Here is a 72,089-nt window from a genome sequence, read left to right as displayed (position 1 = left end):
CTTTTGCAACATTGAAGATTGCAACTTGATATTTGGCATGCATGTGTATCTCATGAAGCTGCACATTTTGAGTGGTGGAAGTTCAAGGTCAAGGTCGTCCTTCAAGGTCAAAGGTTAAAAAAATATATGTATAATTAAAAGCGGCGCAGTAGTGGGCATTGTGTTTCTGATGAACACGTCTATTGTTATATATAAATTTGAATTACTTATCAATTTTTTTACTTAACACAGCATGACATGTGATGGTTGTCTGTATTCATATGTTTGACTTAATTGTAACCAGTGTCAAGTGCGCATTATAACATAGCATAAGAAAATGCAGTTCCACGTTCAGCCTTGTTCTGCAATTCAACGCGTCAGGTGATATTATTGATATCTAAAAATAGTATCGGTGTTCATATTGTGAAACTGGTCTATTATTCGATACTGATTAATTTGATGAATCAAGTTAATTTTTGTTAAATATCTGTTAAATATTTATGCCCCCCTCCGAAGAAGAGCAGGTTTATTGTTTTGCACATGTCGGTCCGAATGTCCATATGTCTGTCCACCAGATGGTTTCCGGATGATAACCCAAGAACGATTTTGCCTAGGATCATGAAACTTCATAGGTACATTGATCATGACTCGAAGATGACCCCTATTGATTTTCAGGTCACTAGGTCAAGGTCACGGTGACCCTAAATAGTAAAATGGTTTCCCGATGATAACTCAAGAACGCTTATGCCTAGGATCATGAAACTTCATAGGTACATTGATCATGACTCGCAGATGACCCCTATTGATTTTGAGGTCACTAAGTCGAAGGTCAAGGTCACGGTGACCCAAAATAGTAAAATGGTTTCCGGATGATAACTCAAGAACTTATGCCTAGGATCATGAAACTTCATAGGTACATAGATAATGACTCGCAGATGACCCCTATTGACTTTCAGGTCACTAGGTCAAAGGTCAAGGTCACAGTGCCAAAAAACGTATTCACACAATGGCTGCCACAACAATTGACAATCAATATGGGGGGCATGCATGTTTTACAAACAGCCCTTGTTTGAAATTTATTTTATGACATTAAAGTAATGTATAGGGAATTTAGTTACCTACACATTCTTTGAAAAGAAATTTGAATTGTAAATGTATACTTCATTTATTTTGTAGGAATTCTGTACAACTGTGGAACCATGTATGGTACGTGACCGCACAATTTTGGTTGGCAAAAGGATATTGGAATAAGCAAAGGTAAATTGTATGTGAAGGAGTCTTGACAATTGCAAATATAGTTAGTTTTTTTGTAAGGCTCGCAGAAAGTGACCCTAGCCTTCATATATAAATAAAAAGCTGAAAGAGTATTTATGAAAAATCGTGTAATCAAGTTTGCAATATGTTACATTTTATTTATAAGCTCATCTTTTTTTTTTTGAAAAAAAAAGAGACATTGTCATCATCTTGGCGTCTGCGTCGGTGTCGGCGTCCGGTTAAGTTTTGTGTTTAGGTCCACTTTTCTCATAAAGTATCAAGTATAAAACTTATTTACTTACTACCATGAGGGGACTGGGCAGGCAAAGTTAGATAACTCTGGCGTGCATTTTGACAGAATTATGTGCCCTTCTTATACTTAGAAAATTGAAAATTTTGTTAAGTTTTGTGTTTAGGTCCACTTTATTCCTACAGTATCAAAGCTATTGCTTTCATACTTGCAACACTTACTATCATAAAGGGACTGTGCAGACAAAGTTATGTAACTCTGACTGGCATTTTGAAAGTATTATGTGCCCTTTTTATTCTTAGAAAATTGAAAATTTGGTTAAGTTTTGTGTTTTGGTCCACTTTACTCCTAAAGTATCATAAGATATTGCTTTCATACTGGGAACACTCGCAAATTATCATAAGGGGACAGTACAGGACAAGTTGAATAACTCTGGTTGTCATTTTGACAGAATTATGGTCCTTTTCTTACTTAGTAACTTTGAATATATGGTTAAATTTTGTGTTTTGATCTACTTTACTTCTCGAGTATCAAGGCTATTGCTTTCAAACTTCAAATACTGTCATGCTATCATAAGTTACTGTAGCTGGCAAGTTGAATTTTACCTTGACCTTTGAATGACCATGACTCTCAAGGTGAAATTATTAAATTTTGCTAAAATTTCCATAACTTCTTTACAAGCGTTACAAAGCAACTCTTATCTGACATACCACAATAGACTCCACCCAAACCATCCCCCACGCCCCCCCCCCAAAAAAAGAAAAAAGTACTTTTTTTTTCATTTTGAAAGATCATCTAATAAATGACCACACCCTCACACTATACCCCCTGCCCATTTTTTTTAAACATGGCTAAAAAACACAAATATTTATTTTTATCATTTTTTCATTTTTGGCAGATAGTGTAATAAATGATCACACCACCACACTATACACCCTTCTCCACCCCACCTCTCCCTCCTTTGTGATTGAAGTATTGAGATAGGTCCCTTCAACTTTAAAAAAAATAGATGAGAGGTCTGAACCTGCAGGGCGGTGCTCTTGTTAACAATCAAATGAGACATAACTTAGAAGCTTCACTTCATTTACTTTGTCAGGCTGGCGTAGTGGATATGGTGTTCACCTAGTGATGGGAACATTTTGGGTTCAACCCTGTTTATTAGCGGTCTCTTTATCTTCATATATACAAAGTACTGATTACTCCCAGAAAACGGACTCTAGAATGTCTTAATAAGCATAAAGCTTTCAATGCAATCAAGCATAATTAATATGGCTAAACTCTAGCATGAATTTTACTTTTGTATTTCAGGGACTCAACATTACACAGTCATTTCAACATGTATAGTCTTGTCAGCAATGATGGAGCAGTACTTCAGATTTCCAGAATCTCGTCATGAGCTGAAGATCATTGCCTATGGATTTCATGAATGATGTAGAATGATTGGACTGTTGATGGAACCCACAGTGCATGTCCTGCTTCAACATCTGAGCATAGGTCCTTGTTTATCAGCAGTTTAGTTCTTCAAGCAGTCTGTGACAGTAACTTGAAATGTTTGGACATATGACCTGGATGGCCAAGTTCTGTGCATGATGCCCATTTAAATAGGAACGGCCCAGTGGCGCATTAAATGGACATTTTTCGAATGTTCTTGAGGATTCAGCTTACCGCCTGACAAGAAATCTTGCTTTTTGTTCAGTATCGAGGCCATGGACATTTGTATCATTTGCAAAAGATACTGCGATATTTGTGCCTTTGTTCATGCTTTATAGTTGATTAACAATTGGAAGCCATAACCTGTTTTATAGGATGGTGTTAGTGGGACAATGAATTTTGTAAAGATTTAAAGACTGGAAAAGATAATTAAAAGTCAAAAGAGTTCTGCTATTGTTAAGCATGCTTTATTGATTTGTAATGTTAGAAAGATAGCATTATTAACAGAATAAAATGTCCATAATTTGAATATTCTACTGTTTTCAGCAACATTTAATTTGATATAGTACAAAATGCTGCATCATGTTATATCATGATCTGTTTTGTGAACAATGACCTTTCAATGTATATTTAATAATTTGTCAATGGGTGTTACACGCATAAGCCCTACCATTAGCCCAAAAAGGAATTGCTTAGGAGTTTTGCCACCTTCTAGAGAAAAATACTTCTCAGAAACAGTTGCATTTTGGAAAGTCTATGGCTAGTAAAATTTGGATTCCTTTTGGATAACCAAGGTTACCAATTTATGTTTAATGAATTTGCAATAAAAAGCTTTGACAGAACATAATGTCACAGAGTCGAACACGTGTATGGAATAAAGTGGAAGTTGATTAAATGAGTAATACACATTATATGCTTCTTTGATTAAAAGTTTGTGTTTTCACTAAAACTGCAAACATAGTAAGCTTTAAAGTATTGCAACTAAATAAAAGATTCAGATTTAAATTGTATTATTTGAATGCACTGTCTAATACATATGAGCCTCGCTCTGTGAAAAAGGGGTTTAATGCATGTGCACTCCAGATTAGCCTGGGCAGACCGCACAGGCTAATCAGGGAGGATATTAAACGCACATGCATTAAACCCCTATGTTCAATAAACCAAAGATAATCAAAAACAAAATGAGACATTTAACCCTGTACCACTCAAAAACGCACTAAGACACATTCGAGAATAAATTTAATTTAAGACCTTTCTTACTATATTAAAGTTTTAAAGGCTTTGTTTAAAATTAAATAAATCGTACAAACACGTCACTGTTTATTTAAATGTTTCTGGTACTAAACATGTTTCGGCCGTAGCCTTCATCAGTAGTACATTAATATAAACAAATACAAAGGAAGTGACGTCAACGTCATACAATAACATAACGTCGTTTGGCGGAAAAATATATAGTTCATTATATTACATAATACATAATACAGAGATGGATCATTGCTGGCTTTGTTTCCAACCCATGGATACTGATGAGCAGCAAACAGCATAAAACCTGAACAGATTGTGAGTTACTTGCAGGCTGTTCTGGTTTTATGATGTTTGCATGTAGAAAATTTAAAATTTCCTCAGAGCAGGAAAAGGTAAATAATAACACAACAGCAATTATACTTAAGTTATTTTAAGACTTCATACTAATGCAAGTAACTTGCAACTGTCTAACCAAAATCGGACATGGTGGAGGGCAAAATTAATGGCTGTGCACCTTGAATTATCTATTCATACTCAAACAATATAATGTTGATCTACAGTATCTTGTACAGCATGCATCTAATACTACAGCCAAATTTGCTTACAAATAATATTACAAGAAACACAAGTCATTAAAGACTTAACTTTATTGCATCAACCATTTAGCAGGAATAAAATATAAAGAGAAAAATTATGGCAATTTTTTCATCTGAACATGCAAGTCTTCATATACAATCCCATTGCATATAAAAACGACAGTTTACTATTTTTCCGTTCTATATGTCAGCATAAAGACAAGATGGTATTCACTGTGCAATAAAACACAAGCAATCATATTAAAATTGCTTTTAATTATATGAACTGTACCTTCACTAACATTCAAGAATTTTAATATAAATACATGATGAAAGATGAGCTTTTTCTTGTCTTAAAATAACTTGATACTTTGCAATGACCAAACAATACAACTCAACATACAAATTATCCAACAAAATATATTTTAATGACACAATATTTTTATTCAACAATAGGAATAGCTTAAGGTTGTAACATATTACACAAAAGTCACAGTGTCAATCTAAGCAAAGAGTAGAATCATAAAGAGATGTCCACAACGGATGATGTGCAAGCTGGCTCTGACTCAGATTTCCACATCAGTTGATGTGCAAGCTGGTTATTACAAGGATGTGAACAACTGATGACGTGCAAGCTCTAAGACAGATATCCACAACAGAGATTGTCCTTGCTGGCTCTGACTAATGTCCACAAGTATATAACATGCAAGCTATCTCTGACTGATGTCCTAAACATATGACGTGCAAGCTGGCTCTACCCAGATGTCCACAACAGATTACGTGCAAGCTAGCACTTACACGGATGTCCACAACAGGATGTGTAAGCTGGCTCTAACACTGATGTCCAAAAGAGATGACGTGCAAGCTGGCTCTTACACGGATGTTCACAACAGATGACATGCAAGCTAGCACTAACACTGATGTCCACAATAGAGGACGTGCAAGCTGGCTCTAACACGGATGTCCACAACAGATGACATGCAAGCTGGCTCTTACTCGGTTGTCCACAACAGAGGTCAGATGGGCAAGCTGGCTCTGCCTCAGATATGTACACAGAAGATGATGTTCAAGTTGGGAACACTGCTACAGCTATAAAATACAAAAACCATGTTTCATACTATCATATTATTTTACTACATGTTTTTCTTCCACAATACAGAACATTATACTCATTATTAGCATTCTGCTATTGCTATCTGAAGGTTTACCAGATGCTATGTGTGAAGATAGTTCATACCAGAAATTAGCCGAAAAACACTTTTTAGACATAATGTGCATTCTGCTCTAAGATATATAGCTCAGAATTCACTGGTTAAATCAAATTTTTTGGACTAAATTGGCGTGGCATGCAGACAAAATGTCGAGTTTTGAAACTGTGTCGTATCTGGTGTGAATCTTGAGTTATTTAATTTGGTCAGTATATCAGACATGTACACCTGTTATATGTTAACTGTAAGAGTTTAGAATGTCTTGACAGTCATTGTGTTTGTAATACATTGTGTTATCTTTCAGATTTGTGTGACAGTTAAATATGATAATCAATAATCTTGTTCTGCATGCCGGTCAAATTGTTCCGTGGTAAACACCTACCCATTGTGGTCAACTCGTACTTGTTTTTTAGTCAACTTGTACCTACCCAAACTAAACCCGTACCCGATATACAGAAATAGGTGAAGGATGGTTAGCTTATAAGTCAAACTCATAGAGACAATTTTTATTTTCCTCTTGATGTTTCCACTTAAATTATCTAAGCATTGCTCACGCAAGTTGTCTGTTGCAGATATGTATAAGCAGCGAAAGTGTTGATGAAAATTGACACTTGTGGTTGATGTCTTTCAAGAATTTTACAATTGTAACAAAATAAGACAAATGAAACAAGTTGAATAGTTTGAATGAGGTACGAGTTGACAACAAGAGCACCGCATAACGGGTGCCACGCTCTGCTACAGGTGCTTGTCAGATTTTTTTTTTTTAGAGGTCACAATGACCTTGACCTAGTGACCCCAAAATGGGTGTGGCGTGTAGAACAAATCAACATGCATCTACATATGAAGTTTCAAAGTTGTAGGTGGAAGCACTTTATTTTAGAGCCAATGTTAAAGTTTTATAGTAGAGGTCACAGTGACCTTGGCCTTTGACCTAATGACCCAAAAATGGGTGTGGCGTGTAGAACTCATCAAGGTGCATCTACATATGAAGTTTCAAAGTTGTAGGTGGAAGCACTTTGATTTTAGAGCCTATGTTAATGTTTTATATTAGAGGTCACAGTGACATTGACCTAGTGACCCAAAAATGGGTGTGGCGTGTAGAACTCATCAAGGTGCATCTACATATGAAATTTCAAAGTTGTAGGTGGAGCACTTTGATTTTAGAGCCAATGCTAAGGTTTTAGCACGACGCCTACGGCGGACGACGAGCTGGCTATGACAATACCTCGGGTTTTCTCCGAAAACGCCGAGCTAAAAATGGGTACGAGTTGACCAAGGTACGAGTTGCCTTTGGGATGAATTGCCTGTAAAGCCTTGTTCTTGTTCTTTTTAATTGAAGTTGTATACGGTGCTGGACTAGAGCATACGACTGCCATAACAATAACTTGGCTCTCTACTAACTGAGCTTAAGGGAAGATGTTTCTTACACACAAGCACTATATTTCATTATTTGACGACATATGATTATGACGTGTTTTTGCGGGTGTTTATGTTTTAACAGAGACGTTTGCATATAGACAAACCGTGAAAACAACACTCGATACTCTTGAGCTGTTTTAATTGCATTAAAATTCATAATTCATGTATGTTAAATACTAACCTCATCGCTAATGTCATCAAAATTGATCACTCTTTCGCCCTTAAAAGGTTTTGTGTTAATGTGAAACAACCGTCATCATGATGACTGCATGAATGCTGGATAAGACGCGAGTTTTGATTGGTTCTTTCTAGGTGTCGGAACCAATCAAATTTTATCGCGTAACCACATAGCAACCCGAATTTCGTACAGTAATTCAATGCTATTGAAAATCGCGCGGAGTAATGAATCTTCCGCGCGATTTTACATTAGCAACCCGCAATTTACATAGCAACCCGAGATTTGTACAGTAATTCAATGCTTAATTTTCGCGGAAGATATTTGTGTTCCGCGCTTTGTGGATTAGGTCCGCGCGATTTTATACACTACTATTTGTACAGAGTAGATAATATTAAGGTTCCGCGCGATTATTTGAGCCCGCATTCTCTACAGGGTTGAAAGATAATTGTTCCGACGGAAAATATATGAAAGTTCCGCGCTTTTTAGATTTCGATTTGTATGCAGTATTTTATGGCTATGCTGGCCTTGGTTTTTCGCGGAAAGTGAAAGTTCCGCGGAAAATGAAAATCCCGATATTTACTATATAAGTATATGTATTTTAGCGGGGGTCCCCTTTGGCTTTCCATACATATGACTATTATGGAAAGCCAAAGGGGACCCCCGCTAAAATACATATACTTATATAGTAAATATCGGGATTGTCATTTTTCGCGGAACTTTCACTTTCCGCGAAAAACCAATGCCAGCATGGCCATAAAACACTACATACAAATCGAAATCTAAAAAGCGCGGAACTTTCATATATTTTCCGTCGGAGCAATTATTTTTCAACCCTGTAGAAAAAGCGGGCTCAATTAATCGCGCGGAACGTTATTTATCTACTCTGTACAAATAGTAGTGTTTAAAATCGCGCGGAGATTGTAGAATGCTATTTTAAGAAGTCTATTAAAGAGAGAAAATCCAGTAAATACCAGATCCAAAAAGCGCGGAACACAAATATCGTCCGCGAATTTTAAGCATTGAATTACTGTACAAATCTCGGGTTGTTAGGTGTTAGAATCCCTAGTTACCCGAAAAATTTGATTGGATCCGATACTTAGAAATAACCAATCAGATACTTTGTAACAAATGCAACACAATCAGTGCGTTCAGTAAGTATAACGTTTCAAGATGGCGGAGCGAATTGCATGGTTATTGTTTCTACTCGATGGATTCGCAGATAATTCGGAAATAGATCAGATTGGGATCAATAACTGTATTGCATACGATCATTTTCATGTATTACCAGGTTTGTATTTGTACTTTTTTAATATTGTGTAAAACTATCCGATAATATGCATAATGTTGTCAATTGTTAATTAAATGAGCCGCGTTCTGAGAAAACTGGGCTTAATGCATGTGCGTAAAGTGTCATCGCAGATTAGCCTGTGCAGTCCGCACATGCTAATCAGGGATTACACTTTCCGCTTTTATGGTATTTTTAATTTCAAGGAAGTCCCTCCTTACCGAAAATGAAGTTTATGCGGAAAGTGTCGTCCCTGATTAGCCTGTGCGGACTGCACAGCCTTACGCTAATCTGGGATGACACTTTACGCACATGCACTAAGCCCAGTTTTCTCCGAATGCGACTGAAATAATAACTTATTGTAATGTAATGTACTTGTGTCTTGTATTCGTTCAGTTGAACGTCAATATATTAATACATTTATTTTTGTTTTCAACCTATTAATTAAAAAAAGGTATTGTTTTTAATCCGTTTTTAGTTTCGTTATAGCTGACCTAGATTAAAACATTTCGTCATAAATTAATAAATAAAATTATTAATAAATTTATGTTTTAATATAATTTATATATAAATTTTGTAGGTGTGTGTTGCCAGTAATGGTTGAAGATATGCCAAACAAATTGTGCCTCTCTATACAGACAGATTTCAGGTCTCAATTTCGACTTCAAAGGTCAACATATCACTGATATCAGGTTTGTCAGCTATTGGTTTGTATTATTCTTATCCACATTGCAGCAAGAATAACTGGATAACTTAACTTTTCAATAGCTATTACATGTAGATCTAATTTAAATTAATCATGTTTCTAAATCATCCACTAAATGCGGCTAATTCTCCACTTGTTGGAAGTTTTTTGTGATAAAAACTTGGAGTAGATTTATTTTACTCCCAAACTTCCTTTAAGAAAGCCCAACAGTTGTAGAGTGATGGAAAATCTTACTTCTTTAAAGTATTTATGAGTGAATAGACCCTTTTCACAATAAGCCAATATAGCAGGTAGTCAAATGATTGCAGAATTCCAGAATGAGGCTGAACGTGTAGAGATTTCTAATAGTGCATCGCAATATCACTCTGCTTTTGAACATTCAGCTAGATCTACTTAATGATATTGCCAACACAAGTTGACTTCGTCAGAAATAGCCATTAATTACTTAATATATACTTTCCATTTTAAGTGCCAATATATGAAATACATTTTCTTGATTAAAGTACTTGTTTGTATTCTTGTTTGTATTCTTTTTTTTTGCACAAACTCTGACACTCCAAGTATGGCTTTCAATTCTTAGTGTGTGTAAATTGACAGTCTAAAACTTATTGGATTATCTGACACTCTTTGTTTGCGCATTATTTGGGCGATTAATCAATTATTTTATTTATTGATAGATCTTGCGTTTAAATTCCCCTGTATTCAGCACAAACCCATAACCTCTTTATGATCAGATACTGTGCAGACAAATACTAAATAACAACGTGATGTCATAAACCACATGTTGTAGATATCTGGTCATCTGGTCATTTAACACAATTAATGACACCTCCATGTGACCATGGCGTCTCATGGTTGTAGCATTGCGTAGCCGTTTCTTGGAATAATTTAACGCCAAATACTCACTTGTTGCTTTTACTGAACATAAAAGATATTGTCAACATTGAAAGTCATCTGTCCAAAAAGATTGTCAGAAACTAAATACTGTATACATATTAGCCAGTTTTATCATAATTATAAAGTGCTTTATACCTATATATTTTTAATATTTCAAAAATTTAATGCTAAACATTTGTGTCATTTTCTTCTATTTGATAGGACTTTGTCTGATGCTTGATTCAACTCTTACACGTTCTATAATTCATGAAATTGTACACATCCTACCTTTGAAAATTGTAGTCTTACAATACTTAGTATTGTATACTGCTAATTTATGACTTCGATTTGTGCAATAATCGATGTTTAGTCTTCAGACCACATTTACTCTGATGCTTATGGGTAACTGGAAATTGTATGCCCCTGGAAGGGTGGCATATAGCAGTTGAACTGTCCGTCAGTCAGTCAGTATGTCAGTCTGTCCGTCTGTCCGAAAAAAAATTAACGTTGGCCATTACTTTTGCAGCATGGAAGATAGCAACTTGATATTTGGCATGCATGTGTATCTCATGAAGCTGCACATTTTGAGTGGTGGAAGTTCAAGGTCAAGGTCGTCCTTCAAGGTCAAAGGTTAAAAAAATATATGTATAATTAAAAGCGGCGCAGTAGTGGGCATTGTGTTTCTGATGAACACATCTATTGTTATTTATAAAGATTAAATATAATTCATTAATATACACTAATAGTACATAACTTATGTCCTTGAATCATTATTTAGGTGTTATAATTTTTAACCAGGTTTTCCGAAGGAAAAAACTGGTTATTAGATTGGCGAATGCGGGCGGGCTGGCTGGCTGGCTGGCGGGCTGGCTGGCTGGCTGGCGGGCTGGCGGAATAAGCTTGTCCGGGCCATAACTATGTCGTTCATTGTCAGATTTTAAAATCATTTGGCACATTTGTTCACCATCATTGGACGGTGTGTCGCGCGAAATAATTACGTCGATATCTCCAAGGTCAAGGTCACACTTTGAGTTCAAAGGTCAAAAATGGCCATAAATGAGCTTGTCCGAGCCATAACTATGTCGTTCATCGTCAGATTTTAAAATCATTTGGCACATTTGTTCACCATCATTGGACGGTGTGTCGCGCGAAATAATTACGTCGATATCTCCAAGGTCAAGGTCACACTTTGAGTTCAAAGGTCAAAAATGGCCATAAATGAGCTTGTCCTGGCCATAACTATGTCATTCATTGTGAGATTTTAAAATCATTTGGCACATTTGTTCACCATCATGGGACGGTGTGTCCCACGAAAGAATCACGTCAATATCTCCAATGTCAAGGTCGCCACGACTAAAAATAGATTTAAAAAAAAAAAAAAACTTACAAAGGGGGTTAATTTTTTTTGGTCATTTCAAAAGTTCAGTTTGAGTTTTCTCCATTTATCAGATTTTTTTTTCACAATGAAAACCTGGTTTTGTGACAATTTTGTCCCTTGTTATATTTGAATTACTTATCAATTTTTTTACTTAACACAGCATGACATGTGATGGTTGTCTGTATTCATATGTTTGACTTAATTGTAACCAGTGTCAGTGCGCATTAAAATCTTGATATTCAACGCATTTTGCATAGCAAAAGAAAATGCAGTTCCACGTTCAGCCTTGTTCTGCAATTCAACGCGTCAGGTGATATGATTGATATCTAAAAATAGTATCGGTGTTCATATTGTGAAACTGGTCTATTATTCGATACTGATTAATTTGATGAATCAAGTTAATTTTTGTTAAATATCTGTTAAATATTTATGCCCCCCTCCGAAGAAGAGCAGGTTTATTGTTTTGCACATGTCGGTCCGAATGTCCATATGTCTGTCCACCAGATGGTTTCCGGATGTTAACCCAAGAACGATTTTGCCTAGGATCATGAAACTTCATTGGTACATTGATCATGACTCGAAGATGACCCCTAATGATTTTCAGGTCACTAGGTCAAGGTCACGGTGACACTAAATAGTAAAATGGTTTCCCGATGATAACTCAAGAACGCTTATGCCTAGGATCATGAAACTTCATAGGTACATTGATCATGACTCGCAGATGACCCCTATTGATTTTGAGGTCACTAAGTCGAAGGTCAAGGTCACGGTGACCCAAAAAAGTAAAATGGTTTCCGGATGATAACTCAAGAACTTATGCCTAGGATCATGAAACTTCATAGGTACATAGATAATGACTCGCAGATGACCCCTATTGACTTTCAGGTCACTAGGTCAAAGGTCAAGGTCACAGTGCCAAAAAACGTATTCACACAATGGCTGCCACAACAATTGACAATCCATATGGGGGGCATGCATGTTTTACAAACAGCCCTTGTTTGAAATTTATTTTATGACATTAAAGTAATGTATTGGGAATTTAGTTACCTACACATTCTTTGAAAAGAAATTTGAATTGTAAATGTATACTTCATTTATTTTGTAGGAATTCTGTACAACTGTGGAACCATGTATGGTACGTGACCGCACAATGTTGGTTGGCAAAAGGATATTGGAATAAGCAAAGGTAAATTGTATGTGAAGGAGTCTTGACAATTGCAAATATGGTTAGTTTTTTTGTAAGGCTCGCAGAAAGTGACCCTAGCCTTCATATATAAATAAAAAGCTGAAAGAGTATTTATGAAAAATTGTGTAATCAAGTTTGCAATATGTAACATTTTATTTATAAGCTCATCTTTTTTTTTTGAAAAAAAAAAGAGATATTGTCATCATCTTGGCGTCGGCGTCTGCGTCGGTGTCGGCGTCCGGTTAAGTTTTGTGTTTAGGTCCACTTTTCTCATAAAGTATCAAGTATATAACTTATTTACTTACTACCATGAGGGGACTGGGCAGGCAAAGTTAGATAACTCTGGCGTGCATTTTGACAGAATTATGTGCCCTTTTTATACTTAGAAAATTGAAAATTTGGTTAAGTTTTGTGTTAAGGTCCACTTTATTCCTACAGTATCAAAGCTATTGCTTTCATACTTGCAACACTTACTATCATAAAGGGACTGTGCAGACAAAGTTATGTAACTCTGACTGGCATTTTGAAAGTATTATGTGCCCTTTTTATTCTTAGAAAATTGAAAATTTGCTTAAGTTTTGTGTTTTGGTCCACTTTACTCCTAAAGTATCATAGATATTGCTTTCATACTTGGAACACTCGCAAATTATCATAAGGGGACAGTACAGGACAAGTTGAATAACTCTGGTTGTCATTTTGACAGAATTATGGTCCTTTTCTTACTTAGTAACTTTGAATATATGGTTAAATTTTGTGTTTTGATCTACTTTACTTCTCAAGTATCAAGGCTATTGCTTTCAAACTTCAAATACTGTCATGCTATCATAAGTTACTGTAGCTGGCAAGTTGAATTTTACCTTGACCTTTGAATGACCATGACTCAAGGTGAAATTATTAAATTTTGCTAAAATTTCCATAACTTCTTTACAAGCGTTACAAAGCAACTCTTATCTGACATACCACAATAGACTCCACCCAAACCATCCCCCACGCCCCCCCCCCCCCCAAAAAAAGAAAAAAGTACTTTTTTTTCATTTTGAAAGATCATCTAATAAATGACCACACCCTCACACTATACCCCCTGCCCATTTTTTTTTAAACATGGCTAAAAAACACAAATATTTATTTTTATCATTTTTTCATTTTTGGAAGATAGTGTAATAAATGACCACACCACCACACTATACACCCTTCTCCACCCCACCTCTCCCTCCTTTGTGATTGAAGTATTGAGATAGGTCCCTTCAACTTTAAAAAAAATAGATGAGAGGTCTGAACCCGCAGGGCGGTGCTCTTGTTAACAATCAAATGAGACATAACTTAGAAGCTTCACTTCATTTACTTTGTCAGGCTGGCGTAGTGGATATGGTGTTCACCTAGTGATGGGAACATTTTGGGTTCAACCCTGTTTATTAGCGGTCTCTTTATCTTCATATATACAAAGTACTGATTACTCCCAGAAAACGGACTCTAGAATGTCTTAATAAGCATAAAGCTTTCAATGCAATCAAGCATAATTAATATGGCTAAACTCTAGCATGAATTTTACTTTTGTATTTCAGGGACTCAATATTACACAGTCATTTCAACATGTAGAGTCTTGTCAGCAATGATGGAGCAGTACATCAGATTTCCAGAATCTCGTCATGAGCTGAAGATCATTGCCTATGGATTTCATGAATGATGTAGAATGATTGGACTGTTGATGGAACCCACAGTGCATGTCCTGCTTCAACATCTGAGCATAGGTCCTTGTTTATCAGCAGTTTAGTTCTTCAAGCAGTCTGTGACAGTAACTTGAAATGTTTGGACATATGACCTGGATGGCCAAGTTCTGTGCATGATGCCCATTTAAATAGGAACGGCCCAGTGGCGCATTAAATGGACATTTTTCGAATGTTCTTGAGGATTCAGCTTACCGCCTGACAAGAAATCTTGCTTTTTGTTCCGTATCGAGGCCATAGACATTTGTATCATTTGCAAAAGATACTGCGATATTTGTGCCTTTGTTCATGCTTTATAGTTGATTAACAATTGGACGCCATAACCTGTTTTATAGGATGGTGTTAGTGGGACAATGAATTTTGTAAAGATTTAAAGACTGGAAAAGATAATTAAAAGTCAAAAGAGTTCTGCTATTGTTAAGCATGCTTTATTGATTTGTAATGTTAGAAAGATAGCATTATTAACAGAATTAAATGTCCATAATTTGAATATTCTACTGTTTTCAGCAACATTTAATTTGATATAGTACAAAATGCTGCATCATGTTATATCATGATCTGTTTTGTGAACAATGACCTTTCAATGTATATTTAATAATTTGTCAATGGATGTTACACGCATAAGCCCTACCATTAGCCCAAAAAGGAATTGCTTAGGAGTTTTGCCACCTTCTAGACAAAAATACTTCTCAGAAACAATTGCATTTTGGAAAGTCTATGGCTACTAAAATTTGGATTCCTTTTGGATACCCAAGGTTACCAATTTATGTTTAATGAATTTGCAATAAAAAGCTTTGACAGAACGTAATGTCACAGAGTCGAACACGTGTATGGAATAAAGTGGAAGTTGATTAAATGAGTAATACACATTATATGCTTCTTTGATTAAAAGTTTGTGTTTTCACTAAAACTGCAAACATAGTAAGCTTTAAAGTATTGCAACTAAATAAAAGATTCAGATTTAAATTGTATTATTTGAATGCACTGTCTAATACATATGAGCCTCGCTCTGTGAAAAAGGGGTTTAATGCATGTGCACTCCAGATTAGCATGGGCAGACCGCACAGGCTAATCAGGGAGGATACTAAACGCACATGCATTAAACCCCTTTTTCACAGAGCAAGGCTCAAATATGTTCAATAAACCAAAGATAATCAAAAACAAAATGAGACATTTAACCCTGTACCACTCAAAAACGCACTAAGACACATTCGAGAATAAATTTAATTTAAGACCTTTCTTACTATATTAAAGTTTTAAAGGCTTTGTTTCCAACCCATGGATACTGATGAGCAGCAAACAGCATAAAACCTGAACAGATTGTGAGTTACTTGCAGGCTGTTCTGGTTTTATGATGTTTGCATGTAGAAAATTTAAAATTTCCTCAGAGCAGGAAAAGGTTAATAATAACACAACAGCAATTATACTTAAGTTATTTTAAGACTTCATACTAATGCAAGTAACTTGCAACTGTCTAACCAAAATCGGAGATGGTGGAGGGCAAAATTAATGGCTGTGCACCTCGAATTATCTATTCATACTCAAACAATATAATGTTGATCTACAGTATCTTGTTCAGCATGCATCTAATACTACAGCCATATTTGCTTACAAATAATATTACAAGAAACACAAGTCATTAAAGACTTAACTTTATTGCATCAACCATTTAGCAGGAATAAAATATAAAGAGAAAAATTATGACAAGTCTTCATATACAATCCCATTGCATATAAAAACGACAGTTTACTATGTTTCCGTTCTATATGTCAGCATAAAGACAAGATGGTATTCACTGTGCAATAAAACACAAGCAATCATATTACAATTGCTTTTAATTATATGAACTGTACCTTCACTAACATTCAAGAATTTTAATATAAATACATGATGAAAGATGAGCTTTTTCTTGTCTTAAAATAACTTGATACTTTGCAATGACCAAACAATACAACTCAACATACAAATTATCCAACAAAATATATTTTAATGACACAATATTTTTATTCAACAATAGGAATAGCTTAAGGTTGTAACATATTACACTAAAGTCACAGTGTCAATCTAAGCAAAGAGTAGAATCATAAAGAGATGTCCACAACGGATGATGTGCAAGCTGGCTCTGACTCAGATTTCCACATCAGTTGATGTGCAAGCTGGTTATTACAAGGATGTGAACAACCGATGACGTGCAAGCTCTAAGACAGATATCCACAACAGAGATTGTCCTTGCTGGCTCTGACTAATGTCCACAAGTAAATAACATGCAAGCTATCTCTGACTGATGTCCTAAACATATGACGTGCAAGCTGGCTCTAACACAGATGTCCACAACAGATTACGTGCAAGCTAGCACTTACACGGATGTCCACAACAGAGGATGTGTAAGCTGGCTCTAACACTGATGTCCAAAAGAGATGACGTGAAAGCTGGCTCTTACACGGATGTTCACAACAGATGACATGCAAGCTAGCACTTACACTGATGTCCACAATAGAGGACGTGCAAGCTGGCTCTAACACGGATGTCCACAACAGATGACATGCAAGCTGGCTCTTACTCGGTTGTCCACAACAGAGGTCAGATGGGCAAGCTGGCTCTGCCTCAGATATGTACACAGAAGATGATGTTCAAGTTGGGAACACTGCTACAGCTATAAAATACAAAAACCATGTTTCATACTATCATATTATTTTACTACATGTATTTCTTCCACAATACAGAACATTATACTCATTATTAGCATTCTGCTATTGCTATCTGAAGATTTACCAGATGCTTTGTGTGAAGATAGTTCATACCAGAAATTAGCCGAAAAACAGCCGAAAAACACTTTTTAGACATAATGTGCATTCTGCTTTAAGATATATAGCTCAGAATTCACTGGTTAAATCAAATTTTTTGGACTAAATTGGCGTGGCATGCAGACAAAATGTCGAGTTTTGAAACTGTGTCGTATCTGGTGTGAATCTTGAGTTATTTAATTTGGTCAGTATATCAGATGTGTACACCTGTTATATGTTAACTGTAAGAGTTTAGAATGTCTTGACAGTCATTGTGTTTGTAATACATTGTGTTATCTTTCAGATTTGTGTGACAGTTAAATATAATAATCAATAATCTTGTTCTGCATGCCGGTCAAATTGTTCCGTGGTAAACACCTACCCATTGTGGTCAACTCGTACCTGTTTTTTAGTCAACTTGTACCTACCCAAACTAAACCCGTGCCCGATATACAGAAATAGGTGTAGGATGGTTAGCTTATAATTTAAACTCATAGAGACAATTTTTATTTTCCTCTTGATGTTTCCACTTAAATTATCTAAGCATTGCTCACGCAAGTTGTCTGTCGCAGATATGTATAAGCAGCGAAAGTGTTGATGAAAATTGACACTTGTGGTCTTTCAAGAATTTTACAATTGTGACAAAATAAGACAAATGAAACAAGTTGAATAGTTTGAATGAGGTACGAGTTGACAACAAGAGCACCGCATAACGGGTGCCACGCTCTGCTACAGGTGCTTGTAAGATTTTTTTTTTAGAGGTCACAATGACCTTGACCTAGTGACCCCAAAATGGGTGTGGCGTGTAGAACAAATTAACATGCATCTACATAGGAAGTTTCAAAGTTGTAGGTGGAAGCACTTTATTTTAGAGCCAATGTTAAAGTTTTATAGTAGAGGTCACAGTGACCTTGGCCTTTGACCTAATGACCCAAAAATGGGTGTGGCATGTAGAACTCATCAAGGTGCATCTACATATGAAGTTTCAAAGTTGTAGGTGGAAGCACTTTGATTTTAGAGCCTATGTTAAAGTTTTATATTAGAGGTCACAGTGACTTTGACCTAGTGACCCAAAAATGGGTGTGGCGTGTAGAAATCATCAAGGTGCATCTACATATGAAATTTCAAAGTTGTAGGTGGAGCACTTTGATTTTAGAGCCAATGCTAAGGTTTTAGCACGACGCCTACGGCGGACGACGAGCTGGCTATGACAATACCTCGGGTTTTCTCCGAAAACGCCGAGCTAAAAATGGGTACGAGTTGACCAAGGTACGAGTTGCCTTTGGGATGAATTGCCTGTAAAGCCTTGATCTTTTCTTTTTAATTGAAGATGTATACGGTGCTGTACTAGAGCATACGACTGCCATAACAATAACTTGGCTCTCTTCTAACTGAGCTTAAGGGAAGATGTTTCTTACACACAAACACTATATTTCATAATTTGACGACATATGATTATGACGTGTTTTGCGGGTGTTTATGTTTTAACAAAGACGTTTGCATATAGACAAACCGTTAAAACAACACTCGATACTCTTGAGCTGTTTTAATTGCATTAAAATTCATAATTCATGTATGTTAAATACTAACCTCATCGCTAATGTCATCAAAATTGATCACTCTTTCGCCCTTAAAAGGTTTTGTGTTAATGTGAAACAACCGTCATCATGATGACTGCATGAATGCTGGATAAGACGCGAGTTTTGATTGGTTCTTTCTAGGTGTCGGAACCAATCAAATTTTATCGCGTAACCACATAGCAACCCGAATTTCGTGCAGTAATTCAATGCTATTGAAAATCGCGCGGAGTAATGAATCTTCCGCGCGATTTTACATTAGCAACCCGCAATTTACATAGCAACCCGAGATTTGTACAGTAATTCAATGCTTAATTTTCGCGGAAGATATGTGTGTTCCGCGCTTTGTGGATTAGGTCCGCGCGATTTTATACACTACTATTTGTACAGAGTAGATAATATTAAGGTTCCGCGCGATTATTTGAGCCCGCATTCTCTACAGGGTTGAAAGATAATTGTTCCGACGGAAAATATATGAAAGTTCCGCGCTTTTTAGATTTCGATTTGTATGCAGTATTTTATGGCTATGCTGGCCTTGGTTTTTTCGCGGAAAGTGAAAGTTCCGCGGAAAATGAAAATCCCGATATTTACTTTATAAGTATATGTATTTTAGCGGGGGTCCCCTTTGGCTTTCCATAGACTATAAATGGAATATTTATGGATTTGTTTACGTGTTTTGCATCTTTTTAGATTTGTTATTAAATGTATTATAAAGTATTTAGCAGAATTTATAAACAAGATATCAATGCAGTTTTATGTAAGTATTTTGCAGATAGTGTGATAGTTTGGTGAAAATAAAGTATAACTGCACAATCAACTTTAATTTAAAAAATATATATAAGTATTTCACAAGAAAATCATACTTTTATTTTTCAGGACCAGACAATTTGTAACCATACAATCAGTGCTTGTTTATGAAAGAAGCAATCTAAAATTGTCATGCATATTTAATTACAGGTCATATTTGTAAGGGAAAGATTAACTCATGGGTTATTAATGACATGTCATCCTTTGAAGCTGAATCTATCATATACTTACCCTTTTATGCTATTGTACGGTTTGCATTTAAAACCCATTTATCGTCTTAGGCAATTAACTCGGTGAATAATTTTTTTTTTAATTCGATACAATTACAAATCTTTGAAGGCCAATAGCATTAATTAAGCATAAGTATATGCTGTTATTGCAAGATATGTTATAATTGAGAAAAATGCCCCCATAAAAAGATGATTTCAACTAACCTTAATCACCATAATGCTTGTGCCGACCTTTTAATTGTTTTGGTTTTCAATTTTCTGTATTGAGTTTTCAATTAAGTTTGCTACATATTACCATATTTTCTAATTTGACGTGTACATTTGAAGAAAATGTTTGCCAAGAAATTAAGAATGCTTCTATCTCTGACATTCACTCGTTTTAAAACGATCATATAAAAGTACACGAAACTAACACGTTTGGCCGAACTATACATTCTATTTTAAGGGAGATATTAGTTGGATCAAACACATTTAATATTTAATGGCCCGATGTTCGACGTGATTTTTTCTGTAAATAAGTATATATGAATTTAATAGAAGTCCAGAGTTCGGTCAAAGTAGTAAATTATGTGAAATATGGCCCCTTATTACAGTATTGTATAATTTATATAAATTTGCTTTATAGCATTATACTTCATCGGGCTATATACTATATATAATATAACGCCAAATTTAGCAAAGAAACACACTATTCGTGGTTACAGTAACAGTATATTTTCACGCATTCATAGCATTGTATTCAAATAATTGTGTCTAAAAACCTTTCGCGAAATAAAACTCGAGTTTATGCCGAAAGCAAAACATATCCTTTATGTATACGCGAAGTGTGTTTGGTATTTTTATATGTTTAAAATATCTTGTAATCACAAACATCGTATTCTAGGTGATGTGACAATATTTTAAGTGTTTGGAGTCCTCTATTTTACGAACCTTCTTCTACCTAAACACACATGGGAATAAATAGTGTGTGAGTGTGTATAGCTAATATGAAAGTAATTTTATATTACATCATTGCATGTCAAAAAATGCACACTCCAAAAAGCAATATGATAATATGTAACAAGTTTAAATTATAATGTTTAGGTATATACTTGCGTACAATTTAGTTTGACGAAAATGTCAAAATGAGAATTGGTCTCTTACAGATTAAATTTGACAAACATTGCAAAAACATACTTTTAAAACAAGATTAGGAACAATTAGAAAAAGCATTCAATTTAAAATTCCGATATAAGAAGTCATTGGAAATAGTATGTCATATAAAAGACAGTTTATTTCATCACTAACTTGGCGTTCGGTGTCAATATAAACAATGGGAAAATACTACTGCTGCATCTTTGAATGTCACAATTTTATCAGCAGTGTCAGACATTTTCTATAAAACAATAATTACCAGAGGACAAATATACAAAAAAGACTGGGTAAGAGCAAATAGCCGGAAGAATTAGATTCCAACGTTTTATACACAAGTTTGTTCGGAATTCCTTTCAATCTATGGCACAGCACGTACGAGGTCATCGTTGGTTGGTTAAAGCCTAAAATGAAAAAGTGACTTAATGAAAAAAGTGGCCATTTATAATAATGTTTACGCAAGTATATCCAACTTTATTTCTCTCTTCCTCTCGGACAATGGCGTTGTAAAATCCAATGTTCAGTGTTGCCAAAATGAATTTATCGTCTGGCTCAACTCAGTAAAGATCAGTATCAATATTTTCGTAAGTCAGCTTAGGAATAGCACATAAATTATATAGCACCCAGAAGTCATACACTATAAGGTGCATATTACCTTCTTAAGATTAATCACCATAATTGCATGCATTACGTAATTCATATCAAATCCAAATCCCTAAATTTAAGTGGTAATATGTTAATAAAAGTGTATGCATGAATAAATTAATCGACTATATAAGGTTATACAGCATATTCCGTATTTCATTGACATTGAAAACATATTTTGAATAGTTTTAAGTGTATTTACTATTTAAGGCAGCCTCATATTTAATGTTGGTGGAATTAATAGATTTCTTTCAAAGTAGTATCTCATCTTTCATCTATGTATGCAACAAGTGTAAAATAGTATTCGATTTAAATTACATTGAGATCGAACAATTTGCAGTGCATTTCTTTGCGTTGGATGGTTTTAAAGCGTTATTTTTCTACTTCAAAATTATATTATGATAAAAACACTTTTGAATGAAATAAAATATTTTGTTATTTTTTATAAAATACAAGTGATATAATTATACATGTTATCATAAAACTTATAGTTTGATTAGAAATTAAAACATAATAGCGGTGTCTTCATAAGTTCATGTTAAATGAATAATAATAAAAAACATGTCATAACGACTAATATATATATATATATATATATATATATATAGGCAGTAAATAACAGCAGCACATAAGCAAACACATAATCGATTTGCCATTCAGTAAGTATATATGTTAAGTAAAAACATCATGCATTTCAAAGTAGTTTTAACACAGTTTACTTCAAACTTAATGCGACCAAGTAATAAAACAGAATGGCGTTAATATTCCTTCAGCATATCTTTTAACAAATTATTAGTTACCGAACGGCATTGATATTAATTTTACGTGTGTTAACATCACAGTATAGTTTAAATTATAACTGTTAGAATTAATAAACACATACATTTGATAACGTTTGGCTTTATATAGCTGCCTTTATCTATTAATACATTCTCGATGTCTACCTACGTAGATGAGACGAATACATGGAAAATTGTAAACATCCTGAAAATCATTCAACCAGCTATTTTCACCGAAATCCAAATTACAAAAAAAGTGTTTTCGTATTTACATTTGACACGTGACACTCGCTTACGGCCTATTAAAAGAACAGTATTACAGTGGAAAAGTCACTTAACATCGGGCTGTGAAACCCTAAATAACGGATAGACTACTCTTCTTGATTTAAGGTAAGAATTCTACTTTATTGATACTTGATTTTTTTAACTTATTGTCGGATTCATTTTATTGTCATAATCACTCCTTTATAAAATTATGAAAGAATGTCTAAATGTATTGATTTTGCATTTTTTATAAAGTTTTATAAAATAGTTATTGAGTTGCGTTCATTAAGTGTTTTTTATATATTGTAATATTTACCGTTTTTGTGGTTTTAACCATAGAATCCTTGCACTTCACATCAGAACTAATTAAAAAACATTACTTTGATGCATTGCTTTTGCATGCTATGATGTCACCCAAAATGTGAAACCAAAAAAATTAAAGAAACAATATCAGAATTCGATTTACTAAACCCATAAACATTTCGAATAACATGTGATTGCTTTGAGTAAACGTTATCACTTGAAGATCTTATTCAATCTCAAGGTTTCGTGACTTTCATCGAAACATTAAAGGGGCCTTTTCACGGTTTGATAAATTAACAAAATTTACAAAAAAATGTTTCAGTTTCGCAAAGTTTCGTTTTAGTTATGATATTTGTGAGGAAACAGTAATACTGAACAGTTACCATGCTCTAAAATAGCCATTATATGCATCAAATACACATCTATTAAAATACATTCATGCCTCGCAAACTATACAAACAGATTTCAATTGAAGCAGATTCCTGCTTTTTGATGCAAGCATTTTTCAATTGTGTCACTTTTGACTTCTCCGAATGATCTTCCTTGCATCATTTGATGCGAATGTTACTGGCGCCATCTGATCTATATTTCCTTAGTTAGATTAAAAACGAGTGCATGAACATTGTTCCATTCCTTGCATCATTTGATGCGAATGTTACTGGCGCCATATGATCTATATTTCCTTAGTTAGATAAAAAACGAGTGCATAAACATTGTTCCATTGATTCCTTGCATCATTTGATGCGAATGTTACTGGCGCCATCTGATCTATATTTCCTGATTAAAAACGAGTGCATGAACATTGTTCCATTCCTTGCATCATTTGATGCGAATGTTACTGGCGCCATCTGATCTATATTTCCTTAGTTAGATTAAAAACGAGTGCATGAACATTGTTCCAGTCAATATTAAAGAATTCTGAGACAAACTGAAATGTCACAGTTTTTGATTAATAGTTTATAAGTATAATTCATTTCTTAAGGGCTTTTTACTATTTTCTTAATGTAAGTAGGTTTTATAGGTAAGATAGGTCATTGTGTTGTTTTTTTTTGGTCAAAATATTCTCTGCAAACATTTTACCAGTATTAAATATTGTTTTAAAACCTATTAATGATTAAACCAGTGAATAAAAATTTACTTCGCCTTAAACTTTTTTCTTTAGCCGTGTTATTTTCATGCATTTTTCAAAAGAACATATATCTAGCATATTTAACCCTCCTATGTTATATTAATTAAAAATTACAGCTGAAAGTAGCAAATACTTTCCCCTTTAGCAACACTGTTTTTAAGTCTAATTATACATTAAATTACATTATTTAGAGCTCATGACATAGGTGATTCATATGTTTCAAATGATACCTTTTTAATTTTGAAATAATCTCCGTGTTTTGGGTGCTAATTAGAATGTTGGTTTATTAAAGATTGTAATGAATACAATCAATATTGGATTTATTGAACAACATACCAGTTGTTTACTTGTAAAGACCCCTTTAACTTATTACCAAATAATAACTGAATTTTAGGAGGTTTTGCAGACAATTTTAAAAATTGTGGGATGGAGAGATATTGCTCATTTTGAGAATTTTTCCTTTTTACCACAATTATTTCTACCGCGTGTAGGCTATTTCTTCTTTTTTTTGTTAAGTTAATAGTTTAAGAACATTATCTAGACACCTATTACTTTTGCTGTGCAGACATCATTTGAACCATATTGCTGAATGAAAATGTTAATCATAAAAAGCAATGACTTTTTTGTTACAATGTTTACAATACAAACAAAAGCTCAAATAAAATTCAAATAAACGGCGAAAATGTAATAAATTCTTCAATTTAAAAGACAATACAGTAACAATTATCTATTAAAAAAAACAAGTTACGATGTATATATGACAAACAATAATTAAGGATACACTCATTCTAAATAGTTATAAAAAATAATGCAAGCAATTTAATTTCGCATGATTAAATCATTAACTGTCAAATACCTTAATATTATAATTAAATTAATGGAAATGAAATCAGAATCTTAAAGCAAGCAGACAAATAAGGCACTTGCTCATTAGATCAACACTATATTTTAGGCACAAAATCTTTGATCTAGAAAGAGTGCTGTATAAGAATTTACATTACGTTAATTAACTTGGTCAGTGGACATTGAAAAATAAACAACACAACACTGAACTTAGTTCTGGCTACCATAACTTTAAATGTCGCTTTTTATGATTTTTGACTGGCGCGACTTTACAGGTCTGTCAATACTATATAAACTGATCGCTGAAGTTTCTTTAGATACATTGAACTATGACCAATCACAACATTCCCACACAGTATTCTAAAGGAAATATTTAAACCAGAAACAGCTAAAAACAGCATAAGTTATTAATCGAAAAATCAAGAAATTTGTATTAAACTGATATGAAATTTGCTGTAAAAACAAATATTTCCAGAAACCGACCTTTAATTGTGAGTGACAGAAGAATATCTAGTTCTGGCTACCATAACTTTAAATGTCGCTTATTATGTTTTTGACTGGCGCGACTGTAAAGTTATGGACCAACCACATTAGGCAAGTCAACCAGAAATTTCCGAAAAGGTGACAGTTAACAAAGACTGGTCAAAACAGCTTTTAAAAGCAGATATTAGTCCAAATCAACCATCGGAAAGATTGACATTTTTCACATTCAACTGATATATCTTTTCACAAAATACTATCTTAAACATTTAAAATGCATCTTTTCTGCCTTAACATATCAAGAAAAACATCGATGCGACATATATTTTTTAAAAGAGGGTCTCCCAAGATTTCACGGTCATATAACGTTATTTCTATTTTATTAACATGCCATGTGCTCAAGTGTTTTCAGATTCAGAATGACATTTCCCGGTATGATAATTATTCTTGCTTGTTTTGTAAACAAATTGTAATGTAAATACATACTCAGAGTAAACATTATTTAAAACTACCTGATTCACACTGAAACCAGTTTCTTAATCCACCAGACGTAAGTTGTTAATCACAAATAATAGATTTCAGAAAACGAAAGTAATGTTTACGATTTCAGTAAAAACATGTCATGGTCGATCCGAAAGTATCCAAATGAAAACTCGTCACGTGACAAAGCGACAATGGCGTCAAAATTTATTTTTATCTATTGTAAGATGCATTTGAAACATATGAACTTAAATATATGGCCCGATGCAGTAATTTATATTCATTCACCAATATATGTAGAAACGTATTCAAGAAAATAAAGTGTCTTTGATTTATAGCATGACATAAATATGTTATGACTCTGGTTGACTTTCGATATTGGGTTCGCTTCAGCGTACAGGTCTGTAAATACTATAAAAACTTTTCGCTGAAGTTTCTTTAGCTAAAACTATCAATCAATTTATAAAGCAAACATTAATACTGATTATGAATCAATTAAAAACAATACATCAACGGAATAAATGTTGGGTATCAATTGAATAATGCACCAGGCACAGTTTTATAAGCAGAGAGCTATTATTAGAGTTAAAAAACTTTTATTCAATTACTGATGAAAAGTTAAGAGTCGCAAAATTATATGACAAGGCAGAATTAAGATACGAATGTCAACACACTAGAATTATAAGTATATCAATCAATGAATTTATTAGTGTATACGTAAGTTTGAATTGAAATGAACAGTAAATATTACGATTGCAGCGATCTGAGGCGCAGAACGTATTTGCGTCATGTTTGTTTACCTGTTTACCCGATAGTGCGATACCGTCCCGAACGAATGACAACTCTTGTTTGCTCTTAATTACGAAAAGTCCCAATACAGATCCAGTAGAATATGAAAACTGCAAATTATTGATGCTTAATTATGAAAATCTAATAAATCACATTAGTTAATACATGTTTATATACTCACGAAGAAGTCATATTTGAAATATGCCTTCTCGAATAGAGAATATGATATGCAAATGTAACAATGTGAAGCCGAAGCAATTAAATGCATTACATGTATGTCGTATTTGATAACATCGCAATCAATTCCACCCTTGTTTAGGCGGGGCGTAGTGCCTAGGGGTTTAAAGAAAAAGTTAAAACGTTTCATCGTTTAATCGTATCAATTATAATTGTCCACTGCACGTATTCGCGTGTCATATTCTAAATCTTTATTTGATTATCTATTGCAAGGATTCAAACTTGATGAAAGTATTTCACCGACAAGCCGTCAGAAATTAATGGCAGTTATTTGCCTCAGTCCACATTGTGTCTGTACGGTCAGTTTCCGTTTCACGACCTGTTTAAATAAGAATATGTAATTACTGAATATATTTCACTTAAAAGTGTGACCTTTAAATAAAATTCGTAGATTTCTTAACAAAATTAATACAATTGCTTGAACTAAAGGAAGAACAATTCGAGCTTTATGAGAGTTCCGGCAGCCGCACAAGTGTTGCTATACGGCTTAAACGCGCAATTTGCTTTAATATATACAGCTACATACACGCAATTGCATTAGGTACGTCGTCAAAGTTTACGCCTGTATCGTTGCGGCAATGCACCAGTTACATTGTATATCCAATTACATTGCAATTGCAATTTCAAAATCAAAGTACTGACAGTACTGGTGTGACGATGCTTTTGAAGAGGATTGATATAAAAGCATATATTTAAGTTTATCTACATAACCACAATTGTGTATGTGGTTACGAAAATTTTGGGTAGGAAAAAATGGGTACGAAAATTTAGGGTACAAAAATTATGCCAAAAAAATTGGGTACGAAAAAAGATTTGGTTACGAAAAAAAATTTGGGTAGGAAAAAAATTGGGTACGAAAAAAATACAATTAAGTACGAAAAAAAAATGGGTACCAAAATGTAGGGTACGAAAAAAAAATAGGGGTACGGGGAAGTAGTACCCGTGAGGAACTTGATCCATTCAGCGAAACTGGGAGGCGGGTTACATTCTCGATCAAATATAACAAGAAATATTCGACGTGTATTTTCTGTAATACTTATCTTAAAAAAACGTTCTGTTACAGTAAAACTTGTGTGATTTTTAACATAACGTTTCAGCATATAAATTCAAACCTTGACATGCTCTTTAATTACACCATGCTCTTTAATTTCACATGTATATCAAACCAAACTTTATATTTCGTTGTTTCCTTTCCTAAGTTAATGATGCTATGTGTACGGACGTGATTCCACATGCCCATGTGCATGAACATATAATTTTTCTCTTTTGACTATTGTTTTTTCTCTAATTCAATAAGCTTATGCATGTTTGTTCGTTAAGTACGGCAATAATTTCATGATGATTCCCGAAAGTAGGTATGAGCACATAGTCGTAAGAGCACTTAAATACGTGAGTTCGCCCCTGAACACATGGAAAGGTTAACTAAATCTCCGCTGTATGACCAAATATGTGTTTAAAACAGCAAACAATATCCAACAAACGAATAAATTATCAAACATAGTATGTGCACTGATGTGGCTCTGTAATTTCTGTTTGAACAGTTTATTAACTATGCAAAATGAGAAAGCACGCATAAGAGCGAGTTTCACAGTTGACATACGGCTATTATGATGTTTATATACCATAGTCGCTATATCGTTTACAAATGGCAGGTTCAAAATAATTCGTTTTCTTTACACTCATGATCGCATTGAAAGTTAATTATACACATTTTAATTCGCAATTTGTATACTGAATCACGACAAATGTCAAATACAATACAGAAAATGCATAGTTGTTTCATTGATCTATAAACATATAATGGATTGAATATTACTGATTTAAAATTAACGTTTTCAAACTATTATTAAATCTTTTCCCCAGAATATGCTGTCCAATTTATAGCTGAGTTCCTATACCTTTATCAATGATAATCAGCGAGGTATGCCGATTAGAAAAATAGAGCTATCTCAATCGGACTGGCTCGGTCTTTACATAGGTCGCCATTGTGAAGAAGTTTTTCATGGTATGATAACTTAGACAATCTGCTTCGTAGCATCGTCAACAACTATGCAGACCATGCCCGTCAAAGTCGTAGCTGTATAAAGTGAGACTGTGGATGAGGTGTATACATATTCGCGAGGTCAATTCTGCTCCACACCCGATGGGAATCGTGTTCTCGTATGCTCGCATATTTGAGAGTTGGTCAGATATAGCTACGGTGTTTCTGCGTTGTTTAAGACTATTTTGAACCTTACACGGTGACAGTAAAATGTGTACAGAGATATTTTAAAAATCGGAAAATCGATGATTAAAACAACTCTGCAAAACATTTAATTCTTGTTATGTTTAAACGCGCACATTTTCACTATACATAGCTTTAACACTAACAACAATTAAGTTTTCAAACATGCACTACGTTATAACATGAATATAATTTGTTAATAGAGAACTTGAGCAACCGCCCAATCGTTCTTCAAGCTGAATTAATTGGTTTTCTAGATAGTCAGATAGTAAACGATGCATGACACTTGCGTATATATTCAAATTACGAAAACGATTTATAATTTGATGACATGAGTAAATGATCTTCACGCCAATCCGACGCAAATACGTTAGGTTGATTGGATAAAATTACTTTCTTTTTTTGTTTACTTTAGCTTGCTTTTCAATAGTATTTAATAGTATTTTAATTATATCACGGTCGTCAGTTAACTAACACGTACTTGTCATGGGTAAGCAGTTTGACCAATATTACGTACATCTAATTATGACAATAACTGAAGACTAGCCTTCTTGAATCAGGGGTGCGGAGTGAAAGGCCAATGATGGTTTCATCAGGGGTGCGGAGTGAAAGGCCAATGATGGTTTCATCAGGGGTGCGGAGTGAAAGGCCAATGATGGTTTCATCAGGGGTGCGGAGTGAAAGGCCAATGATGGTTTCATCAGGGGTGCGGAGTGAAAGGCCAATGATGGTTTTAGTGTAGAACATTCCGGAGGGTTGCGGAGTGAAAGGACAATGATGGTTTCAGTGTAGAACATTCAGGACAGGGGTGCGGAGTGAAAGGCCAATGATGGTTTCAGTGTAGAACATTCAGGAGGGGTGCGGAATGAAAGGACAATGATGGTTTCAGTGTAGAACATTCAGGAGGGGTGCGGAGTGAAAGGCCAATGATGGTTTCAGTGTAGAACATTCCGGAGGGGTGCGGAGTGAAAGGCCAATGATGGTTTCAGTGTAGAACATTCAGGAGGGGTGCGGAGTGAAAGGACAATGATGGTTTCAGTGTAGAACATTCAGGAGGGGTGCGGAGTGAAAGGCCAATGATGGTTTCAGTGTAGAACATTCAGGATAATGTTTGTGTGGCAAGGACAAATCTATGTTATTACATAAGATGTTAATTTGTAACATAGATCAATATACTTTTGGTCGTCATTTGATGCCACTGACCATTAACGCTGATCTGAAATTTGGACGAGTTAAGATATTATTAAATGTGAAATTCAGGTAAAAGTCTGTCTACAAGAACTTGATGTCTCAAAATATAATGAAATATACGTTTAACGTTTCATAAATGTCTAACGGAAATTCATTAAATGTCATTGAAAAAGGTCAACGTTGAAGTTATAAGCCCTCGTATGTTGTTCGCATGATTGTGATATTTCAATTCCAGATCTCTGAAATACTACACGTGCTTAATGCAACTTTTACTAAGTCTTCAGTGTAATTCGTTAAAACACTGACGACAGCGAAGCAATCTGACCTGCTGAAATAGTGTCCCTTATTTTATTTAGCCTTCTCTGTTAACTGGGCATATAGTCTAAATAGACACTGCAAATTTGTCTTAGGCTCATTATTAAAGAGGTCACAGTCGACCATGCTGCCTTTGGACAGCTCTTGCTATTAAAGACTTGAGATTTTAAAAAGGCAAAATACTAGTAACGTTTTTTAAACATATCTTTTTTAAGATGAAATTATTGGTATTCGGAGAAATGTTAAACACATAATCATTCACAGGTATTTGAAAATATTTATTTGAACGTTAAGTCTTTAGAAAAACATTAATAAAATAGATCAAAATTTATCAAATACACATACATATATTTGATCTTGGAATTTAATATAGTGATTTCATACTAGCTTAATAATACAATGGTGATTTGGTTAAACAAGTCATACAATCATGATTTATAAAGTTAAACAGAAAAAGAGAAAAACAAACAATTTCATACATTGTTTTGTCTATCGCAGATTTAAAGCATCATTCTTAATCAGAATCGATTGGTGAATTGCAGCCTGATTATAGCCCTTGTCGATGACATAGTATCCTTAAATGAACAATATATAATCATATACTAAGTTTATATCTAATTGTTCATATCAAATGCTGGCGGGCGCATTTGTGATATGTCATATCAGGTCCTCAATTATTTAGATCTTGACCTATATGGTAGGACCTAGGGAGGGCATGTGCTACCATATCGAAGAAGTTTAATCAGATCATACCCATTCTGAGACGTTTGGGAGGGGCTCCCGCAACACATAAATACAGTCGAGATCCGGCGAGGGCGGACATCACTTGGGAGCCAGTATGAATTGATATTTGCAGTCAATATTTGACATGAGAAGCTAGTACTAGATTGAGACCTGAGGCTTTACCTGGACAGACCTCGTTAGAAAAATAACTTAACTAGATTATGTAAAACGAATGCAAAAAGTGTATGCATGAGCACTTTTGTATGAATGCACTCACACAAATTATTTATTATAAAACTTGTTGCGTCTTAAACACGGATGTAAAGGACACCGTTTACATGAACATTTGATTTTAACTGATTTATCACAAAACCACCTGATGTGTTTCGCGTACTAAAAATAAATCAGTTTATTATTTGAATACAGCGCTATATGACAAAGCTATTTTGCATAGTGTTTTTATTTTCACGGTTAGATTTACGTATCTACCTAGTTGTGCTCATAGTCGGTTTAAGAGGGGGGAGTTGGGGGAAGGGGTGGGGGCAGAAAGGGCATGCGAACGAATGTTATTGGTAAGCACTTGTGTAGGTTATACTCTTATTCTTTTAAATTTGGTTCTATGCACATACAACAGAAAATGACAGCAAAATAAAGCACACCAAAATCAGTGTAAAACGGCTTGCGTTTGAGAAAAAACTGGCTAGTATCAGATTCTTTGACTCACATTAAAGGAAGTAAAATGGGCCCTTTCACAGATTTTGGCATGTATTGAAATTTGTCATTAAATGCTTTATATTGATAAATGTAAACATTGGATTTTAAAAGCTCCAGTGAAAAAAAAAACAAGAATAAAAATTAGAAGGAAAGAAAAAAGTAACCTTCAACTGGGCTCAAACCACTGACCCATTGAGTTAAAGTCTTTCGCTTAGACCACTCGGCCATGCGTGTAAATGATGAATTTTATATTGTATAAAAGTAATCGTCGTAGTATCACAAAATATAACGACAAAAACACAACTCTCCACATTATTCAATCGTTTCGCGTTGCAACGCTTTATAATTGTCAGGTTTTTAAATCGTCAAAAGATGCATATAATGGATATTTTAAAGCATGGTAAAGTATTACAATTTCCTCACGAATATAACAAGAGGGCCATGATGGCTCTGTATCGCTCAGCTGCTGAAAAAAGGCTGAAACAAATATTCTCTGCATGTGCAAATACTTTAATATAGGCCCTATTTAAGCACATGTACACTTTTGTGACGCCCTGGGCTTGGTCAAATTTAACCCCAGGGGCATAATTTGAGCAAACTTTGTAGAGGACTACTATATCTCATTACATGTACATACAAAATATGGTAGCCCTAGGTCCTAAAGTTAAGGACAAGAATATTTTTAAAGTTTTCACAAAATAAGTAAGATATAAGCGTATATAATGTTCAATTTTGTGACCCGCGGGTCAGAGTCAAATTTGACCCAAAGAGCATAATTTGAACAAACTTGGTAGAGGATTATAAGATGTTACTGCATACCAAATTTGGTAGCCATAGTCTGAATGGCTTTTAACAAGAAGAATTTTAAAGATTTCACAAAATAGGCACTTTTTAAGTGTTAACTCAATTTTGTGACCCCCAGGGCAGGGTCAAAGTTGACCCCAGAGGCATTATTTGAACAAATTTGGTAGAGATTTATTAGATGTCACTACATACCAAATTTGGTAGCCCTAGGCCCAATGGTTATGGACAAGAAGATTTTTTTAAGTTTTCACAAAATAGGCCCCATATAAGCGTATGTTCAGTTTTGTGACCCCCCCCCCCCGGGCAGGGTCAAATTTGATCCCAGGGCCATAATTTGAACAAACTTGGTAAAGAACTGTTAGATGTCACTACATACCAAATTTGGTAGCCCTATGCCTTATGGTTAAGGACAAGAGAATTTTTAAAGTTTTCACAAAATAAGCACTATATAAGCATATAATCGATTTTGTGGCCCCCAGGGCAGGGTCAAATTTGTATCCTGGGGCATAATTTGAACAAACTAAGTGGAGGACTATACAATGTCACTACATACCAAATTTTGTAGCCCTAGGCCTAATGGTTAAGGACAAGACATTTTTTTTAAGTTTTCACAAAATAGGCAATATATAAGCATATGTTCAATTTTGTGACCCCCAGGGCAGGTTCAAATTTGACCCCAGGGATAAAATTTGAAGAAATTTGGTAGAGGACTATAAGATGTCACTACATACCAAATTTGATAGCCCTAGGCTGGATGGTTATGGACAGAAAGATTTTTTTAAGTTTTCACAAAATAGGCCTTATATAAGCATATGTTCCATTTTTTGATCCCCTGGGGCAGGGTCAAATTTAACCCCAGGGGCATAATTTGAACAAACTTGGTAGAGAACTATAAGATTTCACTACATTCCAAATTTGGCAGCCCTAGGCCCAATGTTTATGGACAAGAAGATTTTTAAAGGTTTCACAAAATAGGCTTAGCGTATGTTCAATTTTGTGACCCTCGGGGCAGGGTCAAATTTGACCCCAGGGACATAATTTGAACAAACTTGGTAGAGAACTATAAAATATTACTACATACTAAATTTGGTAGCCCTAGACCCAATGGTTATGGAAAAGAAGTTTTTTAAGTTTTCACTAAATAAGCCCTTTATAAGCATATATTCAATTTTGTGACCCCCCGGGGCAGTATCAAATTTGACCCAAGGGGCATAATTTGAACAAAATAAAAAGAAACTATTTCATGTCACTACATACCAAATTTGGTAGCCCTATGCCACACGGTTATGGACAAGAAGGTTTTTGAAAGTTTTCCCACAATAGGCCTTATATAAGCATATGTTCAATTTTGTGACCCTCGGGGCAGGGTCAAACTTGACCCCAGGGGCATAATTTGAACAAACTTGGTAGAGGACTATAAGATGTCACTACATACCAAATTTGGTATCCATATCCCCAATGTTTATGGACAAGAAGATTTTGAAAGTTTTCAAAAAAATAAGACCTTTATTAGCATATATTTAATTTTGTGACCCCGGGGAAGTTTCAAATTTGACCCCAGGGGCATAATTTGAACAACCTAAGAAGAGAACTATTACATGTCACTACATACCGGTAGCCCTATGCCATACAGTTATGGACAAGAATATTTTAAAAGTTTTCACAAAATAGGCCTTACATAAGCATATGTTCAATTTTGTTACCCTCGGGGCAGGGTAAAACTTGACCCCAGCAGCATAATTTGAAAAAAACTTGGTAGAAGACTATAAGATGTCACTGCATACCAAATTTAGTAGCCCTAGGCCCAATGGTTATGGACAGAAAGATTTGAAAAGTTTTCACAAAATAGACCCTATATAAGCATATGATCAATTGTGACCCCCGGGGCTGGGTCAAATTTGACCCCAGTGGCATTATTTGAAGAAATTTGGGAGAGGACTATAAGATGTCTCTACATACTAAATTTATTAGCCCTAGGCCCAATGGTTATGGACGAAAAAGATTTTGAAAGTTTTCACAAAATAGGCCTTATATAAGCATATGTTCAATTTTGTGACCCACGGGGCAGGGTCAAATTTGACCCCAGGGGCATAATTTGAAGAAATTTGGTAGAGAACTATGAGATGTCTCTACATACCAAATTTGATAGCTCTAGGCCAAATGGTTATGGACGGGAGATTTTGAAAGTTTTCACAAAATAGGCCTTATATAAGCATATGTTCAATTTTGTGACCCCCGGGGCAGGGTCAAATTTGACCCCAGGGGCATAATTTGAAGAAATTCGTTAGAGGACTATTAGATGTCTCTACATACCAAATTTGATTGACCTAGGTCAAATGGTTATGGACGAGAAGATTTTGAAAGTTTTCACAAAATAGGCCTTATATAAGCATATGTTCAATTATTTGACCCCCGGGGCAGGGTCAAATTTGACCCCAGGGGCATAATTTGAAGAAATTTGGTAGAGGACTATAAGATGTCTCTACATACCAAATTTGATAGCCCTAGGCCCAATGGTTATGGACGAAAAGATTTTGAAAGTTTTCACAAAATAGCCCTTATATAAGCATATGTTCAATTTTGTGACCCACGGGGCAGGGTCAAATATGACCCCAGGGGCATAATTTGAAGAAATTTGGTAGACGACTATTAGATGTTTCTACATACCAAATTTGATAGCCCTAGGCCCAATGGTTACAGACGAGAAGATTTTGAAAAAAAATCACAAAATAGGCCTTATATAAGCATATGTTAAATTTTGTGACCCCCGGGGCAGGGTCAAATTTGACCCCAGGGGCATAATAATTTGGTAGAGGACTATTAGATGTCTCTACGTACCAAATTTGATAGCCCTAGGCCCAATGATTATGGACGAGAAGATTTTGAAAGTTTTCACAAAATAGGCCTTATATAAACAATTTTTCATTTTTGTGACCCCCGGGGCAGAGTCAAATTTGACCCCAGGGGCATAATTTGAACAATTTGAAAGAGGTTCACCCCAGGAACATTCCTGTGAAATTTCATTAGAATTGGACCAGTAGTTTAGGAGAAGAAGATGTTTTAAGGAAAAGTTAACGCACGCACTAACGCACGGACGCACGGACGCACGCACGCACGCACGCACGCACGACGGACACAGGACCATGACATAAGCCCCGCTGGCCTCTGGCAACAAAAATTTGCGAATTTGAAATAATTTGTTTAAATTTTGTCAATGTACCAAAACGTGAAAATGCCCCTGTAATGGTATATCGTGCAGAAATAAACAGAAGTTCGAGTTTGCTAAAGTGTGTGTATGTTGCAATTATACGTTGAAGTAACGAACAATTTGCTTTGGTTTTAATGGAATAGCTTTTCAGCCATTATTATTGTGACTGCTATTTGCACAGACAGAATGATTTAAACTTTAAACACGGTTTTAGTGTACATACTTTCCCTCAAAAGATCGGAAAACTTCAGCTTAGGTAGAATATTTAAAATAACTATTTTATATAGCTTGCCTGTCTACAGTTCGTTCGACAACCACTTATGCATTCATTGCTATCAAATTTCACGCCGGGTATTGTAAATGAAATCACCATAATTTCACATAACAGAGTGAGTGAATCATTTCGTTTACTCACACTGCTTTTTGATAACAATTTTGGATTTTATGTTTTTGTAACAGTGAATTGGTAGTGTATTTTTATTTATATACACCATCTATTTAGTAATAATATTTACATGTTGTTATATCTGCAGCTATTTGTGTACAAATTAAGGTTTATATACACTAAAGCAAATGAACCCATAGTAATTATGCAAAAAATATTATACATTTAGCAATTACGATACGTACTTTTGATTCGAATATACGTGTTAAATGCGCACATATAGTTCAACACATATATAATGTTTAATGTTGATGTTGTATACTCAATCGTTATTATACTTAAACGTTTAATCAACACTTAACATTCTTACTTTGTATAGTCGAAATTAGATACAATTGTGTGCATTTGTATCCCGTGCGCTGTAGAAAATTTATGTTACGGAATTAAAACAACGAAATCAAAATTATAGCGCGTATACTACCAGAGGAAAAACAAACAAACAACTAAATTAACGTACATATCTCATTCATCTCATTGGATTATCTTACAAACAATCAAGTCTTTTTTAAATTTCAGTTCGAGAATCATGGTCCTTCGTCTTTGGCGGGCATGCGTCCTCTTTATAGGTAAATTTTACCTTTGTTTATAGGTGTTGTTTGTTTTCTGCTTTATACAGGGAGCATAAGAGATGAGTCGGCGAGGTTCGGACCCCTCAGATCAAGACCACTTTCATTTGACATGTTTATAATATCGCGTTCTAAAAGTTTCAGAGATCGTATAATAAATAAACAAATGTATTTATGTGTCTTGATACAGACAATAACTGAGTATACAAACACAATGTTAACACAATTAAGTTGGATCAGGCGAACCAAATGGGTGCGTGTGTATGCTACGCCTATATATTAAAAGGGCCTTTTCACGTTTTGGTAAATTGACAAAATTGAAAAAAGTTGTTTCATATTCGCAAATTTTCTTTTTAGTTATGGTATTTGTGAGGAAACCGTAATACTGAACATTTACCATGCTCCGTTTTATTCTTGATTTTTTACTGGTGCTTTTTAGATCTAATCTTTACATTTATCAATATGAAGCATTTAATGACAAACTTCAATACATGCCAAAATCTGTGAAAAGGCCCCTTTAACACTTAAATGCTACTTTCCTTTTTGTCTTATTATTCTAACTATTAATGTTAATATGTTTACAATTTAAATTGTGTAATGATTTAAGTAATTTGATAAATAATATCCAATCAATAAAAGTCATAGTCGCCAGATTATATCCAGGAGTGTGTACCCTTTATTATCACAATGCCGTTAATAAAACACGTTGTTGTTCTATTATGATACACTTTTAAATCATATTTAATTTCTGTTATCAATTCATTTAATTTTGTTTAGGTTTAGACATTCGGGCTAAGGCAGCCATGACATGGAATGGAGCACCTTCATCCCGATCACTTAAAGTTGATTTAACTGTGTCGGGGCCATGCTTCAATCCTGTTACTAGTTTGACTGTGAACGACCGCCAGGGGGATTTAGTGTACAGGTAAAACTTATAGATAATCACTTGACTATGTGCCAATTGATATATGGGAACAGTTGCACACATCATTTAAAACTTCAATCGTGTATTAGCATCGTATTCTTACATACGTCAATGAAGACGGCAGTAATACCATTTCATACATTGCAAGATAATGTACCAACCATCGGAGTTTTATAATGTTGAGCGTTATTTACCATTTATTACATCTCACAACTTTTTTCACCAAGCAATCAATGTGCTATGTCGTATCGACCGACAGATTACCCGTCTAAAATGTAAACCATTCACTAAAAAAGTTTCATTAAAGACAAGGCTTGCCTGCTGTATTTTAGTTTGGTCGTCTGTTTTATGACCCTTTTTTAAAAAGACGTTTAAAGAGCGTTTCAGATTGATATAAGGACACTTATATTATACATTATGATGTCTTTTCTATGGATTTAAATAAGCGTTCGGGAATAATTGGCAATGAATAAAAACGCTTACCATTGATATCGAAAATCATCATCGTAGCTTTGGCAAGGGCGTTAACGCAACATAGGCGAATTAAAGTGTGCAGTAGTTACCTATCTTGACGCAATTGTTCGCTAACCGATTATTCTAGAACAACGAACCCTGCCGCTGACATTTATATATGACTTTATTAAAGTGTCGTTAAAAAGAATAAATTAATGTCTTTACCTGAAAGAGCATCAAGAACGGTTTTCCGTTCAAGATAAATGTTGTCTCGCTATGTCGACCTCTGGAATCAAAAGGCGAGAAAGCGAGCTCAAGATACGAAGAGCGAATTAACGATGCGAAAGCACGAGATCACGTCGTGCGAACGAGTTATAACGATTCGAGATAACAATGTAGATATCCTATTATTTAGTATTTTTTCATCTTTTTTCGCGTTCTCGACGTTGTGCATTCAAAGGTCGACAATTTCAAACAGGATCACGAACTCGTATCGCATTATCGAAAAAATTGCATCGTGATCTCGCATCGCATTGTCTAACATACGTATCTCAAACTCGCAAGCTCGCTTTGGGATTACGAATTACCTATCTGTGAAGTAATAATGCAGTAATCAAGGACATATAGAGAATAATAGGTTAGTGTTGATTATAGATCAGGTTTATCATGCGAGGCTTAGAAAACAAAAAGCACGAGCCTTGGCGAGTGCTTTTTCGTTTTCGTGCCGAGCATGATAAACCTGATCTATAATCAACACTGACCTATTATTCTATTTATCCCACTTTTTATTCAGTAAACTTTTTTATTTAAACAAAATAAGTTTTCACGAGTGTTTGTCGTACTTTGATAATGACTGTAGTGTAACCAAGGTCAGTGTATTACTCCGCGTTCCAAAAATAACCGCTGATCAAATAATCATTTTTTAAAATCAGAATATCGTTATGTAACAAAGTGTCGAGCGTTATTAATTACAATTTTAATCATATTGAATTGCAAATCTTTAAGTTTTATGATATCAATATGACATTAAGTTGTTATATAAAAGGAACTACATTTGTTTACAACGTAGCCTAACACCACACACAATTCACTTTCGATATCAAACTATCGAGTCGATCACGAGGTGCACATTATTTGCTTCTTTGTTATAATATGTGGTTATTTCGTGACGAAATAACAAAGATTACTTGGATTTAAGCTAATTATATACATTAACATTTTGAATGTTGAAAGTGGCACCAAAGAATTGTGAGGCAAAGTTGTTCGAACGCTGGTGAACCGTGAAGTGACTGGGTGGGGCGAACATCAAGATCAACTTGTTCGACGGTAGACAGTGGTTGTCTAGGCTGCATTTCGGCCATAGTTTCGGTGCGTGAAGGTGTACAAGAGGAACTGTTGGATTGTTACATTTACTGGACTGAGCAAGAATGAACACTTTTGCAGCTGTTCAACAGATACGTTGGAATAATTGGTTAAGGACTGGACATTTTTGTGCCCTGTTATTGCCATGGTTTCAGTGGGTGGATATTTGTATATCGAAATTTTTGGACCAGGAATTTGCGAACTGAGTGGTTCGTTATTCTCTTGTGCTTGAGAAAGCCGGAGTCTTTTGCCATGGCCTTCAGCATCTGACCTAACTTGTTGACACCCAATTGTTGACGCAAGAATCACCGGGATGCAGTGTCATTTGTGCGTATTGCCAGGTTGAAAAGATGCTTTGAAGAAAAATCAGATGGATGCATATCCGAGTACAGCTTGTAAATTAACACAGGATTTCTTGGTCCAGACGATTGTTTTCTACGGTCAAAGGGGAGCAACTCGCACTGACTTCTTTAAAGGGGAGCAACAACAACAGAACCTATTTGCATAGTGTTAAATTTACCTAATACTTGAGGTTTTAATAAAAATAAATGACAAAAAAACACGTTTTTTTGCTACTTTCCTTTGTTTTAAGGTCATTAAGATTGACAAACATTTGAGATTGTTTTTATTATTGATGCACTTGGCAGACACAGGTGACGAGGTGCGTGGGAAAAAGTAGTCCCGGTTCGGCAGTTGATGACGTCATTTCGTGCCATTGATTATAGCCTTGCCGTTGATTATAGATGAAATTTAATAAACGGGGCTTTAATCAACCGATTTCGCTGTAAAAGTGGGATAAAATGAAATTATGAAGCTATATTACATATCGTTATTATAAATTGTAACAAAATGACGTCGCGAGCGGGCCGTAATTCGTATCTAGCGGGCCAATATAAATTATAAAATAATTATAATAAATTTTAAAATAATAAAATCGGCCCTAGCCGCATTTGGCCGTCGGGCCGTTATTTCGGCAGCAGGCCGATCGTAGACGTCCGACCCAGCTCTGTCGTGTGATATTTAAGTATTTGATATATGAAGGCTGGAAACATTATTAATAAAAGTGGGACAACACAATGTTGTTGTCTGTGTTTATTTACAGTGATGTTTCTATTCCGGGTCCAATTGCGGCAAGCAAGTGCGGCGGTAGAGCGGATTGGTGTTGTAGTGCCCAGCGGGCAAACTATTATTAGTCTAGTCGACATACTAAACAATTAAAGCAATATTTTACCCTTAATATTAATGTGTTCAATACATTTTTATTTTGGTAAATCGTGTAGCGCTGATGGATCCGAATCTTCATTAGAAATACCAGGCATACGTTCGTCTGATACGTTTAAAAAACATCCTCACGTTTATACTGTGTAGTGTATGCATTTACCAATGTAGGCAACATTTCTTTTCGGCAGAGCATTTATTAATTGATAACATTTGTAACATACCTTATACTCATTGATTTGAAATGTATTTGTCTAACCTTTCATGCAAAAGTAAACCAACTCAATACAATATGTCAATGGTAAAATCAATTGTTAAACGCTCACCACACGATGTTTACCAGTTTTTTTATGCTATAATTTAATTCAAGGCCAAGTGTCTGCATAATGCATGAACTATTTGAAACTGTATTATTCGATAGATTTATCCCGGTCCTAATTTATTTTTGCAAATTATTAAAAACATACAAAAACGAGTACAGCAATCAACACAACCGACAACAAAAACATATACAACTCACATTGGTGGTGTAGGGTTCAAAAACAAATGATATATGTTGAATGTAAGCTCTTTCTTTTTTTTCTGTTCTCTTTTAATGACTCTCGATGCTTTTTTAAAAGAAATACATAAAAACAGTGTCGAATAATTGAACAATTCAATAAATATTATAAATATTTTTTTGTATTTCTCTCTTTATTGATTTTTATGACTGTAGTTCAATGAACAAAAACAATCATTTGAAAGCCATCTTTGATTTACGCTTACTCAAAAACGGATGTTCCTCACAATAAAGCGATACAATTTGGATCCGTTTAGTTATTTTGTTTCATAAAGCAAACCGTAATAATACAGTTGTCATGTGCTACGTACATGTATAAATTTGATTTTAGTCTACACGTTGTATAATAGTTCCCATTTCCAATACGAATCAATAATACTTATAATAGTAGAATCCAAAAAGCTGGCATTATTATGCATTATTTTCACGTTTGACATGTAGTCGTTTTCAGTGCGTCATGAAATTATACAGGTTTTATATTGAAAGTCAATACAGCTATAGTATGGCATGTATTCGCATATGTAACCGGAAGGCGATATATAATATATTCTTTATTTACTCCGATATCGAAGATTCGAACAGCATAATTATACAATAATCACAAAGCATGTTTATCATAGAAAGAGTGGCATAATTTACAAAATATATAATCATGAATAAATACACACTCACAAAAAATAATGCTAAATGATATCATTTCAACTGTTGTTATTCATGTATTTACAATATCACATACAAAGTCGAAAGCGAAATTGGTGTAATATTTGTAAACTTATAAAGTATTCAATTACCACACTATTTCACTATAGTGCTTCTCATGTTCGACGAAGCTTCACACATCAGTGCACCGCTCGACATGTAACGGTCACATTTCAGTCCAAGATGTGTGCACGATTCTGCTTCCTGTATAGTTTCACGTCCGAGTGTCCAAATTCGTTTAGGTCGACTGCATCGCTGTTCGTTGAATAATACAACTGCACATTTTGATGGACTATATTCAAAGCGCCATTTACACGAATAGTCTTAGCATATTTTCATCATGCCATCAAGTGCTTGCTTTGAAAATGCAATTAGAATCATGTCGTCTGCTACTGTAGGACTGTTCATATTCATTAACATACAAACACCTTGACCACAATGTTCAAGAGCATTAATTAACCCATTTATATATACTAGATAACATTTCGGTGAACTTTTCCCGCCTCTGACGAACATGGAACCATTTTGATGTATGGCCACGATTTTTGACACAACTAGTCATGTTCGCGTATAATTCCATGAATGCGAGCAGTGAAGTGTAGTCATATTTGTTTGGAGCTTGTAAAAGAGGCCGTCATGCAAAACTTTATCGAACGCTTGTCTCCCATCCAGGTAGCACACGTATAGCTTTGATCCATGTTCACGTGCAAAATAAACACTTTCACGTAACATGAATGACGTCATAAGACAGCCAAAGCCCTCTTGGAAACCACACTGTTGAATGTTAAGGTCGGCCATCATATTTGTACAACATCGTTGTAACAGCACAGATTCAAAGAGCTTTAACACAATTGAGGTAAGGGTTATAGCTCTGTAGCTATCCGGATTGTCCTTTGTTTTCGATCCTCCTTTATGTAGGGTTATTATTACACCACGCTTGAGAATGTCAGGAATGTACACTTTACGAAGAATTGCAGTGAAGAAATTAGCTAATAATGGCGAAATAGCACTCGCTGCTGGCTTGAGATGCTCGTATAATATACCATCATATCCATGGGGCCTTTTCCTTTGGACAAGAACGTATACACCTCTCAATGTCTTCGGGCATTACTGTGGCGTTGCTGTCCGGTATCAATGTCTCACGCAGTTGCCCGACATTCTGTGACACATCACGCCATTTGCCATCAAAATGTTCAGAGTTTTATGGCGAATATAGTCTTTCAAAATAAAACCCCCTCTTGTTCCGTAAACGCTTTCTGATCACGATATACAATTTCACCGAACTTGATACGAGATCATTTAATCACGATACCGGATCGCGATATTATTATCGTGATTTCGCATCGTTGACTTGCAATTTCGTCGCGAAATATGTTGACTCCGCATCGTAATATCGCGTTCTCGCCCATGTTATTTAAAGGCAGATGGAGCGAAATAACGATGTGAAGTTGGAATATTACGATGCACAAGTTCTATAAAAATAAGCATATTACAGTATCGTAGTATATAGCGATTTAACATATAGTGTTTCGTTGTTTCGACCTCTTAATAAACAAGGATTGCGTGAAAACACGATGCGAAGACAATAGATTACTGTGCGGAATCATTATATTATCGCGATCTCGCGTTCTCAACTCATGATCTCGTGTTCTGACATCATCAGTTCGCTCCTTCCTATCGTATATTCGCGTCATCGCCATTTCGATCGGGAGGTCGATAATGCGGAACAAAAAGTGGAAGTAACGGAAAACCGTAGTATGTTATGGTCGAACGCGCGTGGTGGGAATGAAATATATTATTTATAATTACAGTATAATATAATAACAGTGGCATCACAAACTATTGATTGTGTGAAATTACAGAAAACTGCTTTTCCATGACATATCTTTTCTTAAAATTTTATTTCTTGAAAACATTTTGAACGGTGGCTATACATTATAACTTATAATTGGTATGTTTTATCTTTCACGAATATAGTTGTCACATCTTATGTTTACAGCTTGCTGTCTCAGAATCCCAATGGCAGTTTTTATAGAGACGAAGACAGCATAAAGTGTACTGCGTCTGTCCTTAAATCCAACGGCTACTCGAGTTATACTCTGAACGTGAGGTTAGTATTAAATTGTTCCACAAACAGCATATACTTATTCATTATTCATTGTCAACAACAGTGGCCCTTAGTTATGGTTTATCCAATATATACAATAGACATACAGGCCATGAGTATACATGATCAAAACATAGTACCATATATAAAGGCATGACATGTGATCAGTATTGATTTTCAAAAGTTGTTTAATAAAGTATCAATACATGAAAACGTCTAGGACAATTGGATTACAGCTTTTTAATCTATTTAACAATTCTATAACGATAACATAAAAGCAACAAAGACGAAATTGCAAGAGAGCGAGAAGTCAAGTTTGAGTAATGAATTATATACAATTAATCATAATAATATGTATACACGTTTTTTCCGACTCAATGCTTTATGTACATACGTTTTTAAGTTTCTGTTGGAATTTTTATTATCCGATTGCATAAATTCAATTTATTGTTTCATGTTTGTTCTTTTCCAGTTATATTTTTTAACAATTTCCTAATATCATCGTATAGGGAAAGTTCTAATAGAAAAGGATATTTATCCTCAAGAACATTGCAATATTGACATTTAATATCTTGAAAAGGTATAGCTTCAGGCTTATGCCATCTGATGAATCTATGAGATGAAACCCTTAATCTGCAAAGATAAGATCTAAACTAATGTTGTATACTAACATTTTTTAAGTTTGGTTGCAATTCAAATTTACAAAACTGCCTGTAACTTACTGCTCTTGAAGAATAATTAAGTTCTAACATCCAATTTTGGAAACATGTATCATTTAATGTAGACTTTACTAGTGTTAAAACACTTGTATCACCTACACCTTGGTATAGCCATGCATATTTAAAGCCTAAAGTCTACAACAGATTACAAACATATTTTGCCCCAGAATGTGTATTTGGTTTATTTATTAAATTCTCACACATGTTGCTATAAATACACTTTACATACTTATGATGTTCTAACTGAATATTTTTCAACCGATACCGTACTATGTGTAATACATTGATGGCTCTTTTAGTTATCAAGGATATTCTTCCAAGATCCCCATATACACAATTATTGTGTGTGTTTTTTCACGCCTAGTAGTTTTTTGCAACAATTAAAGTGAACAATTAAGTCCCAGATTTCTGACACATAATTTAAAATTGGTGAAAACAAGCTGAACAAACAACTATTATTTGGTATGTATCGACATTGTTGGATAATTTACTAAATATGAGTTAATCTAAGTAACAGCCTTTGAGGCTTGGTCAGCGAGAGCTTCAAAAGTATTTGCAAGAGAAGTGAAATACAATTCCTTTGTATGAAAATGTTTTAACAATTTCTAATGCTTGGTCTGTGTACAAAATTGTAATATTCCTTCTAAGTTTTCCCCCCTTTTTTGAAAACCATTACCTTTGTTTTATTTTTGTTAACACATACTTTCAACCTATCACAATATTCCTCTTACAAATACAAACCTTTAAATAGTTCTTCATCAGTTTCTCCAAGAATTACAATGTCATCTGCATATAACAACACAATATTTTTAGCATACCAATATATATTCCTTTAAAACCATTTGACATGAAATGTTCTTCTAAGTCATTCAAATAAATAGAAAATAGGAAATATGATAATGCTTCTCATTGTCTTACTCCAAAAAAATGAAAAAATCTTCACTTTTTATTATGTAACCTATTATTATTATTGATTTTACATTCGTATATATAGATTTAATGATATCAAGCATTTTTCCTCTAACGCTTAGGTTCAACAGTTTATACCAGATGATATCCCTCACAACATAATCGAACGCTTTGGTGTAATCAACACATATGGCATACAATCTGTTTTGCTCACTTTATCAATAATTATTGACACATTATTATACAAAAATGTTATCAACAGTTCCCATATTTTCCTGAATCCTACCTGTGGGTCTATGTAGACATGAAAGCGTTCATCCCAAATGTTAAGCCTATTGTGAATGAAGTCAGTGAATTATTTCCCAAAAGTACTTAATAATGATATCCCTCTGTAATTATTCACATCCGGTTTATCCTATTTTTATGTAACGGAACATTAAAACACTTCCACCACCTTTCATGAAAATGCCCATATCCAAAGAATTTATTAACAAAGTACAAAAAACTTTTAAAAAAAAATTTACTTATAATTTCAAATTAAAAAATAAACTCATTGAGCAGATAATCTAGGCAACCTGATTTGCCATTATGTATCTGCTTACAAGCATTAATAATTTCTTGATCAGTAAATGCTACATTCAACTCCATAAACATGATATTTAATTCTCCATTTAAGTGCCGATCCACATAAAACAAAACATATTCATCAGCTTAATAAAATCTAGAGTGAGAATCATTAATTGATTTAAAATAGTTTAAAAACTCCCTACTTTTATACCTAACTTATTGTTGCATGTATTATTCTTTAACAGTTTCAAATAAAGTTTTGTATTTGTAAGGCTTGCATTTTCTAATTTCATAAGCATATTATTTTTCTTATTGTACTTTTATAAAGTTAATAACTTTTTTTTAATCCCCAAACTTTAATCTACGGACATGAATTGTGCGAGGCTATCATTAATCAAACACTATTAGACATTGCAACTCTATCACAAACACTTTATTTAATACATGGTACTTTACTGTGTTTACAGTAGCTTACAGTGAATTTTACTGTTAAACACAATTTAAACTGCTGTATTCAAAAGTATTCAACTCCCCTGTAGTTTCAAGTGCGTGTTAACTTTGTTTCAGCGTAGCAGATAACAACACAACACTTTATGACACCTTTACCGTGACCATTTTGGGTTTACCAAGTAAGCCAAAATACTCATACGAGTGTATTGTTTTGGTCATATATCTTATATTTAGATTACGATCCCAATTGTCGTAGCTGTTTTAGAGTAACAATATATATGGTATTGAAACGAAGCATCATACAAATGTTCGTTTAAAAATTATTTCCTGCGAATATAATAACTCGATACGTTGAAATTATTATTTCCAATGGCTTTTTAACCATTGATATGTTTAAAATAGTTTTCTATTTATTCTTGTGATTTTGCGAAAATACAAATTCTTCAACATTCTGATGGGTAGCAATATGCATATTTTGATTCTAACGTGATCCGTTATTATGCGCGGCTGTTAACTTGCAAACATTGCTTTGAATATAACATGACCCGGGGTCTTCCACGTATAAACAAATCCATATTAGTATAAAACAACTACTGGAAGCTTTCGATGTCTTTATATTACTTGTGAAAGCGTTCAAACACATCATGCTCATATAAACTTTGTCTGCTGTTTGTGAATTTGACGTTTCTATTGTGTAATTTAAAATGAAGGATGTCGATATTTTTTAATGTGATGCAAAATAAAACACTATTAATTTTGTGTATAATGTGTTTTCTAATATTTCGCAAACTTGCACATCTTCTTTCAGCATATTAAAACGGTTCGATTCCACAATTTATTTGACAGTTTAACCCCGTGACATTGACGTATCGTCATGATCTATTTTGCTTTAATTTATTCCTCCGCGCCATAAGTTTTTTGTTAGCTGAGGACGAAAGACTTGTTACAAATAAAATCCACTTATTATTTTTTTATAGCATCAAAAATGTAATACTCAGGCATTTCTTCGGATATAAACGATTTAATTGTATGACATGCATTAAAAATAATTTCAAACACATACAACTAAAGTGTGTACATTGAACACGTTAATTTGTAAACAATTCTAATTATACAATTATACATTTTTTTCCTAAATCAACAGATGTCTAAGTTAAAATACACATGCAATCAACGCAACATTTTTGAAATCGGTGGAGATTTGATTATTGACAATACACATTATCATTTGGAAGCATCAATTATGAACATCATCTTTTGCAATCACCTATACATTCAATCGTTGACATGAATCAACAATACATCTCATCATTTGAAAGCATAAACAATTCACCTCATTAATGGCCAGCATCAACAAACCACAGTACGCCTCAACATAGGTTCATAGTACTCTAAGGACAAATGCAAGCAAACCAGTTATCTCAATATGTTAAAAAGCGCCGATTATATAAAAAATATATATGATATTATATTTAATATTAAATATTAAAACATTTAATCATGAATGCAAAATAAAAATAGCTGATGTTATTCAAATATTGGAAACTACTGTAAAGTAACTTAGTTACTTTATTGTGCTGTTTGCCACTTAATATCTTTCAAGTTTTAAGAATCAATTCTGCATATATTCACTTCTTTATAATGAAGAGAATATATTAAAACCAACAAAGCTTTGATTGACTGTTAAAATGCGGTGATAACAGGTTTTATAATTTAATATTTATCATTGGTGTTAAATTGTAATAATAGTGGATAAGGAAAAAAAATTCTCTACTGAAGAGTTTTTTTGGATTTTTTTTTCTATATTATATGCTACGATAGTAAGATTTTGCGTATCCCCGTACAAAGATATCTTCAATGTTGTTATATTTCAGTCTTCAGAGGCTGAAATAAGTAGTTTTTCAGGATGGACCATGTTTTGTTATATTTCTTACACCTAGATCGTTTGAAAGTTTCCTGTTGACATATCACGAAGTTAATACTTTAATATATTTTCTAGATGGCCCATATTTGTACAATATATTTTCAATACTTACGACACTCAGACACATACATTATTTCTGTGGTATTTGATTCGCGCGTAACTTATTATTTTCTGTCTGCAGATGTACATTTGATTGATATCGTTTTTGACACGTGTTTGGTTTGGGACCCATGGATTGTTAAGTAATAGCAACGAGTTGCTTATTAGTGGGAACGAACGAGTTGCTTATTAGTGGGAACAAATAGCTAAGTCATGGTTAAAACTTAAATACATACAAACATATGCCACATCTGCGCCATTATAGGAAGTACTGAAGATTGTTTTTCTATTTAACTTGGTATAACAATAAAGGACAAAGTGGAAATTTTGAAAGACCTTCGGTTTTCAACAAAGGTCAAAGGGCTTATCATTTTTTCGAAAAAAGAAGCAAAACTTAGTATTTTAAATAATCATAAACTACATATACATTAAGAAACTTAACATGAAACTAAGTTTACATATTTGACTATATTTAGGCATATTTATGTCTATTGCTGCATAAAATGTATATGATTTTAAACGTTATAAGCAAACAAATGAACGTTAATTTGATGGAAATGCACTCTATTTAATTATTGCACCCGATTGGTAGGTGACCTCTGTATTGCGTGCAATTCTCTTCCTGCCTTATTGATATTTATCCTATAATGTCCTGTGGCCTTTACTCACCCAATTCATTTCATTTTACAGAAACTACATTCCACAAACAGTATATGACAAAACCGTTACTCGCTGTATCACTACCATGTTGTACTATTTAACCTCGGCAACCACTGTTGTTCATATTGGCTTATTAAATGTTGTCAGAAGATTTAAACACTTTGTTGGACATTTTATCGGTAACGACGGTCCACTGAAAGTAAATACAATACAATGATATCTAATTTGTTGTATTAAACGCTTAACAAGTACATAGTCCTGAAAATTATGGCTAAAGATTCTAACTAAATCCTCATTGAGCTTTGAAGATATATTATATCTTTAATTCCTCGTCTCTTTCGTAATCAAATTTAGCACATGAACCGAATAAAAAAGCTTCGTGGTACAATAACTTAATGAAATAAGTTTTATTCACACAACGTAAGGATGAAACAACGTTAAATAACGTTATAAGAGAGGGCTAAATGTATTTGTTGACTAATCAATACATGACGTTATTTTGTTGAAATAACGTCATAAAAATATCATGATTTCACGTCGGTCGACCAGTATAACCAACATATTTGCGTATATAAAGGCATTAATCATATGGCTAAATAAACGACACAATTTTCGTAAAAAGCATGTGCTAAAGCGTTCTGTCACGATAAACGGCATACTATGGCATATTAATAAGGGATGAATAAATCATCAAATCGTGTTTGTACATAAATCCTAAACGATGCACACGTCATCCCTACTCTTACAATGCATACATAATCATAAGAACATCATAAAATGCCTGATTTAAAACCTTAAACAATCGTTAAGAATAACAAACATCGAGAATTTCAAGTAACTATAAACTATGTATAACAAAGCCCGGAAAAATCGTGAATGCAAAAGCTTAAATAATGGTCATTTGGTATATTTGAGTCGGTTGTCACGAATGCTCTAGAAAATTAATACAGACTGTATAGAATAGCCAATGGCGGATGAAAGGTTATTTGTGTGAGCTCACTTAGTGCAATATGATTGCACGATTGAACAGACATTTAAGTAGATTTTTGAAAAAAAGTCATTGTATGATTTTTCTTACAAACTCTCATATTTGGAATACTTTTAAATCAAATACTTATAATAAGAAAGAAAACAAATGTATAAATACTTTTCTCTAGAAGCAAAATTTAGCGCGCTACCACACCACACGGGATTTTGTATTAAGTTGGCCGATTTACTATTAAACGCTAATACACGTTTTTGCTTCATTATACATGAAAAGGTATTACATACGCTTATTCGTGCGTATTATGTAACGAACATATATTAACATTTCTCTTTGTCAGGATACGTCAGGATAGTTGGTTTTGGTTGTATAAATATAATGCAAAAGTCATTTTGCCAAACATTTAACATCTTTAAAAATAGGTTTTTAGCGTGTGTTACATTATAATGCAGACAATGCTGGTAAATTAAGTTCAAATATAATTGTTTAAAACTCTACTGAATATAACTAATAGAATAGGGTAGCAATCATTACTTTAACGATTTTGAGATACCATTATTTCTTAAATATAGATCCCAAATAAATGTCTAAGACATCAATATGACACATATCGTTAGTGTGGTTTGTTTTGTCCTTTGATAAAAAGAATATATAAATGTCTGTTGCATGAAAGCAATAATTCGCGATAAATCGACTATTATATGAATGCGTCCGTTATTACTCTATAACAATACACTGTATTGACTTAAACAGGTCTATGAATGAAAAGTGATACTCCAGAAACATTATCAGGAAATAAATTATTTCGCGCTAGTCTTTTTTTAGGCAAATGACCAATCGCCTAAATAATACAAGACAATGTAAATAACGCAACATTAAGCATTAAATAAATATTAAAGCTGCGGTCACCACCATGGAACGGCCATATAAAAAACCTGAACTATACACAGTATATATACTGATAATAAATATTATGTTATCCATTATGTATTGTGCTATTTGTGTTCTATGATTACTATTTATTTTAGTAAAGTCGTCGAACAAGTTTCAATACTAAATTCCACTTCTCAAAATAATCAAAATCTAATTTACATGCAATATAATATCGTGTATCATTGCAGTCATTTGTGAAGCTCAAAAGGATGACTACGGTTTGTGGCCAGAGACAATCGTTGCATCTATCGCACAAGTTCCCTGTACTTCAGCGGTCGAAAAAGGTATTTCCGATTTATATATTTTTACAAGAAGTGCCGTTTAGTTGATTTATTGGAACGTCTTGAACATGCATATTGATTGATATTTTTTTGTATTTCAATACTTTATTAGTGGTATGGATCGAGACAGAGTTCCATAAAAGGGTTTGTTTTAATCCGTGTGTACTGGTTAATTGCCTCTACCGTAATGTTACTGTTATAGGGACGTATTATCGAACTTGCCTTAAATCAGGATGGGATCAAGTGAACAACAACTGTAGCATCGATCAATATGTGATCGTAGACGTGATAAACAAGGTGAGAATACATGTTTAATTATTTTTATAAATATATCTGTAAGAGTAATAGCGATATAGAGTATTGTATATATAATGCCCTGAATAAAATAATTTTTATTTTTAGATATCCAACTTGAACTCGACACGTCAAGAAGATATATCCGATACTTTATTGAATATAACTAAAACTATGAACACTTTAAGTAATAACTCGAAAATATCCGAAGAAGTAAGTTACTTGCAAGACATTGCAAACGCGTCGGCAAAACTTGTGGATTATATTGAACAAAACAGCGACAAGATCACTGATGCCATCACCGATGTAAGTCTGTTTATTTATAAGAGCTCTCTTATTGCCCTTGATGCAATTGTTTAATGATCGTTTGTCGCCATGATAATTTATAAATATTTTATTTAAACCTATTTAATTTGGCTCCATTGCATCAAAAGCGTCTGACTAATACAGAGACATTCGAATGAGTTTCACGGAAAATTAAGTGCTTCGTTTCTTTTGTAAGATATTTAGAACGTTCCCAGAGTAGGTATCGAACCCGGGACGTCGTGATTTCAAGGCGGACACCATCTCCAATGCACATTCAGCATGTTTTAAAACACTTATTTATTTGTTGTTAGTCTGATTTTGGATATCGTGATATGTGTTGACATCATATATATAGTCTGGTCATTTTTTCAAAATTGTTGCACTCTACACTACACTGTTTTCCACAATGGCAAGCGCTATGGTTATATCGTCGATGTAAAAATGGTTTTTTTCAATATTATTGGATATAACTCTATTAATTCAAGCATTATATCAGACATCATCGACAACAGTCTGATAATCACAGCAACAACATATACGGTATCATAAATGTATAACAAATTTAACAAATTGTATAACACATTTCTTAAGTTAGATGTAATATGTTTTTAACAATGTGATTCATTCATTGAATTATTAAAACACCCTTGTTAATTTGTTATTCGTTGGCTCTTTTGGGGCGCATTGTTTGCGTTTAGTGCGTGTCGAAAGTTTTAATCGCAAACATGACATCTAGAGCAAATAAAAACTCCATTACACACTTTGAGACTCTTCTAACGCAACACTTTTCAAACTTGAATATCTCTGTTATGAGTTGTTAAGATTTGGATTTAAAAAATTTAATTTATTCATTTGACTACATTCTGGGCAAGCTTATAATAAAATCATTCATCAGTGACGATTGAACGCTTTAGCACGTGGGGTATGTATAGTTTCGTCTTTTTGCACGTGGAAATGGTGAAACGCAATATATTTCTAAATTTATTTCAATTTTATAATTTAAGGCGGGTTTTAACACCAGGAAAACAAAAAAATTATTTAAAAAATGTAAGGCTCATATGGATTTTCAGAAGAGCAACCTCGCATTTTGGCAATTGCATTCTGCCTACCCCACGTGCTAAAGCGTCCGATCGTCAAGGATGAATAGTTTTATCTTAAGCATGCATCGACTGCAGTAAAATGATCACATCTACAATTTTAAATTATAATCTATATTTAAAAGAGATATATTTAAGTTTGACAAGTGCTGGGTTAGAAATATCTCTAATACACTTGCAGGTAACCTGCAATTAGCTAAAATGCCCGGTTTTGCTACTAAATATTCATATGAGCCTTACATTTTGAACAACTAGTTTTATGTTATTATGATGTAAGAACCCACCTTTAATGATGAAATGATGAAAATGAAATCAAATTAGAATAATATTGCGTTTCACCATTTTCACGTGCAAATAGACCAAACAATACATACCCCACGTGCTAGCGTCCAATCGTCAAGAATGAATGATCTTATCGTGAGATTACCTAGAATGTAGTCAAATGATCACATGTAAAAACAATAATCAAAATATTAACTAATAACTGAGATATTCAAGTTTGAAAAGTGTTGCGATAGAAAAGATTCCAAGTGTATGTAACGTCAATCGCATATACCTTGTATTATGAGCTATGTAAAACCTGAAATGGCTTATGCAAGAGAGAGCCTCTTATCAGTATCACAAGGTTCTTTGTACACCACGTCAACATTTGCTCACAACAACAAAAACACTAAACTGTAATCAAACATATGTTGTTGTTTTTTTTATATTGGAACTGTCAATTCTGAACTACGAATATTTAAACATAGTGGCGTATTCTTGCAGAATATACTTGGCACCATCAGTAACTTCCTGGATGAAAACAAACACGATGCATGGCATAAGATTAATGCAGAAACAGAGACAGCATCTGTAAGTAGTCTTTTAACATTAAAGCAAACCTTTGTGTCAGCAGTGTGTAATCGAACAAGAAATGTAGAGTGATTGACAGACAGGAGATGTTATTCATTGTAAAGCACGCAGATCTAGCTTTTGTCGCCAACAAATGCTTCAGACGTAGACCGCCGACCAGATGCAGGATTTAAGGTCGCCAAAACACTTTGGCAAAAAAAAATTATTCTTTATAAATTGCACATGGGCACATTGAGACAGATGTACTAACTGTCATGACTGACAAACGGTTGGTAATTCTCAAGTGATTATGCAATGATGCGTTTGACGTGCGTATATCGTATATATTTGAACACATTCCTGCGGTTGTCGAACGTCTGACGCAACTTACCTTGCGCAGTCATTTGGAATCATTGGCATATAATGTGGAATAGATTAGTAGTTTTTCAACGTAAATCATCACCGTTTTGATGTTCATTTTAAACTTATTTACATCAAAAGAAGACGTAATCCAGGCATTGTGAACGTGCGTATTCCACAATCTCTTTTTCGATTTTGCGTCTCAAGGCGGGCAAAGTACAATTGAAATAGCATGCCTCGGACGTATGTTTGACGCACGATGCGCGCATGGTGCCATTATAATGTGCGTCGGACGCACGGCGACGTAGTAACTTCAGTGATTACGTTAATATCAGTTGCGTCGGAAGCGATGGCGTCACGGTCGTTGATATATGCATGGTCTGTGAATGTCCGACGCACATTTACCGAAACAAAATTTCGCAAGCTCGACCCAAAGTCGACCCAACCCGTGTATAACCATTGCTTCATGCTTCTAATTGACTTAAGGTGGAATGTACTTTCTTTATGAGAAAACAATGTTTATGATGTTACATGTGTGAACATCTGTGAATATTTTAATTTAAGTGTTCGCAAGACAACACTTAATATTTCAGGTCGAAGAACCGGTAGGTGTAGCAACTGTTCTCTCGTCAGCAGACCGATTTCTGGCAATCCTCAGAAATTCCAAATGTAATGCGTTCGACATGAACAGCACGGAACAGAAAGATAACAAAAACATGTGTATGTACCTTATGTATATCACATGCCAGTAAACCGATTCATCGAATGCGCATATGTATGAAATAAAAACTTATACTTCAAGGCTCCGCATTAATGAGCTTTTCGTGAAATATAGATAAATATTTTTAATGCATTTTTATGAACGGAATCTGACATTATGATGCATATGGTGGGATTTAAATGTTCTATCACAATCATGTTATAATTAGTACTTAACATTCCCCAAATCATGATACATCCGCATAATAAACATAAATTGTATTTATAATCTTGGACATTGATTATTTTAATCATTGCAGTGTACGTTTATAAATGTAATTAGATTTAATGTCAGCTTGTTTTCAATCGTAGCATTAACATTTGAAATATCAATTGAAATATAAAAAAAATGTTATCAGATGTTGAGCTTGGTCTGCGACGCAATGCCAGCGTTCAATTTCCGAGCAAGAAGTCATATGGGTCCAATGTAAAGATTCCCCAGCAGTCAATCACAGGTATATATGTTTAACATAACCATTAAATTGGTATATCGACCGCAAATACGTTATCATAGTTTAAAATATAATGTTATCTTTTTAAACGAATGTATAAAAATGGTTCCAAGATGTATGTGTCTCGTTTAATATAGATATATAATAAAACAAACTGCCTACTGCGACACTTTTAGCGGGCGCCGGAAAAATCTATAGGAGTAGTAAAAATCGTTATTAACAAAATATACATGAACTATCGCTATAGAAGGACTTTTGTGTAGTACAGTTTTCGTCGAAGTAGGCTGTTTTGTAAGCGTCCGTTTGAACCCCACTTTAGGCGAAAAAATATTGGAATCATATGTATTTTTAAGACGGTGTTTCTTCTTTAATGTACACAAGTATGATCACAATTTATCTTTAAAAGCAAGTTTTATTTGGTCAAGATGGTATACCTATACGATCCATAAGTAAAAACCTTTTACTACAAATAATGCCTGCTTGAAAAGAGATTCTTTAAATCGTTTGAATACTTGTATATAATAATGGATTAAAACCGTCGATATGCCCCTTTAACGCTTTGATAATGGTGATGTTGCCTTTTACAATCGTAACTGATTGTACACCAGTGGGCACTTGACAGTTTGCGATTGTTATTAGAAGAAACGGTTCTGTTTCGGAAAGAAGAATAGAACATGTTATGCTAAGTTTACATCTGGCCACGATCTCCCCGATTAGCCAGAGGCTAAAAAATCGGGGAGCTCTACGATTAAATGGTATACTCCACGTTCTGTTACGCTTCCTTACGAAATCAGCACGTTTTGTTGCTACGATCGAGCCCACGATTTGCATCACGTTCTGTTACGCTTTGTTGCGATCAACACGATTGGCTTCCACGCTCCACCACGTTCCGTTACGTCCTGTTAAGATCTCCTACGACAAAGCCGCCTTGTTGCGATCTCCTGCGATTTGACCTACGATTTGAGATTAGAAAATGAATCGGGGCAATCGTGGTGAAATTTAAGTTTGATTTAAAATCTGCCCCGATGCCCACGATGTCCCCGATTCAACCACGTTGCGTTACGCTCCCCCACGATCACCCCGATTCGACTCTACGCTCTGTTACGTTCGCCACGATGCTCTGGAATCGGGGACATCGTGGTAATCGTGGCCAGATGTAAACCTAGCATAAAAAATTCTGAATAGCATAGTCTTAATACAAAACATGAACTGGAACAAATACACGCCGATACAAATAGAGTGTGTTTCCCAAACATGAAAATACATCATAAACACAATATTCGTGAATGTATTTGAAAATTATCGGTAACTTCACGGTACTGATACTTTTTTCCTTGAATTAGTCCAATTAAGATGTGTTATGTTCATTCAGGATTATTGGAAGCATGCTTTGTTGGCGCTATATATCCTACGATCGGAGCTGTCTTGAATGGGCAAGTGACTTTTTTACAAAAATGTACACAGGAAAGTTTCTGTTTATGCTGTTGTGATTTTTTCTCCAGAACTTACACACTTTTGCACGGATTATTTGCATAATCGTTGAGTACCTGCGAATATTAATATGGGTGCATTTCTGTTGTTTATTTAGTTGTATGATTCTTTAATAAAATGTTGATAAAATGAACATTTAAGTTGCATAAGAAAATCAGTACCTTAATGCTGTAGCATGTTCTGTTTCTTTCTGTTAAATATCCTCATCACACGCAATTATAAATGATACATTTTATGCATGATGGTTTTGCTAATGGGAATCCATCGCTATTGTGTTTTTTTATAGATCGTGGCAAAACGGAACTGTGGTCAATTCAGATGTTGTGAGTCTACAGGTCAAGAATTTCCCGTCGGGAAATATTGACCAACTGGTTACAATTACATTAACGCTGAAAAAGGTATAAACAATGCACTTTATATCATGTGCTATATATTTAAACACTGACATATGTGTGAGATCACTATATGGCTTATTCAATATTATTTTCCGCATTATTTCCTTACTGTCCTTTGCGATGGCAGTGGTTGAACATTTTGATATTTGTGCAGTCACATTTTTTTTCAGACCGGATATATCAATCCAGTATGTGTTTTCTGGGATTTCAATATCAAGTAAGTTTTAAAGTATTAAAATATAATTTAGTCCAATGTATATTAACATTCAACATGCTTATTAAACTAATTTGATTCCTGTTATTTGTTTTGAATTATTTTGTTTGTATAAAACCTTAAAACTGTCGCATATTATGTTACGGTAAATACACCTTATACGTGTATTTGTATGTGTTCATGCACGTTATTTCCAATCAGCACATATTCTCATTTTCCTATGTAATATATCGCATACATTTTATCAGAATGTATATCGGGCTGTCTTACAAAGTAAATTGGTAATCGATTAAAACGAACATACCGTTCTTAACGAACTTTGAATAAAAAGTGTCAATGCACATACACGTTCAATATTTAGTAGGCCCAGTAACATAAGCAATAGATAAGCATATAGATACATATTCCGCGGGCGCGATTATAGAACAGAACAGAATATACGTTAACATATATAACAGTCATATATGTTGTTGATACTTCAAAGTGTTAACTTATTAAATTTAAGGAACATTTTATCCCAAAGTGTGCGCACGTGTCTTTGTTTTTGCTACAGACGATTGGGTCAACGCGGCGGCTGGTCGACCGAAGGGTGCAGACTTGCGAACTTCACCGACAACGCAGCAACTTGTCAGTGTAACCACCTGACAAACTTTGCAATTCTTATGAGCCCAATTACAATTGTGAGTAAACTGATAACGAAACGTGAAAAAAATCTAGTTACAATGTGCGGGAAGTTATTGGAATCTGGATAAGGATAGGTATGTTTGATTAAAATTATTTAAGATGCGCGTTTAGGCTATGGTTTGTCCGGGGTAAGTTTGAGGGAAGGCGAGCTCTTAGAACGATGTAAACCACGAACGCTTTGCATTGAATGTTGGTGTTCTTTCAGAGGAAATATATCCCATTCTTATTTGTTTGTCATATCTTACATTTTGAATAACAATCTAGGTCATAAGAATAATTGAATATTGTACGCTTTTAAAACTAGATTCAATTTCTCAAGCATGACATTCTATTCGTATTTTGCTTAATTTTGTTCAGTCACCGGAGCACGCAAAGGCGCTTGGGATCGTTTCCGCCGTAGGCTGTGCTGTCTCTATCGTCTGTCTGATTATCACGCTTGTCATTCATGCCTTGGTCTGGAGGTTGGTAAACATATAGATATTACCATGTAAGAGTTAAACACAGATAAATATACATAGCCATACTTAAAAAAATATACCACAAGAATTTGTGAGCAATCCATTTATTTGTGTTTGCCGCGAACATAATCTTCTATTAATCTGTTATGTATTCATTGAAATATACACACGCAAATTACTGAAGTCATCACAAACTTATCACATGACATCACTAGTTTGCAGTATTCAATAAATACACCACAATTTATCAAATGTGATTGAATTACTGTTTAAATACTGGTATAACCTTTCGTTTTATATAAACTTAGTGCAATTGTTATGCAATGTGAATTTAACTACGATAATGGTATATATTTAAATGGAAACTTTGGCAAAATAATGCTGCAGTATATAAAATGGTCATTGGAATTGCATTTGTTTCTTAACCATGTTACATTTTTTACAATCTTGTTAATACTGCAAAAACATGTTCATTGATTGGTTCTCTGAACATTTTGCCTCGAGATGGTCACCAACGCTAAAATACAAGAGTGTCTATAAGTGATTTTCCTATCTGTTTAGATTTTTTTAAATATTTCCTTCGTTTGTAAAATGTTCCTCTATAAAGTTTATTTAAACAAGATTTCGCTCTCGTGCACATCAAGGCACCCAGAGCTAAATTTAAAATGTTTATTAAACACTTTTATTGTGTTGCTGTTGCTGGTGTTATTAGAAAAGTGTTTGATACATGATGATGAAACTGTACAAATATGTTTATTGGATGATTCTCGCCCTAACTTTTGGAAAAAGGTTCCGCTGCACATTTGCTGTTTGTTTTTCTTCTGAGACACGTAAATGTAACAGTTCACAAAACTGCATACATTCAGAATCCTTACGTGAAACAACAAATTATTATACATAATCATTCTGCGCTAAATATAACACCCGCTTTGTTGGAGTAAAATGCTACTGGAGTATTGCTATCAGGTGCCCGATTGTTTGTTTTTTTAATTAACTACAACCGTCTATTCTTTGGCTTTCCACATGCTAGTGTTCTTACCAAAACATGTTTTACACTGCCAAAACTTTAATCTTGTCGTTTTATTAGTATAGTTTTATTTTTGTCTTCGCTGCTTCATTTGAGATGTGTCTTACATTTTTGTATTGTGTCAGACCGTTTGGCTATTGCTCACTTGCCATTAATAACATAACTTTTTACTAAGAAGATATTTCGCTCCTGTTGATGCAGCTGCGGTGTAATTAAGCTTATAGTGTATGTAAAATAGTGTAAACTCGTTTGTTTTACATTTGTGTCATGTACACACAGTACATATGTACTAGACTACATGTATTTATTTATATACTGCCGAAAACACATACATAAAACTGCCGAAAATACATATATAAAGATTTAGCTTTATTGGAGATGACAAACATCGACATGTGTGTTAATCTTATTTCTGGGTGCGTAATACTTATGCCGAATAGATTAAAATAATATATAAATTATATTTTACACTATATTTTGTATGTCCGATTTTGCTACCTCCCATATGTTCAACTTAATAGAGAGGAATACTTCAATTGTCTTGAAATAATAATTTTATTTTGCGCAAATATTTCTTTTTCAACTTTAGATGTATTATCTTGTTAAATGTGAAGACTTGTTACAATATATGAATATATAGGGAGGGAGGAGAGAGAGCGAGAGAGAGAGAGAGAGAGAGAGAGAGAGAGTATAGAGAGAGAGAGAGATAGCGAGTAGAGCGATAGATAGATAGAGTATATCTATGAGATATGCTAGACGCGCTCTCTATATCTCAGCTCTCTCTCTCCTTCTGTCTCTCTCTCTCTCTCTCTCTATCTTCTCTCTCTCTCTCGCTCTTCTCTTTCTCTCTCTCTCTCTCCTCTCTCGCTCTCTCCTCTCTCTCTCTCTCCTCTCTCTCCCTCTCTCTCTCTCTCTTCTCTCTCCTCTTTCTTTCTTTCCCTTCTTTCTTCTTCCTTCCCTCCTCCTTTTTTCGGGTTTCTTCGCTCGGCGCGGGCGTTTTATATGTTTATTTATTGTGATTCCATATATATCAGCGTCTGTTCTTACCTAAGGATTGCATTTTATTTTCCAAAAGTTTTGGGTATCCTGTATACAGCTAGTAAACGCTGTGTTTCAGATTCGTCCGCTCAGACAGGGTGATCGTTGTCATGCATCTCTGCGTTGCCTTGCTCTGCGCCCTGATCGTCTTCCTCGGAGGAGTCAACCGAACGGAAAGAAGGGTTCTTTACCTTGATTTATTCTTTATTTTACTTTGTATTACAATCAATTATTTTCTACCTAATAAAATTTATATTATACTACGTTCTATTTAGACGAATCCCCCTCGCAGCGGGTTTATCCCCTTTTGGTAAACAGTCACCAATTCCGTCATTAATTTTGTTCTCGCGTTCACTCATATCATTATTTCAAAGCCGTTATTTGCTTTAGGATATATAGGGATTTATAAATTCAACTTACAAAGATTTTTCAGCGATATTTCTATATTAATGTTTATGTGTTGAATTAATGCTTAATGTTTGATTAAAAATAAGCTTCTAATAGTATTTGAGATCTTAAATAAATAATCATATTTCGCCGATAAAACATTCAGCAAAACTATGTATGTGATCTTAATTGGCCTCTTTTAGCTTAATTCTCCTTTGTAAGCTTAATCGACCACAAAAGGTATGAGAATACTTGGACTCTCGTTCTGTTCTGCTTATTTGTTTTAAAAACTGAACAAGATCATCATAACTACATAACTATACATTTCGATAAACTTGGAAATGTTTCAATAATAGAATTTGCGACTCAGATTTAAGATGATACAATAGTCATCTGTTCATTTGTACTGTGATTGAGATCTCCTTATCTGATATCTCGTTGAAAATAATGTAACACACATTTTGCGATAAATAAAATCACATTCTTTAATTCTTATTTATTCTTGTTCATAACATAACTCCCTTGTTAAACACGGAGAACCATGTATACAAAATGGGTCTTCTAATCTTTAACAGGACGCATGCGTGGCTATCGCATCTGCCATCCAGTACTTCTTCCTGGTCATGTTCTTCATGATGTTGCTGATTGGTCTTGAGATTTTGCTTTGCGTCGTGCACGTGTATAGGACCAAGTTCAGAGCCAAGGTCCTCATACCGCTTGCATGGAGTGAGAATTTAGTTCATTGCGTTCTTTCTTTGATTGTGTCGTTCTTTCAATAACACTGCATTAGCAGTTCGGTCACGTTATCCATAATAAAGGAACGTTGTTCTTGTTCATCGGCTGGCTGCATTTTGTAATACAATTGAACTGTTACAACCACATAGCCTTGTGAACAGCGAGTCATTATTATGGTCTCGCCGCGTGACAACTCCTTACCTATTTTTAACTGTAATTAATGTGATTAATAAAAAAGAGAAATATTTGGAATTATTGGTCAGCATGAGACATAAATACAAACTATGTTAAGTCTTTTTTTGCAGAATCATGTGTCATTGCTATAGTAAAAGTTTGGTATTTTCAGTCGTTCCAGGCATAATAGTTGGCGTTTCACTTGGCATTACAAAAACACGGGGGTATGGAAATAGTACATAGTAAGTTGAAACATACAGCAGCATGTCGTGTTTCACGCACATTTTCCATTTTAATTTCCAACTTTTGTTTTTCATTTTGTTCCATTCTGCAGTGTGCTTCTTACAATGGTACCCCTATATGTGTAATTGTATTAATCAGATCGTTTCCTGGCACTATATCCATTAAATCCAGGAAAAAAGCATACATTTTAATCTGGTGTGTATGAATCTCTTATTTGAAGTATCGTATATCAGCATATGTCGCGTTATATGTGTATTTATAAACATCGAATCAACTGATTCATCTGTCAGTCTGTAAGCAATGGATTATCTTATATAATAAGAATATGCAAGTTCTGTTTTCCAGCTGCTGGTTGGATATCTCCTCCGGACTTATTTGGTCATTTGTGGGACCAGCGTTGCTCATCATTTGTGTAAGTGTTGCTTCTTATTATATAACTATGTCCAGACACCAAAACGCGAGTATTTTTTACATGTGTATTTTATATGGAATATTAATAGTTTGAATATGTACAAAGCTATTCAATCTGGAATTTAGAGCTTGTATTAAGACTTCTAAGATATGTTATGGTACAATACAATATTTGGCTCTGAAATTTTGATGAACAAAAATGAGTATGCATAATTCTTGTATGTTTCATTTTTATTTTATAGCTCCTAAAAATAGTTATACTCGTGAATATGAAATCTTAGAGTAATTTAATTGCATTTATATTACCTTAAACTTTTATCGTTTGTATTGCTATGTTATGAGGTTGGTGATTGTTTACCCGTTTGTCTTTTATCATTTATTCTCATCTCAAAACTAGCAGTTGGTAATAAGAATAAATGTTCATATAATATTTAGACATCATACATGGTTTATTAAGACAATTTTGTTAGAGATCGAATACCAAGGTTGGGAATTTCAAAATGCATTGCCAAAAACTAAATTTTTTGTAGCAAAGTTTTAAGGCAATCTTATTTGGAATATATTCTCGCAGAAGACTGATAGGTGGCTGATCGCAGTTATTAATATTTTCCAAACAGGGTGGTGGTGGGGTTAACGACTTCATATTAATGCATTTAATTGGTATCTCTTATGACTAAGTTTATTGTATACACGTACTTGCTATGTTGTAGGTGAATATATTAGTAGTTATCGTCGTATTTAAACGCATGTCGTCGTTAGCTGCGATGAAAAACAAAACTACGAAAGAACAACTCAAGTAAGTGGTTTCGATAGTCCAGGTGTTTCCTTCTTAGTAGTTGATAATAGTTAATAATAATGATAATAACAAATGCACACATATTGCCTTTTGTGGTACTTGATCTGTAATTTCTGTAATTTCTTGAGTCTATAATGGGCTGAAATTAATTGATATTTCGCATGTCAAGACCAGGTTAAGGAAATAAGACCATTATTTTCAGCCTCTGCTGAATTTGCTGTCAATAACAAAACAGTCGTATGACAAAGTTTCAAAAACGTTTCAGTATGTCTCAAACCATTTATTTATTTTTTTCCGTATAATTTTTTTTCGTAGAATATTACATACATATGTAGACAATACAGTACATACATACAAAGCTTACCATATATTTTTGAGTTCATAAGCAAAGTATTTCATGTACAGCTACTTGATGGATACATACATTTTATTGTAGTACATTCAACATACATTCATATACAAATCTGGTTATATTATACAACAAGTAGATTACAACAGCAAAAAATACACAAAAACACAAACATGCGTGTTACATACAAAATAAAGTTATGTTTAATATATGTATGTGTATTATTTATTATAAAAGTATTGCACATTAGAAAATTAATAAGTAAGTGCTGAATTGTATTATATAAGAAAATTGATTATGAAGAGTTTGAAACAAAACTTACGTGATAAACATTTTTTATATTATGAGTTATTATTACTATTAGTATAGTCGTTATATGAGATGTCATTAAATATTTTAATAAAGGACCAATTTTTTAATTCTTCTTGTGATTTAATCGTATTTTTGTAAATTTCAAAAGCCTGCTTCATACTATTTACAAGTCCAAACTTTGAAGAGATTCTGTTTTTTTCTCTGACAATGAAAATAGCTCGAGGCATACAATGTTCAAATCGTTCATTTTTTGGATTAATAATTTCAAGGACTAGATTCTGGCATGTAATATGCAAAGGTATGCTTGGTCTACTTTTACGACTAATCTCAGCAACACATTTAATAATTTCTTGGGTAAACGGACAGTATAACAAGTGCGTTATATTTTCAACTTCAATGTTACAAAATATACATAGATTATTTGCAACAATTTTCATTTTGAAGATATGAGATTTGTTCCAAATATTCTGTGGACTATTCTGCATTGGAGCCATCTGACATATATTTCCTTAGTTAAATTGAATACGAGTGGATGTACTTTTTTCCATTAAATATTTAAAAATTGAGTTCCATTGTGTATGACAAGCTGGAATCTCATTGTGTTGTATTAATATTTTATAAATATGTTTTTCTTCTTTTGGGCTGGTTACTATTTTTTAATGTATATTTGTAATACAGGTTCTTGAGTTTTTTTGTTAAAATTTGGCAGGTCTTCACATTTGTCAATATATTTCTTTATTATATTTATTAATCCTTGGTAGAGAAGGGCATTTACATTTGTTCCAACCTGAGTATCCAAAGATTCTTTGGTAATAAAACAGTTTCTTTCTATCATGATATATCTCACAAACCAAATACCTCTTTCATATAGAGCTAGTGTTTATTGTAAAATTATGATTATAGAATAGAGGCATATCCAGAATATCACCACAATTTATTATTGGCAGCTTTTCAACATACAATATTTAGTTTATCAAAACATCGAGCCAAAATTTATTTTTCAAGCGTAAACATATTTTCTCGGCATAAATTTTACCAATATTGAATATTATTTTACAATCTATTAACGATTTGGCCAATGAAGAGCAATTTCCTTCACCTGACTCTATTCTCTTAATCCATGTTATTTTCATGTATTTTTCAAACGAATATATATATCAACCAACCCACATTCGTTATAATCATAATGATTTGTGTTCACGTTTTATTACCCGCGGTTGAGTGTTTAATATTCGATATGTTGTCCGCTTTCGTCTTTCAGAATGGAACTATATATAACCAGTTTATGCGTGCTATAATTTTTCATTTTATTTTGTTAACTTTATATTGTTAACTGTATATTGTTTGATTCGGCTGAGGACGAAGCGATGAAAGTGAACTATTTTGATCAGTTATGTCTGGCGCCCCCGTCGTGCGGTGTGCGTCATCAACGCTTTGGTCGTTACCCTCAAGTTGGATCAGAAACTATGATCATTGGTCAAATATGAGAACACCATAATACATCTCTTAATGCGTCGTTTGAAAACTAATAACAATTAAACAAATCGGGTCAAAACTAAGTTATTATATCGAACCTTCAAAAACACTCAGATGAGACCTTTACCGCCATCTTAGCCGTTTTTCATAACAATTAATATTCGATGGAAAGTTTCATTGTGATATGTTGTTCACTTTTTATTTGTAGGACGTGGTTGTACAGTTTATGCGTGTTGTTGCCCGTAATGGGCCTAACGTGGGTGTTTGGTGTTTTGGCAATCAATGAAGGCACGTTGATAATGCAGTATATATTCGCTGTATTGAATGGTCTTCAGGTATGGGAACAGCTTGAATATATTGATTTGCATGTTAAACTAAGTTCGATTAATATAAAATAATATATGATGAGATACATAACTAATTAATTATGTTTGGTTAATACTATATAGCTAATACTTTAGTTAGGTATTAATGTAATTAGGTGGAGACTTGAGTTTACCTTCCTACTTCTAGATATTTTCATTTCAGGGCTTCTTCATATTTCTCTTCTACTGTGTCCTGAATAGACAGGTAAAACAGTTATCTTTCAGAAATATTTTGACTTTGAGCGAGTGTGCAGCTTTTTATGCACATGAAGAGTTAAGGCCATGTTCATACACTTTTGTGCATGTTCTATAAATCGTCAATAATACGCATTCCTTTCACGCATTTGGCTAGGCATTCATAAATTGTAAAAAAAAAAGCTTTAATAAATTGTGTATTCTATCCCATTAACAATTAGAAATGAAATAAGCAAAAAGAAAATCATTCTGATCTACTATGGAGTTAGTATTAGAAAAATACTTTGATTACAATGACCAAAACGTTTGCCGATAAATTAACAAACATTAATTTTCAAAAGCTACTTTGTCTTTAGAATTTATTTTATACTGAAATGGAATGTTCCTTGTGAAAAGAAGAATTGTTCGTGTTTTTAAAGAAGCAATCTATTGCATATACATTTTCACATAACCATGTCAGCGACTTAATGAACATTATGGTTTTAAGAAGTTAACTTTTACGGGGTGGTAAGGTCTGACCCAAAATAGGTTATGATGTAGTCACAGTTTGTTTTTGTTTTACACGGCAAGGTTCGAGATGCTCTCAGAAGACGGCAAGACCGGAAGCGAAGTCTCCAGACGCTGTAAACTTACTTGCAGAGACAGTCGCGGGTTTCGAGATATGCCCCAGAAAAAAAACGACACAAATCCCGACGGCTTGACAGACAGCGTTATTCTAGCAAACCCGCTTACAACGTGGTTTATGGGAAATATATCAAGAAATGAAATGGAATTAAAATGGAACTAAAAAGAATTGATATTGAGGAGCGAAAAACTATGAAAAACGAATGCATGTGGAATTATAGTGAATGTGTAAACGTTTTTATATAAATATGTAAGTGTGTGTGTTCAGTATTAAAGTAACGATTGAAATTTGACATCTGCCCATAACTCCTCAACCCAGGTCTCACATGCTTTGAAACAGAAATGTTGTTCTGTGTTTGATGTTTTTGGCTTTGTGTGTGTGTGTGCAACAAATGATTTGTAATCGAGAAAATATATTAAACATGTCAATCAAAGTTCAAGGTCAAGGTCACAGGGGTAAAAAAAATTGTGCGAATGGAAAGGCCTTGTCCATATACACATGCATACCAAATATGAAGGTTATATCTCAAGGGACATAGAAGTTATGAGCATTTTATTTTTCGAAACCTAAACTAAAGTTAAACGCAAATTGTGACGGAAAGACGGACATTCGGACAGGCGGACAGACGGACAGTCCGATCACTATATGCCCCCTTTTCTTCAAAAGGGGGCATAAAAACATCCAACCTCGAATAACAATTAACACATAAATGACACAACTACACTGTATTATTATGAAAACATTAATAATCAAAGGGGAGTAACTACTGTAAACTTAAATGCAATATTTTAGAAGAGTTGTCTCGCATGTTACATTACCTTAATTCATGATAGTTTACAAGCCTTTTTACTATATAAATATAAGGAAAACTGCCACCTCCCCCTGGCAACCATGTTTTTCAACGGACCGGAACCATTTTCAAACTTAACTCACATATCTAGGAAACAAAAGTTCTGACAAAATTTCATGAAAATTGGGCCAAAAATGTGACTTCTAGAGTATTGACATGTTTTCACTATATACATATAGAGAAAAAAGCCCCGCCCACTGGCGGCCATGTTTTTTCACCGATCTGGACCATTTTCGAACTCGTCCGAGAAATCAATAAAACCAATGTTATGGATTGTAGGACATAAGCCCCCCAGGACAAAACCCCCCCAATGAAAAAATGAACATTTGGACAATTGCCCCCCAGTAGAAATGACAGGTAGGATATAAGCCCCCCAGTGCTCATTTTGCATCTGGACATTTGCCCCCCAGTGCTTATTTTAGAAGAGGACATTTGCCCCCCAGTGCTAATATCATATGTTGTTTCCATTAAACTAGTATATCTCTGTCTTTGGATTCATTATTATTTCATATCTCACAAATATATAATCATAGAAACTTGGATCATTATAATTTGAAATAAAAAAGGTCCAGAAACTCACTTGAATTTCCTAATCTTAGGTAAAACAAACATCTTAAAGAATTGTTCTTTAATTAATCAATCAAAAGGATTATCAGCTTGTTAAAGGTGTGACATGTGGCTTTGATCATATACTTGTTAATGAAAATTAATGGCTTCTTTATTTAATCAATCAAAAGGATTATCAATAATAATTATCATAACTTAGTACAAATAATGATAATTAAAGTGAACACATATAACAACATTTAAAGGCAATTATTTTTGTAGTTACATTGTTTGAGTGACAATTAACTAAAACTTAGTATATAACGAAACTATCACATTTCAAATGATACATTTCATCATGGAAATTATTAAGAGTAATAAAGGGTCTGAGAAATTACTGAAGGATGGGTACTCTTACACCAAAAAGAAGTCTCGTAAAGAATCAATACATTGGGAATGTTCCAAGCGCAGAAGCGCTTCATGTAAAGGAACCTTGACAACTAATCTTGATGTAAGTATAATATTAAAATGCTATTTGTTATCTTTGCTATCATAACTTTTAAAATAGCGATTTGCAAAATTTATTCCAGACAGTATTGCATAACTTCACAAATTTAATTATTTGAAGTAAATGTAAATGTAGTATTTGTAAGCTTTACCAACATTCAAAATATCAATTAATTTACATAATTAATTCCAAACAGATATACAAAACGTCACAAAATAATTTTATATATAATAAATTAAATGTTTCATTTCTATTATCATTAGTTACAATATTAAATTATTGTTTTTATATATTCAGGTTACTATGGTCACATCATCCACAACACACAGTAACGATGCTGACCACTTAGCCATAGAAGTTATGAAAGTCAGAGAAGAGATCAAATCCAGTGTTGCCTTATTTATCCCTTCCATTATTTAAGCCTTTCAGTGGTGGTTATTGGATAAATGGATTATCATCTCAAAGGTTTTGAGTAATCAGGTGGTGATAATTGGACATGATTATCTGCTCAATCGAGTAATGTTATTGAAAATTAGGCACTGGGGGGCAAATGTCCACTTCTAAAATAAGCACTGGGGGGCAAATGTCCAGATGCAAAATAAGCACTGGGGGGCTTATATCCTACCTGTCATTTCTACTGGGGGGCAATTGTCCAAATGTTCATTTTTTCATTGGGGGGGTTTTGTTCTGGGGGGCTTATGTCTGGATCCCATGTTATGACTAACTTTCATGATGATTGAGCAAAAATTGTGACTTCCAGTGTTTATAAGGTTTCTCTATAGCCAAATAAGGAAAACTGCCCCGCCCACCGGCGGCCATGTTTTTCAACGGACCGGAACCACTTTTGAACTCAACCAACATATCATTAAGACAAACATTTTGACCAAGTTACATGAAGATTGGGCATGAAATGTGACTTCTACAGTGTTTACAAGTTGTTGTTTTTTTTTACCTATTGACCTAGTTTTTGACCCGGCACAACCCAGTTTCGAACTCGACCGAGATTTCATTGGCACGAAGCTTCTGACCAAGTTTCATGAAGATCGGACAATAAATATGGCCTCTAGAGTGTTTACAAACAAATGTTAACGGACGGACGGACGACGGACAAAGACCGGTCACAAAAGCTCACCTGAGCAATCAGGTGAGCTAAAAATTATATGGTTTGAAGAGGGCATTAATTTAATAATATCTACAACTCAATATTAATGAATCCCAATGAAAGATTCATCCGATCTAAGGTGAACTTTAAATATTTAAAGGTTGATTATTTTAAGAATTAGCCAAAGGTCTTAATGCAGAATATGTCCATGACCCAGTTTTAAACCGTGTTTTGTTATTGCAATCCATTGCAACTTTCGTTTTAATAGTAATATATTAGATATTGCTATATAATATTGTAATGCATTTTAAGTTGGCATACTTATTTTCACATGTATGGGATATGTTTTTTATCCAGTATAATTTATATTGTGACCACATTTCACTTTAAAGCAATTAGCCGTTGTTTCAACTTTCGCAATCCAAATTTTACAAGCCATTATCAGTGCTTATTTCATCCTACCTTACCGCTTAAATGTAGTTTTGTAGCTGGAAAATCCACTAAGTCAATGTGAATTTGACGATTTGACATCAGCGGCAATTCCAATTTTGAATATTTTGTGGCAAAACATTTGGCCAAGACTTTAAAAAGTGAAGATAAATTACATCATAAATGTGGCCACTCTAGAGTGTTAAAAAGTTTTTTACTAAGATTTTCCTTGGTGGCCAAGTTTTTGGATGCACATGACCCAGTTTTATACTCAGCCTACAATTTATCCAGATACACATGATGACCCAAGTTTCATCAAGATTGAATGAACAAGAGCTGTCACCATAGGATGACATATGCCCCCTATAAACGCTTTGATAGAAGTTATGAGCATTTTTCGAAACCTTAACGCAGATTTCGAAACCTAAACGCGGACCCTAAGTTCAAGGTCAAGGTCACAGGGGTCAACATTTTTGTGCGTATGGAAAAGCCTTGTCCATATACACATGCATACCAAATATGAAGGTATAATCTCAAGGGACATAGAAGTTATGAGTATTTTTCGAAACCTAAACGCAGATTTCGAAACCGAAACTAGGACCCTAAGTTAAAGGTCAAAGTCACAGGGGTCAAAATTTTTGTGAGTATGGAAAAGTCTTGTCCATGTACACATGCATACCAAATTTGAAGGTTATATCTCAAGGGACATAGAAGTTATGAGCATTTTTCAAAACCTAAACGCAGATTTTGAAACCTAAACGCAGACCCTTAGTTCAAGGTCAAGGTCACAGGGGTAAAAATATGTGTGGGTATGGAAAGGCCTTGTCCATATACACATGCATACCAAATATGAAGGTAATATCTCAAGGAACATACTAGTTATTAGCGTTTTTCGAAACCTAAACGCAGATTTCAAAACCTAAATGCGGACCCTAAGTTCAACGTCAAGGTCACAGGGGTCAAAATTTT

The 72,089-nt window shown here is 34.2% G+C and overlaps 1 protein-coding gene and 1 long non-coding RNA gene across 2 annotated transcripts in view; both read left to right on the top strand.

Moving 5' to 3' along the window:
- Positions 1 to 13,049, top strand: part of LOC127853708 (uncharacterized) — a 15,542-nt gene extending 2,493 nt beyond the window's left edge. The window contains exons 2-3 of the long non-coding RNA XR_008036716.1: positions 9,405 to 9,516; positions 12,890 to 13,049. This is a non-coding gene — a long non-coding RNA (uncharacterized LOC127853708). The remainder of the gene's footprint in view (positions 1 to 9,404; positions 9,517 to 12,889) is intronic.
- A 9,894-nt stretch (positions 13,050 to 22,943) lies between these two features.
- LOC127852512 (adhesion G protein-coupled receptor L3-like) lies at positions 22,944 to 67,972 on the top strand. Its single transcript, XM_052386470.1, has 24 exons — positions 22,944 to 23,036; positions 37,312 to 37,361; positions 38,139 to 38,286; positions 44,577 to 44,687; positions 47,447 to 47,508; positions 52,119 to 52,214; positions 52,414 to 52,508; positions 52,614 to 52,811; positions 54,674 to 54,760; positions 55,693 to 55,819; positions 56,218 to 56,313; positions 57,683 to 57,743; positions 58,088 to 58,199; positions 58,367 to 58,413; positions 58,964 to 59,090; positions 59,452 to 59,555; positions 61,697 to 61,799; positions 62,580 to 62,730; positions 63,086 to 63,155; positions 63,502 to 63,568; positions 64,278 to 64,363; positions 66,709 to 66,835; positions 67,029 to 67,070; positions 67,631 to 67,972. Exons 2-24 carry the CDS (start codon positions 37,322 to 37,324, stop codon positions 67,685 to 67,687), a joined length of 2,214 nt encoding a protein of 737 aa, XP_052242430.1. The 5' UTR covers positions 22,944 to 23,036; positions 37,312 to 37,321; the 3' UTR covers positions 67,688 to 67,972.
- The last annotated feature ends 4,117 nt before the right edge of the window (positions 67,973 to 72,089 follow it).

This window comes from Dreissena polymorpha, chromosome 12 (genome assembly GCF_020536995.1).
Source record: "Dreissena polymorpha isolate Duluth1 chromosome 12, UMN_Dpol_1.0, whole genome shotgun sequence".
Taxonomy (NCBI): domain Eukaryota; kingdom Metazoa; phylum Mollusca; class Bivalvia; order Myida; family Dreissenidae; genus Dreissena; species Dreissena polymorpha.
The sequence above is the reverse complement of the archived record's forward strand: the minus strand, read 5'-3'. Positions and strand labels throughout refer to the sequence as shown.

What these genes read in the sequence shown, in the direction of transcription:
- LOC127852512 (XM_052386470.1), top strand. Translation starts at nt 37,322, where the DNA reads ATGGTCCTTCGTCTTTGGCGGGCATGCGTCCTCTTTATAG. An exon ending in CAGAAACAGAGACAGCATCT is followed by an intron (nt 54,761 to 55,692) that starts GTAAGTAGTCTT and finishes TTAATATTTCAG; the next exon opens with GTCGAAGAACCGGTAGGTGT. An exon ending in GAAAGATAACAAAAACATGT is followed by an intron (nt 55,820 to 56,217) that starts GTATGTACCTTA and finishes AAATGTTATCAG; the next exon opens with ATGTTGAGCTTGGTCTGCGA.